Below are 72,089 nucleotides of genomic sequence, written 5' to 3' on the forward strand. Positions count from 1 at the left end.
GGTGAACTTGAGTACAGCCTTCCATCCCCAAACAGATGGCCAGGCAGAGCGCACCATCCAGACATTGGAAGATATGTTGAGTGCATGTGTGTTTGACTTTAAGGGAAATTGGGATGACCACTTACCTCTCATAGAGTTTGCGTACAACAATAGCTATCATGCAAGCATCCAAATGGATCCTTATAAAGATTTGTATGGGAGAAGGTGTAGATTGCCCATTTGGTGGTTTGAAGTTGGTGAGGTTGAGTTAATTGGGCCTGATTTTGTTCACCAAGCCATGGAGAAGGTGAGGGTTATTCAAGATAGGCTAAAGACAGCCTAAAGTCGCCAAAAATCTTACACCGACGTGAGGAGGAGAGACATAGAGTTTGAGGTGGGTGATTGGGTATACTTGAAAGTGTCACCCATGAAGGGTGTTATGAGGTTTGGAAGGAAAGGGAAGCTCAGTCCTCGATATATTAGTCCTTACCAGATTTTGAGGCGGATTGGGAGTGTTGCCTATGAGTTGGAGTTACCCTCAGAGCTATCCTCTATTCATCCGGTGTTCCATATTTCGATGTTGAAAAATTGCTTGGGCGATCCCTTGTTGGTAGTCTCTATTTATAGTATTGGAGTTAAGGATAGCTTATCCTATGAAGAGGTTCCGGTCCAAATTCTTGATCAACAAATCCGCAAATTGAGGAATAAAGAGATCGCCTCAGTTAAAGTTTTGTGGAGAATCAATTTGTCGAGGAAGCTATATGGAAAGCGGAGGAAGCCATGAAATCTAAATATCCACATCTATTCGTGCCTACCGGTGAGAATGTTGAAGGTAATGTCCATTTCCTTGACTTGAATTTGTTTGCGCATTTTAAGTTTGATTGGTAATTGTTTGAGAAATTGATTGGTTGATTGACTGAGTTCTGATTATGATTTGTACCCTGAGTCCATTCTTGGTCACTCATCATTCGAGGACGAATGATCCCAAGAGGGAGATAATGTAACACCCCTCAAAAAATTTCCCTAAGATTCGGACCCTTCTTGTATTCGAGTAGGGTCGAACTCGAGTATTGTGGAGCATTTGCATGAGTTAAGATGAATCCTTGAGAAATTTAGAAGTGTTAGAGGTGATGAGGGGTCACAAAGGACCCCTAGGACCAAGCTAAGTCCAAAAGATTCATCGTGGCAAAGTTTGAGAAGGAGTTCGCATAAGGGGTTGACTTTTAATAACCCTATCTTTTGAAGCACGATAATCTGGGTGGCCCACAACCTATCAAATTAAAGGTCGTCGAGTCTTCTTTCCAACGCCACCAAGAATGTAATTTTTGGAGTTCGGAGTCGAAACATATGACGATCCTAAGACGAACTAGCGCAGCAGGGATTTGCAGGCCTGGGTTGCAATTGCTGGAAAACTGGGCTTGGCGCCGCAGTGGCGCGACACACCACTATGACGCCAGGAACACGCCTCAGTAGTTTGTCCAGTGGCGCGGCGCGCCACTAAAAGGTGTGCAGGGTTTTTCAAGACAATTTCCAGAACCCAGAAAATATTGGCCTTGGCGCTGTAAGGCGCGATGCGCCACTATCGCGCCAAGAATGTGCCTCAGTAGTTTGGTCCTTAACGCGGTGCGCCACTACGAGATGTGCAGGTTTTAGGCGTAATCAGCCTGGCGCTGCAATGGCAAAACGCGCCACTATCGCGCTAGGAGCATTTTTGCCTATTTTTAGAACTTTTTGAGAATGGGCAATTTGGGAACTTACCCAAATTATATATGTATCACCCAAGACCATTTTGAGATCACATTTTTGCAGCCCCTCTCTCTCTCTAAAAAGCCCTAGGAGTTTTCCTCTCTCTCTCTCTCTGCTTCTTCTTCTTCTCCATTTCCAACAAGAAGAGTTCCAAGAGCTTCAAGATTTGAGTCCTCCATTGAAGACCCAACATCAAGGTTTTCTTCAAGTCTTCACTAAGGTATGTAAGGCTATCCAAAACATGGGTTGAGTCCACCCATATGCCCTACTCTTTCTTTGAGGCTAGATGTCCATGAAAATGGAGTTTCTTGGTATGGTTTATGATTGAATGAGTTTTGTCCCCTATTTATTTAATGCTATATGTGTTGATGTTGTTGAGCTAAGAAGTTCCTAAAACTTTCATGTCAGTATGAGTTGATGGAGATGACTTGTTATTATGTTTTGTTGATCTCTTTAGCCATGTGATTATGTTGCTTAAGTCATTTTCCTTAAATGTGTTATTCTACTTGAATTGTTGAGCTAAAGTCATAGAGTTGTGATGAGTTTTGAGGAGATGTCATAAATGCTTACCTAAATAAGGCTTGATTGAGTCAATTGGATAATAGAATTGATGAGTGGACAAGGTCCTAAATGGAACTTGCCATTATGACTTAATTGAGTTGAGAATGAGGATAGAGTTGATGAGTGGGAAATGTTCCACATGAGACTAGCCTGAGGGCTTGTTTGAGATGATTGAAGGGAGTCTTATGAGCATGGAGTCATGGGAGGAGTATCGATCACCGAAGAGGGTAAGAGTATAGTCCATACTCAAACCCTAGAAACTACTCTGCCAATGTAGGTAGGGATGGAACTGTTAAAGTCGGATGCTTCCCATGAGATCGAATCATTAAAGTCGGATGTTTCCCATTTTATTGTCCTGAAATGATAGGACTTGACTAATCAATGGTATCCATGATTAGTTGACTTGTTCATGCCCTGACAAAGCATGAACGGATGCGGCAACAACGTCGGCGGCAACAACGTCGGCTTGTTGTACTGTCACTGGCTCATAAGTGATGGTTGTCGGATAAGAGAAACTCCCACATAAGTCTTGATAGTACTCTGAGTCGGATTGAGTTGAATAGTATGTGATTGGTCCCGTCTAAACCGTATTCTTTTTTAGATCTAGGACACTTGATTGAGTTGTCATTTCTCTTGAGTTGAGTTCTGATAGAATTGATGTTTCCTTTATGTCCTTCTATTTGGCCATTTTACATACTAGTACATTCCACATACTGACGCCATTTGGACTGCATCGTTTCATGATGCAGATATAGGTACCATAGATCATCAACCGGCGCTCCGTTGAAGATCCCTACCCCCTCTCAACTAGCGGTGAGTCCTCCTAGTTCCGGAGGATGTTAAGCTCTTCTTGTATAGTTCTGATGTCACTTGCTTTATTTTGATTGTTGGTAGCCATAGGCTTGTCATGGGCACCTTCTAAATTATAGATAGAGGCTTCATAGACCGTAGTGTAGAAATGTTGAATTGTTCTTTGAGTAGCCCTTTTTAAAAATTTCTTGTCGAGTTGATGATTGTTTGTCCTTTGGCCCTAATTTATGAACAGTATATCCTTAATTGAGTTTTCCGTTAAGAGAATGTGATTGAATGAACGTGTGACGTGACCAGGTGGTTCGCTCGGAGATCAGAAATGGCCTTCGAGTGCCGGCCACGCCTAGGGTACCCTCCCGGGGCATGATAGAATCCTTAGTCTAGGTGTTTTCTTGGGTTGTTTGCACTGCTTAGTATCCTTAGAACTATCTTCTAGGTAATTTGAAACTTAGGACGCCGCTTGTTTGACTTGGTTGGTTACGATTGACCTTTTTAGTATGTTTTCGGGTTATAATTGTGTCTTACATGCTCGTGTTATTGATATGTTGGGCCCAAGGTCGTGCTTTTGGTACGCTAGCATTTCAGGTTAGTAATAGGATGCCCTTGGCGGGAATGTTTCCCAGCTTTGAGTGCTACATGATCATTTGATATGCTACTTGCCTTATTTGTTTCACCGTTATTTAAAACTAAAAACTTTCTCTTATAAATGAATGAGCTAATGGAAAGGACATATAAAATTGTGAAATTATACTATTTTGCTGATGATAAGCTCGAGGTGTCATATCGGTTGGTCCCCCCCTTTTATTTATTCTGGGCTCTATCGTTACTTTCACTTATTATGAGCTCAAGGTGTGATTTTGGGTGGTCCGTTAACATATTCCAGATTATTACCTTGATATTAATGAGCTCGAGGGTTATTTCGATCGTTTCGTGCTATTTTCTGGATTATTATTTCCTATCTTCAATATTACATTTCATGCACTTTTCTAGTATTTTGTGAGTTAAGGCAATTGTTGTGATTACCTATGTTATTGGGTCTGCTTGGCTTTTGTATGACTTTCTCGTACCCCATTTCACCCGTAGTTGTAGCTTATATATATATATATATATATTTTCTTTTGAGATCGGTCATCCTATGATGCCTACTGAGTACGTGTTTTGGTACTCATACTACACTTCTGCATTTTTTGATGTAGCTTCTAGTTTAAGCCACCCCCAGTGCGCGCCTGATCATCCATAGATGTATCAGATCTGGATAGTGGTGATCTTTCAGCATTCAGAGACTTGTTGTTTTCCCTCTTTTGTCCTGACTTATACTTGTATTTTTGGACAGTTAGCTCTGTACTGTATATATATTGTCAGCTTTTGTACTTAGTAGTTCCTATATAGGTGACACTAGATTCGAAGTCATTTTTGGTCACTTTCGGACCTTTTTATATATTTTGTATCATATTTACATATCTATACCTTGGCCCGATCTCTTTTGTTATATTATTCTTTCTTTCGCCTTCTTATATTATTACTTATTTATTTAGATTGATGTTCGACTTTCGCTTTTGAGTTGGGTTGGCTTGCCTACTCGGGAGTTATAGTAGGCCCCATCATGGCTCGAATTCTGATTGTGACAGTGATTGAGATCAAGTGGTTCGCTTGGGGCAAGCAATGGTCTCCGAGTGCCAACCACGCCTAGGATACCCTCTCGGAGCGTGACAATATCTTTGTGGGCAAAGTATACAAATATCCGTAAGTTTATAAATTATCCTATTTTGGCCGTGTCATTTAAGTAATACCCAACTTATATTTTTTTTACGAATACCTAATCAATCTATATATAATATAAAGTTAGATAAAAGAAAAGTGATGTGACACCTTTTTTTACCAAAAATTCTATTTATGATTTTTTCTCATTTTTTGGCAGTATTTTCTATTTATTTCTTTCTTATTATTACATAAAAATGATTGTATCTATTAGTACTCCTTCATTTATTCATATTCTTTAATATAAAAATTTAATTATCTTTATTTGCATTACCACATGACTTTTGATGATCAAAACTCCTAAATTATATTTGCAGTACAAATAGAAAATGTGGGTCTAGAATTACATGGAAATTGAGGATACTAAAATTATTTTTTTTATTCATTAAATTTAATAATTAATGTGTATAAATATCTATGTTCTCGACCTTATCCCTCCCTCTCAGTAGCAAGAAAATCTTACATATAGATGCAATTTCTTTTTGTCAAATGAAGGTAGGTTAAATTGTTCCTCAAAGAAGTCTTTGTGTTTTTATACATGAAATGTTTCGAAGATTTTAACGTTTATATATATATACCATGGTAACATAAAGATAAATTGTTTTCCTACTCAATTTCTAATGAGTATTTCTTCTGTTATACAAGATACCTTTTTCATTTTAAGTTGTTTTCATTTGGTTCTAGCCAGATAAAGTATTTTTTTATTTTAAATAATGTATATTCTACCTTGATATGTTATACATCAAGTATGAACATTTATTCAATAGTACTACGTATGGTTTAAGTTTCTACATTTATGTTTCTATTTATTTTATATTTTTTTTGTTTTAAAGGTTATTTGTGCAGGCAATTTGAGAAGACACCGAAATTTGCAGTGGTAGTATGAACTATGGTAAGTGCACATGATTCTTAGACTTACATAAGATTTCTATTAATAATATGGGTGTCTCAATCTTTTTTGATAGAAGCAGATACAAATGAGTATCTAAACATATAATGGTTGCATTGGCAAGATAATTAGTTGATTACTGTTGAATTTTTACAATAATTTTTGTACCAATTCTTTTAATCATTCATGTTTTATGCCTTATTGATCTTCTTATATCTTTTATGATTAGAATTTTGTGGTAGAGTATGTAAATGCCTTATGACCAATGCATATGAACAATTAAATTGAGAGAGTTATAATTTTCGTACACTTGAATCTACACATGTTGCCAATCAATTCATTTTGGACATTTGGGATGACAACTTTATTGCACAAGTTTTTTTTGTTTTTGTAGTAGAATATATCTCTTATTTTCATCATTGGCTTATTCTTAAAATTCGAAAAAATTATGTGAAAAAAATAGTCATTTGTTTCCAAAAGTGTATCGTGATTAATAAAAAGAAGCAGACGAAAATATTACAAAGAATTAAGAGAAGAAACAATGGAGAATTGTAGTCATGATGAAGGAAGAAAAGTTTTCACTTTTGGAATGTCCTTAAGAAAGAGTGAAAAAGGGTTTAAAAATAAAGAAAACAGAGTAAAGTAAAAGAGATAGTAGCAGTGGCAAAGTAATAATAAGGGATAATGGTCCGAAAAATATTAGAACTTTGACGAAACCAAATTTTGGATGGGCCCTATACCTCCCTGTACTTTTTAATAGTGCATTTTAAAAGTATATTCGCAATTGAGTTAAATTTGAAAGTGTTGTTGTTTGGATCAAAATAGCTAATTGAAACATTTTCTAGGGTTGATGTAAGTTTGAAAGTATTTATGTTTGCTAGTTTGTAAGGTTGAAATCAATGAACTTGATTTTGTGTTGAATAATATCCTTAAAGTTAATGAAAAATCTAAAAAGTTTCACTTCAAAATCAACAATAATGTCAATAGTTATCAAACCCACAAAAATTTAGTGATAGTTGGGCACGACTATACTTTTAAAATGCACTATTAAATAGTGCAGGGGATAATAGGGACCCGTCCAAAGTTTGAGATTGTTACAACAATTTTTGTCAAAGTTCAGATATTTTTGAGACCATTATCCCTAATAATAATATTATAAAATAACATAAAAATTTAAATCCTTCACTATGGTCTCTTCTCTCTCCATGCATTTTAGCTAAATTGCACCAACCATGAACAAGAGCGAAAGAGGATCAACAATCACAAGTCTAGAAAGGGGTAACAATCACATCACCAGCTAATAACAAGTCTAGATCAGCAGGAATTGTAGATCAAACTAAAAGGAAAATGGCAAGTGAGACACCAATGGTTGTCAATATGCAGGTTCTTATGAAATTAAGCCAATGTAACAGTAACTACAGATATTGTTGTTGTCCAATTTCTTGATAAAACTCCTCTAAAGGCAAAATAAAAGAAGTCACAACAACAATGGATGGACGATATGGAACTAAATACAAGTGAGGTAGGCAGTTCAAATCCTCACAGTAGTAGTAGAAAATCCCAGGATGAAGAAATAGCAGAAGACTTGAGAATGTCGGAAGAAAGGAATCAGTATGGGATAACTTTGACAATGCAGGATTCAAATTGGACTATATATGTGACCCCAATCACACTAAGTGAGTCTTCTTTTGTTGAAATTGAGTTGGAAGACATTACTTCTAAGATTGAATACTGGCAGAACCCAGTAGTGTATTATATATTGGGTGCTCACCCTTCACATATAGTGATTAAAAAATATATTCAGAGACTATGAGGGTAAACATGGGATTAATAAAGTTGTGATGTTGAAGAACGGGGTAGTCGATGTCAGGTTTGACACACCAATGGGTAAAAATGAGGTAATCCAGGAAGGAATTTATCATTTTGATAGTAAGCCTTTTATTGTTAAGGCTTGGACCCCTGATATGAAATTTTCTAGAGATGAATTATAAACTGCTCCCATTTGAATAAGATTGTCAGGACTATATTTCAAGTATTGGAGTCAGGAAGCTCAAAAGTCGTAAAACGAGGTTCAAAAGATGTTTCTCAGAATAAACTCAGTTTTTTAACACCAGTTGATGACCATAAAGGCCATCACGATCGTATTCCTCACCATGGTTCGTGGTGTGTTGCTGTGGTAAAATTTTAGAGTCTCAAACTATGTAGGGTTAGGTCCATGACAAAGACCAGGAGCCCTAGTGAGAACCAAGAGCTGTAGTGACTCTGTGGTGAACCCCCCTAGACCCTCAGAATTCATTCCAAGTCAAGGACCACATCCCAACCACTATGGGCCTTATTGACCTTCACTGACCGTAGCGGGTCTCATGTTGGGCACCCCTTCCAAAGACCCTTTCCCACAAGTTAAGTCCATCAACACGACCCCCAATATGATCCTTATTGACCTTCACGGGTCGTGGTGAGGGTCCGTCCTGGGTTCCAAATTCAATTTTAAGTTGAGGTTATTTTGGTCATTCTCTATATTTTATTAATGAATGTGGGTGGTTTTTGGGACTATATTCCCATCTATTAACTACCCTAAACCTTCTAACTCTCTCATTCACACCCTAATCTCCTAAATTAAAATCTTCTCTCTAGAAGTTTGCTCTCCAAGTCTTCTCCTTCATCAATCAAGTTCTAAGTATTTCTTCAAGTTCAAGCTTTCATTCTCTTTAATTTAGGGCTTCTAAGGATCAAGGTATATGGGATTTCATCCATGGGTACCTTTCACCCATGGAATTCCAAAGATTTCTTCTCAAAATTCTCTTATAATTTTTCATTCAAAAAGTCCTAATTTCATGATTTGTAATGGGTCTTATTAATTATAATTTATTTAAAAGTTATTGAACGTCTTTATGCTGAACTAGAAGAGAAAAGCAGGGATAGAAAATTGTTCAGGCTAGCCAGGGCGCGGGAGAGAAGGGCACGTGATGTGGATCAAGTGAAATGCATTAAGGACGAGTATGGAAAAGTATTGGTAAAGGAGACTCTCATTCAACAAAGATGGCATTCATACTTCCATAAACTCTTGAATGAAAAAGGGACAGAGAGATTGTGTTGGGATATTTGGAATATACAGGGAGGCATCATGATTTTGGGTGTTACATGAGTATTATGGTCGAAGAGGTTAAGGGTGTTGTGCGTAGGATGCGTTGGGAAAGAGTGACTGGACTTGATGAGATTCTTGAGGAATTTTGGAAGAGCGCAAATCGATAGGTTTGGATTGGCTGACTAAGTTATTTAATGTCATATTTAAGACAGCAATGATGCACGAAGAATGGAAGTCGAGCGTAATGATCCCCCTATACAAAAACAAGGGGGATATCCAGAGCTGCAAAAACTATAGAGGTATCAAGCTTCTAAGACATACTATGAAAGTATGGGAAATAGTGGTGGAGATGAGGGTGAGAAAAGGCGTGTCTATTTCAAAAAACCAGTTCGGATTTATGCCGAAATGCTCAACTATAAAAGTCATCCATCTTATGAGGAGACTGGTGAAGCAGTATAGGGAGAGGAAGAGGGACTTGCATATGATATTCATCAATCTAGAAAAGGATTACGATAAAGTTTCACGAGAGATACTATGGAGATGTTTAGAGGCTAAAGGTGTACCTGTGACATACATTAGGGTGATCAAGTATATGTATGAGGGTGCCAAAACTAGGGTAAGGATAATAGGAGGGGACTTAGAGCACTGTAATAGGGTCGCATCAAGGATCATCTCTTAGTCCATTTTTATTTGCCTTGGTGATGGATGGATAGACGCGAAAAATTCAAGGTGAGGTTCCATGGTATATGCTTTTCATGGATGACATAGTCCTGATCGATGAGACTCATAACGGAGTTAATGCTAAGCTAGAGGATTGGAGACATACCTTGGAGTCTAAAGAGTTTAAGCTGAGTAGGACCAAGATAAAGTACCTAGAATGCAAATTCAGTGAGACACCTTAGGAGGTTGGCGCGGAAGTTAGGCTTGGTGACCAGGCCATCCAAAAAAAAAATTGTTTCAAGTATCTTGGGTCTATCATGCAAGGCAGCGCAGAGATTGATAATGATGTCACATATCATATTGGGGCAGGGAGGATGAAATGGAGGCTCACTTCCGGTGTGCTATATGACAAGAAGGTGCCACAACAACTTAAGGGCAAGTTCTACAAAGTGGTGGTTAGACCGGCTATGCTATATGGGGTGGAGTGTTGGCCAGTTAAGGTCTCTCATGTTTAAAAGATGAAAGTTGCCGAGATGAGAATGTTAAGATGGATGTGTGGGCATACCAGGAGCTACAGGATTAGAAATGAGGCTATTCGGGATAAGGTAGGATTGGCCTCAGTGGAAGACAAGATTAGAGAAATGTGACTAAGATGGTTTGGGCATGTGAAGAGAAGAGACACAGATGCCCCAGTGCGGATGTATGAGAGGTTGGCTATGGATAGTTTCAAAAGAGGTAGGGGTAAGCCGAAGAAATATTAGGGAGAGATGATTAGACAGGACATGGCGCAGTTACAACTTACCGAGGGCATGACCTTAGATAGGATGGGGTGGAGGACCCATATTAAAGTAGAAGGCTAGTACATAGTCTCGTTATTCTTCCACATTAATAGGCGTATTAGCGTACTATAATTACTGGTACTCTGACTTCTGTTAATATCTATTACTTTTATACTTTGATTACTCTATTTTATCTATGTCGCTTTAGTTATTTGCTTTCTCATATCGCTTTGAACTTCTTAGCCTTATCTGACCTTTTTTATGCTTCTATTGAGCCGAGAGTCTCTTAGAAATAGCCCCCCTACCTTGGTAAGAGTAAGGTCTGCATACACTTTACCCTCCCCAGACCCCACATTGTGGGATTTCACTGGGTTGTTGTTGTTGTATCATATGAATGGAAGCCTACACTATGTAAGCATTGTGAGAAGTATGGCCACTCAGCAGATGTATATAGGAAATAAATGTTGGTAATAAAAATAATAGATGTTAAGTGATAAACTAGTGGTGGAAAGGAAAGAGCAATAATAAAAGGTTATGAAAATAACCAAGGGATCCATACAAGCTAATGATAACTCTTCACTGCCAGGAAAAGCTCATGAAGATTGGGTTACCCCACTAAGATTTGGAAGGAGTATAGAGATGCAAATGCAAAATGAGGAGATCGCTAGCCTAAATACATTTCAGTGCTAAATCAATAAGCCATTATTGCTCAGAGTCCACGATCTATTGGAAAAGTGTGGAAGAAGGGATCTTATGAGAATGGTTAGGTGTAACGATCCCTATGATCATTATGGGTAAGACTATGGTGGAAGAAATTAGCTAAGAAAATTTTGGGTGTAATGACTTGAAAATTCTAGGCTAGGCTAGGCTAGTCTTAGACAAACTCAAAGCAAGGTGAGGTCTAGGAAAATCCAGGAAAGGATCGGGTAAAATGTATAAGATTGGATTGGATATTATATTAGCTAGAAAGTTAAGAAGTCCGTAGGACTTTCTGGAAGTGAGTTTGGGTAAGTAGAACTCCCGATATTGAACTTGGCATGATGATGTTAGTTTAAAATGTTAACGTTCGAAGGTGTGTCACAAAATAGGGAGATTTCGAAAGATTCGTGAGTTTTTGTCCCATGCAAACCGCTACAGCAGGTGGGATCTCGCTATGGTGGGACTGCTCTTGCAGGTTGGAGACGCTATAGCAGGGTTAGGTCGCTAAAAACTGTAGAAATCCCCAAAACCGCTTATTATTTGGCTAAGTAATTTTGGGGAAGTTCAAAGGTAACCTTTGGGTAGTTTTCACCTATATTCCATCATATTCATCGGTAAAAGAAAGTTAATTACCCCTAACTTAGTAATTCAATTCTTAAGCCTTAGAAACTATGGTGGTAATTTTAGGGGAGGGTTTTGACTTGAATTAATGGTGGAAAAGCCTTGATTTGGGTGGAATGATCATGAAATTGGCTTAAGGTTAGGATTAAGTTATAATCCGAGTATATTTAGGTCATTGTTCATTGATTATGTTATTTTGTATTTTGTTTAGACTAAGAACATGTTAGAATTCATAACAAGGGGAATGCTCAAGTTTAATAGAGCTTTCAAGGCTTGATTCGAGGTATGTGATGATTGTTTATTTTTCAAGTTATGTGATATGTGCATGTTAACTGTCCTATAGTATTACTTGTTCAATGTATATGGGTAAAATATAAGTGAATGAATAAGAGATGGTATTATTTTGTCAATCTCATGCAATGAACCTGTTTAATTTACTTGTGGCTTACAAGTGGTGATTATTTTCATTGTGATTGTGTATGTTGTTTGTAATTGCTAATTCGCTCGGTATCATTCCTGGTACAAAATATCTCTTGGTTGGCTCGGGTACCATGCATGATACAAGATATCTCTTGATTGGCTTGGGTACCACGCTTGGTATATTTATTATTGGATGGCTCAAGTACCATGCCCGTTACGAAATATCATTAGTTAGCTCGGGTGCCATACCTGGCACAAAATATTATTGGTTGGCTCGATTATCATGCTTGGTATATATTATTAGTTGGCTCGGGTACCATGTCTGGTAGGGAATATCATTGGTTGGCTCGGGTACCACACCAGTACATGTTTGATAGTGTTATGTGTATTGGTTCCTTGAGTGAACCGAATTTGTTTGAGATCATGTGGGACATGTTTCATGTATTTGTTAAATCAAGATTAGCTGTTGGGAGTCTATTTCTATTGTGGACTTATTGATGTATGTGTGAACTTGTATTACTATATTTTGGTTACCTGTTTACATTCATATCTTTGGAGCTAGCCGATGATTCTACCAGTACACGATTGATTTTAAGTACTGATAATGTACTTGTTCTTTTTTAGTAAGTATAGGGCATATTCAGGCGTTTACTTCGCGACCTCAATTGTGAGACCTCCGTTATTTGAATCCAAGGATGAGCTACTTCCTCTGAGCAGTCGTGGATTGCTCTTAGTTTCTTGGTCCATCTGTTTGGACTCAAACTAATTTAGATTTATGTTTTCTTGTTTGGGGTGCATCCCCTTATATTAGACACGTTAGAATTTTGATACACGACTTTTAGATTCTGGGGAATATTTCTACAGGTATTTATGATAAATGAATTTTGTTTATGGGAAATTAAATTTTTATTTTTAAAAAATTTATCTTAGTTGCTTGGTTAACTACGAGTTGGGTTAGTAGTTAGTTTTTCCACCGGAGGGTTAGTGTGGGTTTCACTCATGACGGGTCGAAATTGTGACATTAGCATCCTAAGTTGGAATGTTAGGGGGCTAAATGTCCCTAATAAGCAGAAGGAGATCAATCTCCTTTGCAATGAGGAAAGAGTTGGATTAATTGGGCTGCTAGAAACAAAGGTAAAACATATAATAAAGTCGAATAGTTAGCTAATAAACTATTTGGGGGAGGGCAATACCTAACTAATCTGGAGCATCACTATAATGGTAGAATACGGATTACTTGGAAACTAGATTTCGATCATATAGCTCCAGTTAATATGAATGCTCAGGCAGTTACTTGTGAAGTGTATTACGTGCCTCTACAACTGTCCTTTCTAGTAACATTTGTATATGCGGAAGAAAGAAAGAGTCTATAGGAATATTTGTTGCATGTCATGAATGGACAACCAAGCAATCTTGGCTGCTCTTAGGAGATTTTAACTCTATGCTTAAAGCTGAAGATAGAAAGGAGGCAACCCTATGTCATGGGCTAAGGTGGTTGATTTTGCAAAATGCGTAGATGAATGTGGACTGATCCAACTTCCTTACCAAGGAGGGAGGTACACATGGAATGACAATAGTGGGGATGCTAGAATTTTCTCAAAAAATGATTAGGTGTTCATCAATCAAGAGTGGTTGGACGCAATGCCCTCAAGTAGAACTATTTTTCTACCTGAGTATATCATTGATCACTTCATGCCAAAGTAACACTAGAAGAAGAGAGGCAAAGAGGACCAAAAGTGTTCTAATATTGTAATGCTTCGGGAAAACATCCTCAATTCCAAAATGTGGTGAAATAAGGGTGGGAAGTCTCAGTTATAGGGTGTAAAATGTTTCAGGTAGTAAGAAAGATGAAGCTACTAAAGGATGCACTCAAATAATTGAATGCTCAACATTTTAGAAACATTCTAAATGAGGCCGAGGAGGATAGTCAGGCTTTGAAGGATGCTCAAATACACTAACAAGCTTACTCCTCAAGCATTGAAGCTCAGCAGACAGAGACGAAAATACATATGAAGTTTAGACAGCCTTCCTACTTAGATGAAGTGTACTTATAATAACAAAGTAAGGTCACTTTGTTTAGATTAGGAGATGACAATACTACATATTTTCTTTTCGTTATCAAACATAGAAGTCTTAAGCAAGCAACAACTCATTGAAGGATGTAACTGACAGACTGACCCTCGTATCATTGCTAGCATATTTGTGGATTACTATGAGGAACTATTAGGGAGGAAGGAACCGCATAGAAGGAATGATAACAAGCACCTACTGATAAATGGTATTGTCCTCATAATAGACCACCAAATTAAACTTTTGGCTCCTTCCTCCAAAAATATGTAAATACAACAATATTCTCAATTGATACCAACAAGAGTCCAGGGCCAGACAACTATGGAGCTGGTTTATTTAAATCAGCTTGGAACATAATGGGGAAGGACGTTATAGAAACAATTTTGGAATTTTTCCAAAATGAGAAACTGCTTAGACAACTCAACTCCACCAACAATGCTCTCATTCCCAAAATTGACGGTCTATAATTGGCAGGTCAATATAGGCCAATATAATATTGCAGTGTGGTGTATAAGTGCATTTCCAAACTGATATGCAGCAGACTGAAATTAATTATATTATAGCAGATAACCAAGTTGCTTTTGTGCAGGGTAGGTATATGCTTCACAATATTCTAATTTGTGATGACTTAAGCATTATAATAGGAAGACTACTCCTAGATGTCTTCAACAACAACAACAACAACCCAGTGAAATCCCACAACATGGGGTCTGGGGAGGGTAGAATGTACGCAGACCTTACTCCTACCAAGGTAGGACGGCTGTTTCCTGGAGACCCTCGGCTCAGTAAAAGCATAAATGCATAAAAAAAATGTTAGATAAGAATAGAAAATTAAAAATTTTATGAGAAAAACAACAAACAAACAACGAATAGATAACAAATAAATACAAATAAATAAATACTAATAACAAATAACGATTAAATAAATAATGAAAGCGTCACAGGTAAAATTGAGTAATCAAAGCATAGAAAGTAATAAATAATAACAGAAATAACAGAAATCAGAAGTCAAAGCGCAAGAGATCGTAATGCACTACTACGCCTATGAATAGAGAAGAATAACAAGACTATGAACTAGCCTTCTACCCTAATGTGGGTCCTCCACACCCTCCTATCTAAGGTCATGTCCTCCGTAAGCTGTAACTGCGCCATGTCCTGTCTAATCACCTCTCCCCAATACTTCTTCGGCCTACCCTTACCTCTTCTGTAACCATCCATGGCCAGCCTCTCACACCTCCGCACTGGGCATCTGTGTGTACTCCTAGATGTCTTATGAAAATAAATCATAAGAAGGCATATGGTGAGCTGGGAGTTTTTGAAGGAGTCACTAGATGGATATGAGTTTCCTATCAGGTTCATTCAATGGATTATGGTGTGTGTCACATCTACCAAGTTTACAGTGAAGGTCAATGGTGAAGGACATGGATACTTTGAAGGAAAAAGAGGACTTAGACAAGGGGATCTTGTATCACCTTTGTTGTTTATTCTAGTAATGGAGTACCTATCTAGGACATTAAAATGTATGAGTTTCTTGTCAACATTCAGATTCCATCCAAAGTGTCAGCAATTGCAGTTAACTTATTTCATTTTTGCTGATGACCTGATGATTGTTTGAAAAGGAGAAATCAACTCAGTCACCAGAGTTAAAGAGGCTTTGGAGCATTTTAGTGCAACTACCAGACTGGTGGAAAATAGTGATAAATTCAGTATCTTCCTAGCTTGAATAGAGGATTAGATGAAGGAGCAATTGATCAACCTGACATAATTTACAGAGGATGTATTTCTTATAAGATACTTGGTTCTACCCTTGACCTCAAAGAGGTGGAGCAAGATGGGCTGCCAAGCTTTAATTGATAAGATTACTAGGAGAATAGAAATCACTTATGCAAAGGCAATTATCCTATGTAGGAAGGCTACAAGTGATCTTAGAAGTGTTTTTCTCCATTTATAGTTTTTGGGGGTCTGTGTTCATCTTGCATCAGAGAATTGTGAAAGAGGTGGATAAGAAATGCAGGGAGTTTCTTTTGGGACTACAACAAATAAAAAGAAGCTGTCATTGATATCTTGGGATAGAGTTTGTGTACCAAAGAAATATGGAGGCCTTAACATTAAGGGGTGTGGGAATTGGAATGTAACTTTAGTTGGGAAACTACTCTGTCATCTTACTTTAAAAGAAGACTCTCTATAGGTGAAATTGGTACATAGAGTCTACACGAAGACAAATATCAATTTCTAGAATCACATGGCTCGTTTGGATAGTAGTTGGTAAGACAAAATGAGAGAGTAGTATGCACAGAAAAATTATAACCTCACTGCAAAAGGAACATACTGTATATCTAGGAGCTACTTGGCACTAGCAAGGGCTCTGGTGAGGGGGGTGTTGCTGAACTTGTTTGGGACACTGTCTGTCCTCCCAAACATAGATTTATTATGTGGCTTGATGTGCATATTACCAAAGAACAATTATCTCATATGAACATATATGTTGAAGATATGTCATGTGGTTTTGGTGATACACAAGATGTGAAAACAACTCAACATTTGTTCAACGATTGCATATGGTTCATATCAACAAGAGATGAAGTACTCCAATGGTTTGGCACATTTGTGCCATACGGATAAATAAAACAAGTTATGGAGATGATCATGAGAAGAAATTCAAAAAGGAAATAGTGGTAGCTATCATGGGAGGTCTAATATATTACATCTGGGGGGCTAAAAATAGAAAAACTATACAAAGAGTTGGTGCACAAAGAAGTGATATAGTGAACAAATAAAATTGAAAATCGTAAACTGAATAGTTTTTTATGTTTTTAAAGAACGTCATAGGAGTAAGAGTTTTTGGCAAAAATTATGTATCTAGTTATCTGTGTTTTTGTCCTGAGGCCTAAGGATCATCACTATTGGCGATGAATAAGGTGCTCTTAGCTTGTATTATTTTTTATTGTTAATGGTAATTTCACAATGTTACTAAAAAATAATAAAGGATATTGCAGGAAATTTAATGGCATTTATTGAATAAGAAAATTAAGGGTAAATTAACTAAGGGAGAATAATATAAAAAGAGAGAGAAATAAAACAATAACCAATGGGGGCAAAAAATGAAAACTAAGAATCAAAAGGATAGAGAGACATCACAACTTGCTACGTCACAGCTTCCTCATTGGTTTTTTTTTTAGTTTGAACACTATTTTCATATTTTCTTTTTATTTTAATGGAAGATAATTTTTTAAAGATCAAAAGTTTTATCATTGACCAATAAACATGGAGTTTTGCTTTAGACTTGAAAAATACTTTATTTTTTTGCCTTTTCTCCTTTTCGGGGGGGGGGGGGGGTGTTGTACCATGATGACTATTTCTTTAATTGTTTTCTTTTTTTATTAATACATATATATAGGGCATGTTTTGATTTTACTAATTGTTTTAGCTTTTTTTGTATTTTCTTTTTAAAAATCAAAGATATCTTTAGTATCAGGAAAGACATACCTTTTTGTTATACATGAATTATTTTTGTACAAAAATTCAAATAAAATAATTACTTCACCCTTTTGAATTTATGTAACATACTTTTTCTATGGCTATGTTTTAAAATAAATCTCTTTATATATTAAATAAGTTCTTAACTTTGACATCCTAACATATTTAACATTACAAATTTTAAAAAATGTCTTCATACATTACATACATCTTTAAGATTATAATTTTTTAATAAATTAGTGCCCAATCTAATAAAATGCAGGAATAATATTTGTAAATGGACATATGTATTTTACAATCGTGCGATGCGCTAACTTTAAAGAAAAAGAACATACTTCTTTTTCACTTCTTCTGCCTCTGCATTTAGACACATACAACAGAAATTTTAAAAGGGTGTTAATGAGTTTATTAAATTTTGTGTGTTTTCATAAATTGATGATTATGTTTTATTTTTTTATGATATATGAAATTTATATTTTAAATTTGAGATTATTTAGAGTATATTTGAATGTTAAATTATTGAAATTCATAGAATAAATTATTATTTTTTGTTCAAACACACATATCTGAAATTTCAATCCGTTTTTATATGTATGAATAAGGTGGAAACATACATAAAAAAAATTAGACATACATGACCGAAAGCTTAACTAATTTTTATGTGCATCTTAGTAAAAAAATATCTAAATTTTTACCTTTGCAAGTTATACTAAACATGACGATAAAACATCCGACGCTTGAGGCACAGTTTCAGACGCAAAAGTTATCAAGCTTCAAACGCAACTGTATTACTTTTTTCCCATAACGGATAAACTTGCCAGAACAAATTATTAAGCTAGTACTAATTAAATGACGACTCCAAAAAGCAGAATTTGTACACTTCAGTACCCTTTTTAGAGTTGCCATTCCCTTTAACTAATATCTGTTGTATAATTTTTCTTTTACAAGTTTATCCCTTTTTAAAAATAATTCAACATACTCGATAGAATTTGGAAATTCACGTCTGAGGTGTTTGTAAAAATTATCTTAGATCACAAGCATGCGCGTTTGCCAATTATTTTTTTATTCTTTGAATTTTAATAATTCAATATCTAAATTAAATAAGCTCAAATTTAAAACATAAGTTTCGTAATAAAGAATTAACTTCAATCATCAATTTGTAATAACAATAATAAATCAACAAAGCCACCTTCTTTTTTTTTCATGTATGTCTTGTGTTCGATCATACGTATCTGAAATACATGTTAAAATTGACTAAAGTTTTAGGTGTGTGCATCTGAAATTTTTTGCCAACAACAATAGTAATTTTTTCCGACCCTGCGCATAGTGAAAGCTTAGTGCACCGGATTACCCCTTTAATTGTAATTTTGTTTTATAAATTTTAACACACAAATCTACTTCGAATAGATTTAAATTTGAAACAATAAGTTTCATATATCAAAAAGAACAAATCTTACTATTAACCCGTGCTTACTTTTGACATGCAGACTTCAATTTTTAACCATGAGAAGCAACAGTAATGAAGATTACGTGAAGGATGATGGAAATTATTTTGCTAGAAAATTCAGGCACAATCCTAAATTTTCTACTTTATTTGAATTCTATCATAATTGTGTTTTAATTCAAAAAGATTCTCTTGGTGGAAAATCTTTCCTTGGTGGGAAAAATTTCTTCCATTTTTGGTTAATGCTTTTTTGGAAGAAATTTTTTGGAATTCTATAAATTGAAGATCTTTTTTTCTAAAGAATGCACTAACATCCACAATGTAACATCCACAATGTAGTTGTTTAGAAAGTTTAAAGGTGATTATTCTCTAAATAGTTTTAATATTTTCTTTTATATTAATTTTTTCATAGATAAGACAATTGGTCAAATTATATCAAAATATTATGCTTCTTTTGTAGAATTTTTTGGTCTAATTTATTGCCAGTAAAATTTATAATTATTAGCACCTGTGTACTTCGATCCCAACAATTTCAATTTTCAAGCTGCCTTGAAATTTCAATCATAAGGGATAATGCACAACGTCTTCTTGTGGTGTTGATTCTGGGATTCTACTTTTGCACATTGAAAATGTCATAAAGGACATCCGTGCCTTTCAGATCTCAAACTTGCTTATATAATGAAGCTTCAACTTTTGACTAGCACTAGAACATTTACTTCAGCTACACAACCTCAACTCTTTATTATCTAATAAATTTTTTCTCTAACCAACTGATGTTGAAGAATAACGGTACGAGTTGTGATCAGGTGAAACATCACTATATACATCACTATATACATATTTTACCTGTGACGCTTTCATTATTTATTTAATCGTTATTTGTTATTTGTATTTATTTGTTATCTATTCGTTATTTGTTTGTTGTTTTTCTCATAAAGCTTTTAATTTTCTATTCTTATCTAACATTTTTTTATGCATTTATGCTTTTACTGAGCCGAGGGTCTCCAGGAAACAGCCGTCCTACCTTGGTAGGAGTAAGGTCTGCGTACATTCTACCCTCCCCAGACCCCATGTTGTGGGATTTCACTGGGTTGTTGTTGTTGTCGTTAACAAACCGTGGAAGCGTTGGAGTATTTTTTGTGTAAATAGTCATATACTCATATATAAAGTCAATGCTTCTTCCCTACCAGATACATACAAAATCTTTAATAAATATGTTTCAAATCTTCATCAAGAACGTGGAACCAAGTACCTCCAAGAGGAGATCTCCATAAGGGATTTATTATCATCCCTCTATTTCTTTTTCTAATTGAAGTGGTTGCTTTGATCAGTAATACAATTGTAAACAAACAATCCAACTTTAGTTGCATATTTCAAGTTTTATGCTTTTTCTTTATTATGATGAACTATTAAAAACAAAAAGAAAATTGTTTTTTAGCATAGATCCACTCCCAAAATATGATGAAAATGAAATTCCTTGGAAAAGGGTGTGATATGCTCTTCAATTTTGTGATTTAGAGATAATATACTCCTCGTTACAAAAGTTAATGTGTAGAGGGTAAAAAAGTAGTCAAGACACGTGACCGTATCTAATCATGACACGTGGAGAGTAGTGAGAATTACTCGAGGCAAAGTTAGACAAGCCGTGTGACCGAGTCATAGAATATAATGATGCATGGAAGGTAATAAAAACAGCGACAATAACCCAAAGTCTGAGGGTATGATTCACTCCGTGAGATTAACATAGGGCTAAGGCTTGGAACAGCAAGAGGTTAAACAAGAAGCCAACACTAGTCGTTATGAAACCATCCCAGAAGATAACTTTATATAGTAGTATAATTTTTCGTATAGCCAACTGTACTTATGTTCCAAATATTTAAAGGACTAATTATCACAAGGGTTAGTTCTGGCTTGCCTCTTGCTTTCTCAATAAGCAATCAATAAATTTCCAGTGCTTACATTTTCAAATTGAGGTCTTAAATCCTTTCACTAATATATTGTGTAGACTGATTAATTTTCCTAACACAATGGCTTATGGTCTGTCTTTCACAAGAGGAACCAACTGATTTTGCTTCATAATCGCTCATTATTTGTACAGCCTGAGTAGTAAAACATAATGAAACTACAAGATTTACCTACAACTATATGCTTTCTTCTATCCTTGCTAGCAGTTCTTCCTCACATTATTGCTAATCTTGATTCTGACAAACATGCTCTACTTCAATTTGTTGCATCTGTCCCGCATCTTAGAAATTTCAAATGGAACTCTGCTTTGTCAATCTGCAATTCTTGGATTGGCATCACTTGCAACAAAGATGGAACCAGAGTTGTCGCAATTCATCTGCCTGGTGTTGGACTTTCTGGCCATATCCCAACCAATAGCATAGGAAAACTAGATGCTCTCCAAGTCCTTAGCCTAAGAGCAAACAATTTAAATGGAAATCTTCCTTCTGATATCCTTTCAATCCCTTCTCTTTACTCTATCTACCTTCAACATAATAACTTCTCTGGTGATATTCCTGTTTCTTTTTCGTCAACACTTGGTGTAGTAGATCTCTCGTTTAACTCTTTTACTGGAGAAATTCCTCCCACAATCAAGAATTTGAATCGACTATCCGTGTTGAACCTAAAGTTCAATTCATTATCTGGAGCAATTCCCAATCTTGACACCTCAAGGTTAAGTTTTTTGAATTTGAGTTACAACATGCTAAATGGATCAATTCCATATCCCCTCAAGAAGTTTCCACTTTCTTCTTTTGTGGGAAACTATAATTTATGTGGAACACCTCTGAGTAGCTGTTCAAGTGCTCTATCACATAAAGGTGCCAACTTTAAGAAAGTTCGTAATGAAATTATCATTGCAATTGCAATAGGTGGTCCTTCTGTGATTTTTCTCCTTGTTTTATTCATCTATCTCTGCTATTTTAACAAGAAGGTTAATGATAACACAAGCATGGTTGAAGAGAAGAATAAGAAGTTAGAAGACTTTGGAAATGGGGTTCAAGATTCTGAAAAGAACGAGTTAACATTCTTTAAAGGGTGCTCTTACAACTTTGATCTTGAGGATCTGTTAAGTGCTTCTGCTGATTTTCTTGGTAAAGGAAGTTATGGAACTGCTTACAGAGTTTCCTTGGATGAGGTAACAATGATAGTTGTGAAAAGGTTGAAGGAAGTAAGGGTTGTTAAAAAGGAGTTTGAACAGCATATGGACATTGTGGGAAGGATTAGAAAGCACCCAAATATAGTGCCATTTCTTGCATGTTATTACTCCAAGGATGAGAAACTTCTTGTTTGTGAATACATACCTTATGGTAGCTTGTCATCCGCCTTGCATGGTATAAGCTGCTTAACTCTTCTTAAAATTAAAACTTCATCTTAGAACAGATCATGCTTGATGCACATTATGCTATTAATAGTTATTCCAATTCCAGCTTTATGCTTACATAGTTTTAGCTTAACTGGAGTGACATGATCGGTGGTGATTTATATAGCCGAGCCCAACTCCCTTGAGATTGAGTAGTAGTTGTAGTTGTTTTGTACTGTTACATGATCTTATTTATAAATATATGCCCACTGTTAGCTTGTTAACAACGTTGCATGGTATACAGGGGCAGAGCCATGTAAGGCGAAAAATTACACTGTTTATACATGATTAAAAATATTGCATGTATAAATAGAGTAGATATTGAACACCCAATAGATTCTTCTTATTTTGAACCCTCTTAATGAAAATCCTAGCTCTGGCACTGACGGTATATGTTGCTCAACTCTGATTGAAACTGCAGTGTCGTCACTTGCTACAGATTATTAATAATTCCTTTTTTGGGCTTTAGCCTTTATTCTTACATGATATTGGTTATAACAGGTAATGGAAGAATTCCACTAGACTGGGATACTAGATTGAAGGTCTCTCTTGGAGCAGCAAAAGGAATAGCACATATCCACTCTGAAGGTGGAGTGAAGTTTACTCATGGAAATATCAAATCATCCAATATACTTCTTACAAGGGACCTAGATGGTTGTATTTCTGATTTTGGCTTAAGCCCTCTAATGAATTACACATCCATCAAGAATAAGGCTGCTGGTTACCGTGCTCCAGAAGTGATTGAAACGCGGAAAGGCACACAAAAGTCAGATGTTTATAGCTTTGGAGTATTGGTCCTTGAGTTGCTCACTGGCAAATCCCCTCTGCCATTGCCAGGGCACGAGGACGTAGTCAATTTGCCTAGATGGGTACGAGCTGTTGTTAAAGAGGAATGGACAGCTGAAGTTTTTGATGCAGATCTGATGAAGTACCATAATATTCAAGAAGAGATGGTGCATATGCTTCAGGTTGCACTTTTATGTGTAACAAAAGCGCCTGATATGAGGCCTTCAATGGATGAAGTGATTAAAATGATTGAGCAAATTAAACATCTATAATGAGAGACAAGACCTTCCTCAGAGGGCAACTGATCCAATGCACATTCTCATGAATGAAACAAAAAGTTTCGATTGATTATGGAGAATGCAATAATATATCCCTGTATTAGACAATGTCCTTCCACGATCTCTTCTCATCTATGGACACAAATAACCAACTTACTTGTAGCTAGGAGTCCTAATTGTTGTGCGTTTATATGTATTTCTATATGTCAATATATTCTCTCATGTTGTATCGAATTATGAGAAGAAAGCAAAATTTATTCTTGATGAGCAAGTATTCTTCGTGTTCTAATATTGTATCAGAGCCTTCAACGGACTCGTTGTCCAAGTCATCAATCTTGAGAAAACTTGATCAGCTCAAGTTATGGAGAATTTGTTGTTTCTTTCATCTCTCTGTTTATGTTTGCTTAATTTTTGTCCATAGGTCATAAGGTTGACAAGAACAGATACTCTCTTGTCTAGCCATAATCATATTTTGCAACTTACTTGGATGCTTTTGGATATGAAATGCTATTCTTTATGCCTTGTGCAATGATCAATATATGACCTCATCAGCAGTAAAGAATTTTGTCTATTGTAAGTTGTAACATTCAAATATTAAACAAATCAAGTATTTCAAGATATTGGAATGTTCAACTTGATGAAAGTAAATGATAGTGGGAAATTTACATAAATGTATTGCATTAAGAAAATATTTACCATTTATAGCAATAATATTTTTTTCACTAAACACTTATAATATAATTATAATACAATTTTAATACATATTAGCGATAATAATTTATAAAAACCATATAATACAAGTTTTATTCATGGATAATATATTTATCACATTATCACATACGTTATTTATGGTATTTATGTTATTATCCAATAATAATATCTACTGTTTTTTGTGCTTTGATTATACTATTGTTTGGACCGTTTTCGTCATCTACTTATCTACTTATTTACTCTAATATTTTTGTCTGACCTTTTTCTATGCTTTTATTGAACCGAGGGTCTTTCGGAAACAGCCGTCCTACATTGGTAGGAGTCAGGTCTGCGTACACTCTACCCTCCCCAGACCCCACGATGTGGGATTTCACTGGGTTGTTGTTGTTGTTGTTGTATACTTTAATACACGTATAATACATTATGTCAATTTCTTACCAAACAAGTATAATATATTTTAAAACACTTATAATACATTCATATTGCATGCATAATTCAATTTTGATACATGACAGATATATCATAATATTGTTATATATTGCTATAAATGATAATAAATAAAAAGTATCGCTAAAATCATTAATTATTTATTAAAAAACCTTTTTCCTAGTAATTTTTCCAATGATATATACTACCACTAAGGCCCACCATACACCAAAGTGTCCTTGGTTTGTATAGATTACGGAACAATATTTATGTATCTAAATAAATTATTTGCCGGATAGTTAATATTTAAAAATATTTTTTAAATTTGTACAAAAGGCAGCAGATGGTATCATGTTAGGATTACTAAAACCAGTTTAATAAAATAGACTAATTAAATCAGGTGAAATGATTCTTCAAACTAGCCTAAAAAATTTAGTTTTATTAATTCTATTATAAAACAATTAGCTAGTGTGATGTCCACTACTCTAGAGATAAATTCTCTATTATTTCTCATTATTATGATACTAATTCTCACACCTTCATAATCTTCCCTCAAGATCTTCATGGTTAATGCCATGTTATGACAATATTTTGTATGCTTTTATGAGCACTATACATAGAGTCATAAGAATTCATATTTTGGATAGGGGAGAAACACTTGAAAGAAAAAGGAAATTTATGTTACGTTGTTCCTCTCATCTTTATCTTTATATTGTTATTTGAGCTTGATTTTTCAATATTTTATTGAGTCTTTAATTATTGTGATCATGACATTCAACGAGTTTGCATAGTGACAGGAAATTTCTCTCTTGTGGCCTCAACTTCTATTGACGTGATAATTACTCCTGACATATTCTAGTGCATCTCATATATAGCTTTTAATGATTTATGATTTATGATTATTGATTTATTTTTATTATTTTAATTAAAATATAAATATTTTTTAAAAAAAATAATTTACTCAAATACTATAAAAATGTTTTAAAGTTTTTTGACTTAAAATAAGTCAATTTAAACAGTCTTTTAACGATCTATGATATATAGGTAGTCAATTAATGGGACATTTACATAAATCTTATTAGTGTAGGAGCTAATTACTTGGATACACTTTAGTTTGCGATATTACATATCTTACCATACTTTGGTGCGTCCAGATATGTTCAAATACATGTATCTCGAGATACATGATTAGGTGTAATTTGTTTTAGATAAACTGTATCCAAGTGTATTCGCATTTATCTACGATACATAATAATTCTCCGGGATACAAAACAATTCTCCCTCGCTTCTCTTCCATCCCATCCGCCACTCTCCTATGCATCTGATATACTAGATACATGCGAATCATATCAGATACATACAAATACATGCATCAAGCGTGTATCTAAAGTGATTCGCATGATCTGAGATACATAACAAATCTTGCTCGCATGATTTGAGATACATAACAAATACATAATATTTTGAAAGTAGATAATAATAATAATATGTATGGTAGTGAAATATGTCTAATTATATAGTTTCTCCTAAATTAATATATGCTTCAGGTTAAAAGCTATATCAAATCTTTTAATTTCTGCTTAATACTATATTGGGAATTTTTCTTTCTGATGGTATTTGTTTGGCTTCAAATTTTTTTGTTATTGTTCTGAGAAAGGATATTTTGTTGTGAAAAAAAATAAATTAGAATCTTGTGCATTAGGCACATAGAACATGCTGATATATATTATGGTCCACATTCGTCTACATGATTAACTTCTTATAAAGTAATCTTCAGGAATGATAATATTGGGGATCAAACTCCTAATTTATATTGATAATTGAGTGAATTGTTGGTCTTTTAAAATATCAGAAAAATTATCAAATTACACAGTTTATATTTTTATATTTTCAATTATTCCTTACCATTTGTAAAAAATTTAAAAATCCCTCTTCTGATACATAGTAATGATGTTGATACATCGCTAATTGATACAAAACAAACACAAAATGTATCAGTAAAACATAAGTTTTACTGCTATTTTTTTGTGTTCATGATATATTAGGTGTTATAAACAGATTCATAAGTTTTATTGATATTACAATGTTTTGTTTGTATCAACTAGCGATGTATCATGAAATGGCTTATGTATCAAATCGTGATGTATCAGCGTCATTCGTATGTATCAGAAATTTGAAAAAAAAAAAGAAAAAATTTGAGTAATTACTAAAAAAGTCAAGATAAATTATAATTAAATTTTTTTACTATGAGATTTAACTAAAATACCCTTTAATATTGTGGAGAATGCTTTAAATGGGCTTGTCAATTTCCCAATTGAATTCGCCAGAGTGCATTTTGTCAAAAAGGTAGCCAGGAAGGAGGAACTAAAAATATTGGCCCATGCAGGTCTCGAACCTGCGACCTTCGCGTTATTAGCACGACGCTCTAACCAACTGAGCTAATGGGCCTAGTTGATGTTGAAGAAGTTAGTTTTATATCAAACCGCTATCGTTGATTCTTGTTTTAGGTATAAAATTGGTCAATTACAATGTTTCTAGATAACAAAATATGCTTGCTATAGAAATTGTATTTTTTTTTAAATGATTTGATAGTGTCAAATTATTTTTGATACATTTTGGCAACTAAGATCTCACGTTAGGTGAGAACATTGCAAAATACTACTTTCTCAGTTTACTCTTATTTATCCACAATAAACTAAAAATCTTTTTTAAGAAAATAATAAATAAAGTATGTATTTTACTAAAATATCCATGATTATTAATATTTTTTTTAAAAATGGGAAATAATTTGGAGAATCAATAATTACTCCTATTAGTCCATGTTAAGCTAGCTTTTGGCTATGATTTCCAAGTATTTTTGATAAGTTATTCATTATGCATTTGTCATAGATTATGGGAGAAATATTTGATTTTTTAAAGAAATATGATTTGTACCCACAAGTTTTGAAAACTATTAAAAATAATCATAAGTTTGTATTATCATCTTAGGGATAAGACACAACTACTACCCCTAAATTATGACCGAAATCTCAGTCAGTGGCGGAGCAACATATACTTGAGGGGTGTCGACCGACGCCCTTCGTCAGAATATAGCTAGATAAAAAATTAATTAATTAATTTATATATATATATATATATATATATATATATATATATATATTGACACTCCTTGACTTCTACGACATTTAGCTTCTTTATATTCTGACACTCCTTAGTCAAAATTCTGACTCCACTACTAATCTCATTGATACACCTTAACTTAAATAGAGTGAGGAGAGAAATAAATATTTTACAAAGAAAGAAATTAAAATAAATAAATATTTATAAGTTTTAATATCAATAATTTTGTTTACTAACTGATGTTAAATGACAAATTAAAAAAGGACTTATTCACTCATCACTTACCTTTTACAGAGTGTCCACACTCTCTATGTCGTGTCAGCATTTGAGGTGTATTTATTTCATTTTAAAATAGTATAGGGGGTAATATGACACTATTTAAGTTTAGGCGTGTCACTGGAATTTCGGGTTTAGTTCATGGGATACTTATGTCTTTTCCCATCATTTTATAATGAACATGTTCTGTGAAAAATAATGACAATAAACACAATTAATATAAATCTAAAAAAAGAGAAATAAAATACAAGGAAAATACAATTGATTAGTATATGAAAAACTACTATTACTATTTGTAATTGAAAGTAAATCTGGAGAACAAACTCGGATAAAAATTGTATAGAATATGTATAGAACTGTATAAATTTTGTACAATGAACTAGGACTGAAATTCAGTCTAAAACTATAAATAATGGGTGTTTTATAAAATATAAAAGTTTAGCGTAATTTTACATTTGAATTTTTTTCCAAATAATAGGATTTGGCTCAAATACTATTTTTTTCTAGGATCTGGGAATTTGTCATGTTTGGCAAAAATATTTGTTAGATAATGACAAGTTGTATGACTAAACATTATTTTTTAAGTTTTTCCCCAGATATTTTTAAAAATATTTGTGGCCAAATGACCTGAATTGTTAGGGTATGATACACCCTTAAGAAGAAAATTGAAGACATAAATTAAAGGCTAATTTCCACTATTACCCATTTAATTATTTTTAAACTAGTCTCCTAGAAAATATAAAGTAGTTAAGAATCTCATTAAATGAAGGCTAAATATGAAAAAAAGTCCTAACAAGTTTTTTGAACTTTGAATAATTTATTTATTTTGAACTATAATATTTTTTTTCCATAATTCCATTAATATAGGCCGAGGGAGTAATGTTAAAGAGTAAAATAAGGGAAAAAATGAAGAAGAGAGTAGTACGTTAACTTAGCTTGAACACTTTCTTGTATTTGTTTGTGCAGCATGGATATAGTAGAGTAATTCTGGAGGTGGACTAAGAATTGTTGATTAAATGGCTCAATCACAACATTAAACCTCCTTGAAGCATCCGAAGATATCTCATAGAATTACAGGACATCATCAATACTCTTGATTATTTTCACAACAATCAAACCTATATATAGAGGCTAATTTTACGGCTGACACCCGCTATCCAAGTTTGCACATGAGATTGACACTCCTCAATAATACTTCAATTTGCAACAACTACCAGAAGAAACAAGAGGCTACTACAAGCTAAGATAAAATAGGAGTTACAAACTTTAAAAGAAGGAAGTTAAAGAGGATAAAGAAGCCTCCGTGAGATCATCTAGTCACACTTGGTCCATTTCCAAGCTTTGGTGCACATACCTCTATACCACCTTTTGGGTACTTCATCCTTTTCATCCAGACTATTTCTTGTGTTAAGTGATAGCTTACTTGAATAGGTTTTAGTTCTAGTAGATTCTCTTTTCTTACTTTGTAAAGGGAGAGTTTCCTTTATTTATGCTTTCTTAGATATTTTGTATTTGAGAGGAGTCATCTCTTCTTAGGTGCTTAGTAATCCTAGGTTCCGTTTCTAATATCGGGAAAGTGTTGGTCGTTATTAAGACCAACTTATGACCATCATAGGATTGGAGGTAAGGTTTATGCCCCCTGTATGAATGTTGCTCAGCCCCTCCCCTCAAGAGTCAATTAACCCCAAAAAAACATTTTCTTGGAATTTGAATTGACTACACATGTTTATCATTGTACATATGTAAGTAATAACCACATTGACACTTTACAGTTCACACTTCACCATATTAATTCCTTAATATTTATTGTCTTTCAGTTGTTCAATTCAATACTAGGGGCTAGACATTAAATCCCCTGTCAAAGAACAATAAACCACACTATACTATGTACACGTTGGACATGAGAATATCTCAATCAGTACTGCACCCAAGAGAAGCAGCAGCAGCCTTAATAAGCAATCCAAATAACAAGAGTGGAGCAGAGAAGAATGGACTGTGATCACTTTCCAAAGTGTACACATTCTTTGGAGGCCATTTCTTGATCATTACATCTTGCTGTTCTGGCTTCACCACTCGATCGTAGGCTGTTCTAATGTATATTCGTGGCACTTCCTCTGCACCTTCCCCTTCTTTAAATCGAGCACTTGCTAACGCTTGAATTGGTCCAGGACGTAATAACATCGCTGCTAATGTTGAATCCTGTAACAACAATGACGCATAGTTGAGAAACTATTGAATTTTAAAAGACGAAATAATCAACGTTGTATTATACTATACCTCGAGTGGGCTCATTTGGTAAATGATTTTGCGTTGTAAACTCGTCTTAATGACTGCACTTGTTGGAGGTTGTTCGGGTCCTAATCCGAAACACATATCATATACATCAATAGCTTCACCAAACTCAGATAAATCTGGGATCCCCTGTTTTAACAAGATCGTAACGCATTAATCAATGCCCATATGAATGACTTGTTAACTGAAGAGTAAAATTCCTGATTGTTACAATAATACATCAAGAGGGGGGAAAACATAATTAATTACTCAATGTATGTAGACCAAAACAGATTTGACAATGTATAAGCTTTTATACATTTAAGGCCTTTATAGTTTTATACACATGGAAATGCAACTATTCCTTCAGTTTCAGAAAAGATAAAAAATGGTGACACGCCTACATAATTGAAGTTCTTCAACCTAGCTAGCCTTTGTTCGACACCATTTAACTAGATCGGTAGCACAAGGAAATAAAGGGGGACTTTCAATGCATAATATCACGTCCTTAGTCTACAAGTAGTCAACCTAAGACTTAAATTAAAATGAACTTGAATTGTTTGCTTTGCTTGATTTACAAATGAATGACTCCTTATTTATACTAGACATGCAGGGACTAATATGTAAGTGGCAATTGTTGCACAAGTCTCTCAAAAACTAAATACTTGGCCTAAATTTTTTTTAAAAAATCATATATAGTAGAATATTATAATTACATAAAATACAAAGAGCTTACATGTTCAAACTAAAAAAATATTAGTAATAATAACTGTTATTTATTATTAGGTCATTTGTGTTTATTTCTATTATATTCTCCTTTCAATCAAAGGTATGTCAATAAAAAATTTCAACCAAAATATTTATTTCCTTTCTTAATTTTTAAAGTATATATATATGTATATCCTTTTTTGTGAAATTTATTTTTATTTTTAAAATATATATATTTAGTTATAGATATATCTCTTGTTTATTTATTTTTTTTGAAAAAATTAAACACTTAATTCACTTGTAAAGTAATAATATTATTCAGGCTAATATTTATGTAGGATTTTGATTGTACTGAGGGTGAAAGTGTGATCTTAAAATACAAGGAAGCATATCGAAATATTAGTCATACTAGAGGAATGTTTAGTGTAATTAATCTAAAAAATAATTCAAACTCAAAAGGCATATAGTATTAGTTTCCGTAGTCAAGGGGGCCTAAAACTAGGAATCAAATATAAATTAAAGTTACGTGGATCGAATTTGATGAGTGTAACTTAGTAGTCAATAAAGTGAATTGAAAACTATAGGTTCTCACGTTTAAATTTCAGCAAAGACAAAAACATAGATGATGTTATCAGAAATAAAAAGATTAAAAGAGATGTATATGAATAATAGTCCAGCTGGTAGGACATGATGATGTAATAACGCCATAGAAGGGGCTCAAATAAGAGCTCTTGCAGGCTAGGAAAGGCCAAGGCCAAAGGCCTAGAAGAAGAGAGAATCTGGCGGATAATGCCACAAATGCCTACATACATATAATACATGAAAGTGACATATACTATAGAATTAGACAATTAAGTACTAATTCTACTAGTATAGCCTGCACGGATGACGCAGGTACCTATTACAACAGCCAATTTTTTTTTGACTGCCAACTCCTTATCCCTCTTCTTTGTTTTTTTAACTTTTTAGACAACATATCCCACTGTCCAAAACCCCCCATATCCCTCACCCACCTATATACATTCAATAAATTAGTAGTAGTAGACTTGGAAATTCATAAACTTTAAATTTTCGATATGATCTTCGATTTAAAACTATGCGACACGTTTCTCATTTACGATCATGATCAAGGATGGAGAAGCAACTTACATCTTTAACATCTTGTTCAGTCACAAATCCATTTCTTAACATGGTTGCTCCAAGATACACAGCCAGCCTTACTTTTTTTGGGAATCTGTGAGTTGCATCTGTGACACTCAGTCCTCCAGCGCTGTGTCCTACCAAAATTACCTATTATAATCATGTATCACAAATTATAAGTCTCTCTTATATACAGTTTTACCTTAAATGAATTTAAGATAGATCGAGGATATTGAACCTGTTCCTTTTCAGGCAAAGATGACAAGAAATTGATGAGAGGTTGATTATAATCATCAAAGGAAATAAGAGTTGTGGGATCATCAGGATGAATTCCAGCACCTTTAAGGTCGAGACATGTCACTTTATAGCCTGAAATCTCCATAAGTGACTTGATTTTGTACCAACACCATCCACCTCCACTAATTCCATGTATTAAAACAAAGTGGATTTTTGATGCCTCCTCTAATTTTTCTTCCATTTTCTCTGTTTCTACAAAGTACTCTTCTCCCATCTTCACAAAGATCTAAGGTTTATATATACTCCTTGTTCACTAATTTCAAAGTGGGGGGAAGGAAGCTAAGGATGATTCTAATTTAATTTATAAGTGACATTGTTTTGCTCTTTGTCAACATGTAGTTGGGATAGTCTCCAATGTCATGATATATAATAAATATACATTACAGTAATTTGTAACTGTTGATTAGTAGATTATATCAATGTTGGACCAAGACAGCTGTAAAGCCTATTTAAGTCAACTGAATTTAAATAGCTTTTAAATACAAAATCAATTTTTAAGGTAAAAAAAAATGAAATTCATGTTGTAATATAGTTCCTCTCTTCCTTTTTAATTGTCACCCTTTCTTGATTAAGAATATAACATACCCAGGCGCCCTCCTTTCCAATCACTAAGAAAAAAAAAAGACCAATCAAATAATATGAACTTTGATTAACATTTTAAAATATTTTTTCATCGTATTGTTATGAAAATAAAATGTAATTTATAGTATTTTTCATATAATTTTTGAATATTTAAATTTCTATTTTAAAATATCAAATTAATATAGTCTAATTTAGCTTTAATGATCAATCAAATTGACTCTGAAAAACACAACATAACAATTAAAAAAACGAATTGATATAATTCAACTTGTTATTTCAATATTTGAAAGGGACATAATAGGTGCTATGTCGCTTAAACTAATCCCACTTTATAATGACTATTAATTATGCTTAATGAATAAATTTCTTTGTTACCAACAAAAGTGAAAATATAATTCTACTTATGCTATATTCAAAAATAGAGAATTATTTCAAAGCTTTTTATTACTAGAATAGTTATGCTCAAGAGGCAAAGGAGTGTGATCGAACAAATGAAATTCGTGTACCTTTAATTAAAAATTTTGAATTTAAGTATGGAATAACAAAATAGACCGAGTATTTATTAAAACAATTATAACCAGGAGTGAAATTTAAATAAGAATGAAATCCAAGATTTTGCTAATTTATTTGTAAAATTAGAGATTATGTTGCTAAAAGATACTAAAACAAAATAAAACAATAGTATCATAGGACATACATCTTCGGTAATGGAGATTTGTCAGGTATCGAGATTTTGGGGCATGTTTGTTTTGTCTCAAATAATTCATTTCACAAATCAGGGTTGTCTGCCTTTTGACATTTATTTGTTTAATAATAATATTTACTCCGTTTTTTTTTTACTTGTCAAATTTTGATTTGACATAATTATTAAAAAAAAATGATTGATATAGTGAATTTATCATTTTATTCTTATTAATTGATAGAATTTTAAATATATTTATTTACTATTTTTTTCAAAGACATTAATTCAATGTTCATAAATTAAGGATATAATAAAGAAATTTTTTTATCTTTTCTTAATTTATCAAAATTAACAAGTAAAAAAAATTAAATTAAAAAATATTTGATAAATAAATAAAAATGGAAGGACTAATAATTAGTAGTAGTAATGTGTAAGCTCTGATTTTGAGGATTTACTTTATCAATTATCATCACATATTTTAAAATCAAAATCTGTGTTTTTTTAAGTACTTGATGATGATTAAAAAGTTACAACAGTTGAGAAGAACCCAGAAAGTTGTTTCCCCCTAACTTCTATGATTAAAGTAGTAAAATCAAGTGCAGGCTTTGCGAGTTTAGGTTTTAGGCACTCCTTTCTTTCCTTTTATTTCTTCCGTCTCAAAATAAATAATATTTTAACAAATAAATAGTACTAAAAATTTTAGGAATCACATATTATATAAGCCTAATTTTATTCTATTCTAATCCTTTTTAATTTTACACAAATTCCTTTAAAAAACTCCATTTGAATACATCCTTGAAGCGTAGATACATAACGTCTAATACATAAGTTTAATGAGTCTGTTGAGCTTTAAAAGAAAACAAAACGTAAAAATTAAATTCTAGTTGAGCAAATCACGCACACGAATTGATATCAATCTCTTCCAATTCGCACCAGTTTCAAATCATTCAGAATTCAAATTTCTTCTATCTCCAACACAACCCAATACGTAACAAAGGTTGTTTCTTCGAAAAACAAAAAATAATACATGATGAACTTAACAATTTTGTTGATGCATTCTGAAATTTGGGAGAGTGATGTGAGTTATGCCCGATACAAGAGCGAAGAAATAACTGTTAGTCAAATGATTTTGTTCGTGAATCTCAAATCTGCAATTGTAGCGAAATTAGATATTGATGAGACGGGGAAAAACATAAAAATCTGATACATAATTGAAGAAAATTTGTCTCCAATGATAATTAGAAACGATATGGGAGTAGACTGTATTTGGAGGTGAAAAACAATGAGCTTGAAATTGGAATGTATCCATTATGCATTGATACTAATGATAAAAATAGTGAAGAGATATTTGCTTTGATCTTTCGTCTGGTGAAATTTTATGTGTCGAAGGTTCAAGAAGAGATACACAAGCTCTTACTTTGGTTGAATCAAAAATTAATGATTCATGTTACATTCCCGAATTAGAAATTACGAATTACATAAGTGATTCAAATAGTACAAATATGAAGGAGAAACAACTGTATAAGGATAAATCAACACTAATCTCTATTATGGCAAAATACAAAATAGAGCACTACTTCAATTTCAAGGTAAAGAGATCTTATGTGAAAAGGTACGTAAGTCGTTAAGTGTTTTGTGTATCTGATAAAAAACTATCAAAATTGTCTACAGATTATTGTGATACACTTCTTTTTTTTATACTGTTAATGATACATTATTGTTCAAAAAATAAAATTGTAGATATGTGCCTTTTATTGTGATATTAATAGGTGTTAAATACATGAGAATGTGTATGTATCTGATATGTATTAAAATGTCAAAGTTTAAGTGAATGTATATCAAAAGTAATGGTTTAATTAAATGTATCAGATACGTCAAATAATAATACATTGGATACTGATACATAGTCTTTCAACTGAGATTTGAGTTTGACACCTTGAATACGGATACATGACCTTTCGCTGATATATTTATGTGATACATCTGAATGATGTATCTGCCACAAGACATGATACGTAAGGCCAAAATTCTGTTTTGGATATGATAAAGTTCATGAGACATTATTGTATATGTGATAGGGTATTTTTTTTGTGAACTATTATAGTTGTTGACTAATACATGATACTTTTTTGAATTGACATGAATCTGATACATGCAACTATGTTTTAGTATGTTATTCTCCTGACTGTGGTTGGACTTTAAAGGCGTCGTGTCGAAAAAATTCAAAAATATTCAAAATCAGATACTTCAATAGTGAGCATACCTGTCCATTAAGAGATAGGATGTTAACAAAGGTTCAAGCAACAGTGGGGGTTTTAAATGGGGTAACTGCTCCTAAGTTGTTCAATCATAAAGAATACATACTCCAAATGATGTGATTGAAGATATTAGAGCAATCTATGGGATTGAGATTTCTTACCAACAAGCATGGTGGGCTAAGAAACGTGCACTAAAGATAATATGGGATAAACCTATCGATGGTTATAAAAAGATTCCATATACATACATATGCTCAATAATGTGTACTCAAATTCGTATATAAGGATACACAAATCAGGAAAAAAATTAATTTATGCATTTGTTCATATCATTGAGACACTTTATGAGGGGCTTTGATTTCTATAGACCTATAGTTGTGGTTGACGGTGCACATCTTAGTGCAGCTTACAAAGGGACCTTTGTATCAGCAAGCACACTTGATGGTGCAGGTAATTTATTTGTTATTGATATTCTTTTATATTTATTTTGATACATCTTTCAACTATTAACGGGAAAAAAAACTAATATTTGGCTAGACTTTTTTTGATTAGGTTGCATATTTTCATTAGCTTATGGAGTTGTCGACACCGAAAATAATTCTTCATGAACCTAGTTCTTTCAACAATTCAAAAATCCATTTGGGGAGAGAGTAAAAATGTGCGTTGTATCGGATAAAAATAAATATTTAATGAAGAGTTTACGCATTGTTTTTTAAAATGTTCCCCATTATACATACATATGGCATCTTTGAAAGAATGTGTGTACAAATTTCAAGAGGAGGAAAAACACACTGAGTGATCTATTTTACTCAATGGCCAAATCATATAGAAAAGAAGATTTTGAAAAATTGATGATTAAGATGGAAAAAATTAATTATTGGATTAAGGAGTATCTTGAGAATGCTGGGTATGAAAAATGGTCAAGAGTTCATGCAACAATAAATAGAGGAAGAATGATGACTTCTAACATCGCTGAATGTATCAATGGATGCCTTGTTGAGGCACGACAGCTACCTATATTAGAATTCTTGGAGGAGGCTAGAATTTTATTTGGTTTTTGGCAATGCAAAAAAAGAGAGATTTTCTCGTATACAAAGAAAATATTAGGGAGAAGGTTTGAAGAGGTTTTGATTCTAAACGCGTCTAAAAGTTCGAGAATGAAGATATGTATCTTGGCCTCAAAAGGTTATTATCACCAGTGACGTGATGTATCAGTGTATTTTTCAGATTTATTGATTTAGATCATGTAATGTGTCTCAAACTTTCTTAATCTTTGCAGGTTGTTCCATCATCTGAGTTTATGTTTTTAGTTTATGAATCTAGAAGAAGATACATTGTATGCCTTGAGCGAAAAATATGTAATTGTGGAAGATTTCAACTAGATGAGATACCTTGTGCACGTGCAATTGCCGTTTTAAAAAGAAAAAATATTACAAATATGTATTCATACCGCTCTGATTACTACAAATCAGATGCATTAGCTAAAATTTATGAGGTTCCAATGGTTTCAATGTCTGATAAAGAAGATTGGTCTATTCCAGAGTATGTTTCAGATGAATTAGTTTTGTCGCCTAGTTTCAAAAGGATGCCTGGACGATCAAGAAAGAGAAGGGGAAAAAATCCAGATGAGAAGCTAACATCAAACACAAATTGTTGTGGACGTTGTGGACAAGAAGGTCATAACCGACAAACTTGCACTTTTGTTCCTGAGGAGAAGTGACACAATGTTCTCATGATACATTAATACTACTGATACATTGATCTTTCAATATAGATTTATGTTGAATTTTAAATAAATGTCATTTAATCGTTTGGAATAACAATGTATCTTATTTTTTGAATTATTGAGAAATTCAATATAGATTTATCATTCAATTGCGTAATTGGTTCTTTTTTAACACTTGACTACTTGTTATTTTAAGTTTTAGAAAATAATAAATTAAATTTTAGGGAGAAATAATCAATGTTATATCATTTTATTAGTTATAGTTCATGATATGCATTAGTTATTTAATTGGTAAAGATTAGAATATTCATGTGTTTGTGTAAGAGTTAGAGTACTTGTATCTCATTTAAATAAGTAACATTTTATAACTGATACATTGATGGTATTGATTTTATTTTGGAAATGTATCAGAGACATTGGATTACGATTTATTGAATTCAAATACTTAACCTTAAAAATTGAGAGGAGTAAAGAAAGTGACCAACAAGAAGATATATTCAACAACAACTGATAAATATTCTTTCAACTGAGATTTGAGTTCGACAGATTGAATACTGATACATAACATTTCAACTAATACTGCTTTGATTACTACAAGCCAGAGGCGTTGACAAATACTTATGAATTGCCAATGATTTCAATGCCAGATAAGCAATATTGGTCTGTTCGGAAAGAAATTTTGGAAGAAGTCGTCTTGCCACCAAGATAAAAAAGGATGCTAGGAAGATCAAAGAAAGGAAGAAAAAAGAACTCCAGTAAGAAGCTAAGTACGAGGCCACAACAGAAGGACTTGTAATTTCATTCCCAAAGAGAAATGATATTTTGATTTCCCAAGATACATTCAATTTGGATCAAGTACTTATGTATCTGGTATTTTTTTTATAATGAAGTAGTTCTTTTTAAAAAAAAATTAGGAGACAGAGAGTTTTAACAGTTTAGTAGTTATATTTGATATATAGTTCTATTTGGTAGATGCCCATGAGCAGACGAATACTCTATGTATCAGAAAAATAATTGAATATTAATAACTGGTACATGCATGATTGATAATTATTTTCATTGTAATTTACTTGATACTCAAATAGTAAAAGTTATTAAATATAAAAATAAATAGATTAAGTAAGATATTTAAGCTGACATATGTCACTGATACATCAATGTTGTGAATCTGATACAAGAGATAAAGTTATATAATCATTTAACAGATATATGGAAATGATAAATTCAAAAGATGTATATGATACAAAGAGAATATGTCAGATATAAATTTGATATTGATTTAGGCTTATTTGGTACAAAGCACTATAAATTTTTTATTAAAATGTATCAGATACATTAAAGACTGATACATTAAAATACTGATCCATGAACTTTCAACTTATATTTGAGTTTGATACATCGATTACTGATACATGATCATTTGACTGATATTTAGGATTGATGAATTGAAGACTGTTGTATAAGCTTTCAACTCTTACCTATAAATGATATATCAGAATGATGTATCTTCCACAAAATATGATACATAAACATTGTTATGTAACTGGTATATTGAAAGGTTAGGTATCATGAACAAAATTGATATTAATTTAGACTTTGTAGATACAATGCACCAAAAATTCAAAGTGTTTATGATCTAAATTTTTAGATTGATATATTGAAGACATGTACATAGAATTGATATATAAGAGAAATATAACTAACACAAAGGCTTATGTTATGAACAACAAAAGGTTATATTCAACAACACCTGCTAAATAGTTGCACAGCAAACTATTAACATAGTATGTTTTCAAAAAAACCTTACAAATAGTACATAACCGAAAAAAATATTTACTGTTGGTGCCAAAACAAAAGTCTGCATTCTACTACTACCAATTTCATAAAAACTACTCGACGTCCACCGATTTTCCTTGATCAGGATAGATGAAATTTCTCTTAGATTTTTTTGAATTGTCATTTTTCACTAACATAACTATCCTTGGCCTTTCGACAACCATAATTCCACAATAGCGAGAAGTATCTTGAACGAAAGTATTCGACATGTTGTTCAGTAATTGGAATAAAAATTTCATCACTAAAATATTCAACAAAAACAGGCCACGAACACACCACAATCTTTGTAACCAAAGTATTAACCAACTTTTAAAAAAATAAAAATGACATTCTAATGAATTAAATATGCATAATTATTAATAGTCACAAGTTATCGCTTCCTTATTGCGCAATGTCTTCAACATATTCAACTTCAAAAAGGTGATGTGCTCAAGCATGTTATCGATTGATTTGTCCTTAAATGAATTAAGTGATGACCAATCAGTATGTTCATTCTTCTCAAAAAAATCATTATCTTGAAGGTATGTAGGTAGAATTACTGCTATTTTTTAAATCTCGGGGGAAGGGTTTCTACTTTTTATTCCAGAGGATGAATCATAGACGCATATCAACTTCTCTTTCAACACAACTACTATCAGAACCCAATGAAAATCTCCGTATCACAGTTTACCAAAATGTATACCTTATTTATCAAATGCCATGGCAAATTGGTGGGGATTGAGACACCTCTTATTATATTCTTCACATACCTTTCGTTATCAGCTACAATAGTGGACCGTGCCATGTCTTCTTGGATAAAAATATCAGGTGAAATATGATAGTATCGTGTATGTGCAGATTTGATGTAAATTTGAAGATACTGTTTGTTGTTGTGTATCGATAGTGATTGACCAACTGCATTTTGGACTTCTTTCAAAGGTAGTAAAATATTACATTGATGTGATGCACTTTTTAAGAAAATATTATTTATACAAATTGATACATAGTTAGTAAACAAAATAGGAACATTTGTATTAGATGTATCTGATCTATAATACTTATGTATCAGACAGTGTGTCTGAAATGTATCAAACAATGTCTTGTACTATATCAAAAAATAATTACCTCATCATTCTAGTATCTAATCGGCTGTGACATGAGGTAGAACCAGTTCTTATCTTGAGGAAATGCCACTACAAAATTTGTTTTTTTAAACCCGAATAAAAAGCATTTTGCTTTGTAGTGTTCCTCATTTGGTTTCCTGAATGAAAAATTATATTAAAATGAGAGTACATATATAATAAACAACTTGTATTGATATGAAAATTAAATATCATACTTACTTGTTGGCATGCGATTTTAATAATTCCTTATCTATCCATTGAGAGTAGTCGGTGATAAGCTCGGTTGGGGGACTATAGAATACATCAAAATCTTCAAAGGGGTGTGTTTAATACCTATTAGTCGATATTTTTTTCTTATACTTTTCACTCGATCCAAAATTTGTTAGGTACGGTGATTGTAAGATCTTAGAAGGCATCCTACTTCGTGAAAAAGATATTTTGCATCATCTGGCAACACAACGAGTTTGGATGAAAGAGTGGTAGACATCTGGCTATCACATAGTAGACATTCAGCCTAAGCTACTTGTTCATGACTAATGACAATTCATGGTGTGACTAGTAATGAAAACCCGTATATTAGAGCATCTACCACCTCTCGAGTTTCGGACGTTATCGAGGTTGAAGTTGTGGAATCGTATTTTTTAAGAATGATAAAAATATTATGACTTTAGTATAATAATCTATACTAAATTTAATGAGTCAGATACAAATGTGGAATATTATTAATACACCGGGCTTGATTTTGTCTTTATCAATCTGCTTAACATGTTCTTCAACTTGATCAGTATTATCAATAGCCTCTCTTACATCATTCATGGTATAATTTGATTCTTCTTATGCATTATCCTAAATTAAATGTATCATGTCAATACTAAACTTATTAATGTTGAATGTATCATAAGAATTGATCTGATACATTACCTTTAATGTATCAGAAGCACCAAACACTTCAAAAGATTTTGCAGTAGCTGATTTCATGTGATGTGCTGATACATACTCCAATTGTTGTGGAATATTGGATGGTTCTGCTTCCTACAAATATAATAATAACAATTACTCATAAAAATGACCGTTGAAATGAAAAATGAAGGATCTAATACATGACCATGAAACGTATCAAGAGCTATAGATCATCATAGATGTATCAGATACAAGAGCTATGTAGCATCAGATTGATCATAAAATTAGTTATGATATATTACCTTTAATGTATCAGTAGCAACCTGCTCTTCATGGAATTTTGTAGCATTTGATTCCATGTGATGTTCTAATAAATCATCCATTTCTTATATAATCTTGGATAGTTCTGCTTCCTATAAATATAATAATAATAATAATAACAATAACAATTACTTATGGAAATGACTATTAAAATGAAAAATGAAGGATCTGATACATGACCATGAAATGTATCAAGATCTATCGATCATCATAGATGTATCAGATACAAAAGCTATGTAGTATCAGATTGGTCATAAAATTAGTTTTGATACATTACCTTTAATGTATCAGTAGCAACCTGCTGTTCAAGGGATTCTACAACATCTGATACCATGTGATGTTCTGATATATCCTCCAGTTCTTGTATCATTTTGGATGGTTCTTCTTCCTACAATTATAATAACAATTACTTAGAAAAATAACTATAAAAATAAAAATTAATGATCTCATATATGACCATGTAATGTATTAAGTAGTTTAAAAGGATATCAAAATAGAAAAGTAGGATTATCAAGAACTTTATGATGTATCTACCTGAATATCTTCCTGGCCATGAGATTGATCATGTGCTATGGGGGAATTAAATTTATTTGGATCATTGTGCTCCTCCAATACAATAGGTGATTGTTGTTCTTCAACCACATGAAATGGTTTAACAAAATCATCTTTTTGAGCTGGAGATGATGTGCCAGTCATGGGTGCACTATAATATCAATGGCTTTCAAGATATCGGTATGATTTGAATTAATTTTATTCTCTAGTCTCTTGAACTTCCGGTTAACCTTAATACAATAATATAAAAAATCAGAATGTATCAACTTATTAAAAATATATTGACTAACTTAAATCTTATACTAATAACTTATGTATTTCTTTAGAGACTTTTTTGAGGCTTTGAATTTCACTTGAGCAATTTGATCTGATTGATCGAAAGATTCACCTCCTACTGGAATGGATTTTTTATCATGTTGTCTTTGCCACTAATTTTGAAGTAGTGAAAACATACTCTTTTGATGATTTTGATGGTAGGATATCTTTGTATTTGTTGGCCGTTTCTACTAAAATGGGCTTTTTATCATGGACAGTCTTCATTCTTTTGAGAGGAGGTAGAAAAGATGTATCAGCAACAAGACCGGATCTTCTTAACAAATCTTCAGATGGTTTAGTTGAAAAGTCCTCAAAGTTGAAATTTTTTTGAGGTTCCATTATTTTAGCCTTGACACCTGATGCAGTAGCTTCAGTAGAAGGTTCACTATCAGGAATGTCAAGTGATTACAATTCATCTTGTGTTGGGATAAAATTGAGGCATGTATTTTGAAAAAATAAGAGTGAAAAACATAAAAAAACAAAAACAAGAATCAGTATGTATCATGATATCATTACAGAAACCTAATGTAGACAGAGATCTAATATATCAATTCAAAAATAATGAATGTATCATAAATTTTATGTATACTGAATCAGTGCAAAATTAAAAACTAAATAATCTTAAACTACAGTTAATTAGCATCAGATGATATATACATTTGATATAAATATGAATAAGATTTTATGAAATATACCTCACTGAAAATGTTAGACACGAAGGTCTCATATTTGGACTTGACCGCAACAACACACCAATTAAGAATTCTAGGAATACGATTACCCACTCTTACAACAATTTCAGAAGGAACTTGATATGCACATTCGTAAATCTATGCATTTAGAGCGTATGGCATGCCGTCCAAACAATACATTTTTTTGGCTGTAGTAAACTCCTGCCTCATGCCTTTCATCAATTTGAGAAATACTATTTTACCCCATGGGAACTGCTCATATCTGCCATCCTCTATCATCCTATAGTCATCAACAGAAATAAGTGAATCACCTAGGTTAGAAAACACAAAAGTGTGGATGAAGTAGAGAATGACCATCTGAACAATGTCTTCATTGATTTTCCATCCTTCCATCAGGAAACACTGAATGAAACGTTCTTTGTTTATCCTATTTTTGCATCAGAAAAATAACTAGACAACAATCTGTTTGGAGGTGCATTCGGATACCAAAATTTATTGATATTACTAGTACATCACAAATCGATAATAATAGCAAATTTCTTGATTGAGAAATGTAGTATGTTATCCTGAATATGACGAATGTGCAATTCATTTGTGTTTTTCTACTTCATCTCGAGAAGTAAAAGACATTTGATCATTTAACCTTGCAAATTACACTGTGTCATATCTAGGTAGTGACCAAAGATGGTTTACCTAAACAACTGGATAGCTTCTTAACCTATTGATGATTTGAAATCAACAATAAAATTAACTATATATGTAGTGCCGAATCTCAAAGAATGGAAAGGGATCTTTTTGATGACGTACTTCAGTCCCTCTATTGACAAAATAAATGAATAAATACAACTTGTATTTGATACATTGTATATCTGACTTCATGAAAACATAACATAACATGATACATTATAATAGATGATACAAAATGTCTTTATGTATTAAGTGCATGACTAATCAGTATGTAGAGAGCTTATGTATATTGATATGAGACACTTTGTTTTGCCCATATGTATCAAAAATAATAGAAAAATTAGAAATTAATGTATCATAAATAATGCAAAATCAAAAAAACCTTATGTATCATGATTTGTACATGAGGTATCATGAAAATTATAAAAAGCAGTAGACGTTATGTATTAGTAACATAATAAAAAAACCATATCAAAATTTTTTGTATCAGCATACGAACTTTAAGAAAGATATATTGAAATGTATTAGAAAAATTGAGATTTAAAAATAAAAATAACGAATACAAATTAGATGAACTCATACCTTTGGTAGATTAGGGTGTGTTTTAACACCTTCAATCTTTTTCTCTGCTTCTGAGGGTGCTTGTTGAACTGAAAATTTTGACTTCAATTTCGCACGCAATTTATCCATAACTGTGGGATCGTTACGATGTTTGAATCTAATCTTGTGGTAACCTTCCCAAGATAAATCAGAACCTGGTGAAATAAGAATTCCTTGATTTTGATTCGACTGTGTGACACCCAAACTAAAAGATGGAGCGGAATTCATATGTATCAGTGAACAAAAGAGTAAAAACAACAAAAAATTATAGTAGAAATCAATGAAAGATCAAAGGAGGTGAAATTGAAATGAGGTGACAGAGAAGGAAGAACGTTAATTACCTTAATTAGAAGCTTTTGAAATTCAATAAAACTTGGAGTTCAAATTCAAAAAAAAATCGGCAATAGTTGTGGCTTGAAAATAGGCGTGAATTTAGGATAGTTGAGAGAACTGAAATATGATGTATCGATGAGTTGGAGAGAGAGTTAAAAAAAGAAAGATTTTTGACATTTTTACAAATGGTAGGGAATAATAGTAAATATAGTAATATAAGGTGTATAGATAGGCAGTTTTTCCTAAATAATAATATAACAACAACAACAAGTGGGTCTGGGAGGGTAAGATGTAAGTTGATTTTACCACTACCTCATGGAGATACAAAACTTTTTTCTGAAAGTCTCTTGGCTCAAAAGTCACAGTTCCAAGTAAGAGAAAAAAGCAATATATATTGCATAATAGAAAAAATGAAAAGCGATGCAAATTTTACAAGACAAGAACAATAACGATAGCAAAGTAATATGACAATCAAATTCAATAACAACACAACTATAAAGGCATGCTTAGATCTACGACCACCCTAAATCGACACACGGCAAGACACCATTCTATCCCTACTAGTCTTCTACCCTAATCTGCGACCTCTATTGCTTTCTATCTAATGTCATATCCTCAGTGATAGAGAGTAGCGCCATATCTTGTCTAATCACCTCTCTCCAATACTTTTTCGTTCTACCCCTACCCCTTCGCATAACACCCACATCCAACTGCTCTTACCTCCTAACTGGGGCGTCGACACCCGTCCTCTGCACATGCCCAAACCATCTCAGTCTTGCTTCTCTCATTTTCTCTGCCACAGATGTCACTCCCACCTTCTCTCGAATAACCTCATTCCTAATCTTATCACTCCTAGTGTGTCCACACATCAATCTCAGCAATCTCATCTCCGCAACATGCATATTATGAACATGAGAGTTCTTTACTGGCCAGCACTCCTCTTCATATAACAACGCTGGCCTAACCAATATTTTGTAGAACTTACTTTTAAGTTTAGGTGGTACTTTCTTATCACACAGGCCTCCAGAGGAAGGCCTCCATTTCATCCACGCTGTCCCAATGCGGTGCGTGACATCATCATTGATATCTCCACTACTCTGGATGATGGATCCAAGATATTTAAAGTTTTTTGTCTTGGGCATAGGTTGGGTGGCAAGTCTCTCTTCCATGCACTCTTCATTTTCGCAACACTTAATTTGCACTACCATTTCAATATGTTTGGTCTAGTTTAACCTCAGGCTGGCATGAAATTTAAGAAAGTAATTTTTTTAAAAATTTTGTGATTTAAAATAAAAAATATATCAAATATGCCATAATATCTTTTAATATCTTAAACATATCATATGGAAAATTAAAACTAAAAAATTGCTAAAAAAAAAGGAAATGAATATTTTTTTGGAACGGATCAAAATAAAAAATAGCTCAAAAATTAAAATAGAGAAAGTATCATCTTAAAATTAGTGTAGTACACTTTTTCAATTATACCTTTGTATTAAAGAATTACTCTACTTCTTTTTAGTAATTCTTAACTTTTAAAAACATCTTATACATAGAAATAACTTAATAAACTATGTATTCTATTTTTTTTTTGAAGGACATGAAATGATCTAAAGTGAGTACTTATTTTGAGATGAAAAAAGTATGTAATAAATATTTTTTTTAATTTAACTTAAGAATATCAAAACTCTTTATTTATACGAATAATATCTTTATTTTATTTTTATTGGCATGACTTATTAGAATTTCACGTTTTAAAATAGGAAAAGATGAATATGTTATAATATGGATGTCTATTTAATTACACAAAATTTTTGTATAAACTTGTAATTATATAAGCTTGCAACTAGATAATTTATGATTGAATAAGCTACAACTGAATAAATTTGCAATCAAGAAGACATGTTTTAAGTACTCCTTCTCTCCCATCCCATGAAATAAATATAAATATTTTTAAATTTAATTTAAGAAAATTAAATTCTTATTTATATGAATAATATTTTTACTTTTACTGGCGTCACTTGTTAAAATTTCACTAGATATTTTAGAATAGAAAAAGATGAATGGACATATACAACTCTTTTATCACCTTTCATTTTATTATTAGTAGTAAGAATAATTTGACATTTTACAAATATTTTATCCATATGGGCAAAAATTTCCTTATCGAATCAAATATCATCACAGGGAACTGAATTATTTAAATGAAACAAAAAAAAAAATAGAAAACCAATTTTTCTGTTACTTGGGTTTAGTTTTCCGGTTTTTGCATTTGATTTGGATGAAAGATTTTAAAATTTCGACAATATTAACTTGAAATAATTTAAGATATATGTTATTAAATTAATTTTATTAAAAATATTTTAAAATTTTAAATTTGACTATTACTATTTTATATGACAATTAAATAATAAAAATAATATGAAATAAATAAATAAAATCTTCTTTATTTACTAAAATAGATAAATTTAATAAAATATCTACTTTTAATATAAAGTTGACCGGCTATGTTATATGGGGCGGAGTGTTGGCCAGTTAAGGTCTCTCACGTTCAAAAGATGAAGGTTGCCGAGATGGATGTGTGGGCATACCAGGAGCGACAATATTAGAAATGAGGCTATTCGGGACAAGGTAGGAGTGACCTCGGTGGAAGACAATATGCGGGAAATGCGACTGAGATGGTTTGGACATGTGAAGATAAGAGATACAGATATCCCATTGCGGAGGTGTAAGAGGTTGGCCATGGATGGTTTCAGAAGAGGTAGGGGTAGGCCGAAGAAATATTGAGGAGAGGTGATTAGACAGGACATGACGCAGTTACAGCTTATCGAGGACATGACCTTAGATAGGAAGGTGTGGAGGACCCACATTAGGGTAGAAGACTAGTACATAGTCTTGTTATTCTTCCTTATTAGTATCACACTATAATTTCTTGTGCTCTGATTTTTGTTCTTATATATTACTATCTATTACTTTCTGTACTTTGATTACTCTATTTTATCTGTGTCGCTTTCGTTATTTATTTTTTCATACCGCTTTGAATTTCTTAGGATTATCTGACCACTTTTTATGCTTTTATTGAGCCGAGGATTTTCGAAAATAGTCGTCCTACCTTAGTAAGAGTAAGATCTGCGTACACTTTACCCTCTTCAAACCTCACATTGTGGAATTTCACTGAATTATTGTTGTTATCTACTTTTAATATAAAAACTAAATAAAATAAAACGGTAAGAGTACAAAGGTAAATTCAAAGATAGAATGCTTACCCCCACATAAAATTCGAGATAAGATTGCCCATGCACATGAGGAACCTTTCTCCAAATATTTGAGGAAAGTAGTTTGTACTCCCTCCATTTACTTGGCCCTATAAAAAATGGAGATATTTTATTTTGCTTATCTATTTTACTAAAATTAAGAAAGATATTATTATTTTCATACTACTCTTAGTAACTCTTCTTGCTCATATTAAGTGGATTATTGAGGTATGTCATTTTCGTTTTAGAAAAATTTCAAGGACATAAATCAGAGGCTACTTTCAAATATTACTCTATTGATTATTTTCAAATTATTATTCAAGAAAATGTAAAGTGTTTAAGAATCTCGTTAAATGAAAGAAAAAATTAAAAAAAAAAATTCAATATTTCTCTCGAACTTTGAAAAATTTACTTATTTTAAACTATGAAAAAAGTCTCAATAATTCACTTAATATAGACTAGAGGAAGTATTAAATAACTATATAAACTAGTAATAGTCAAATATAAAATATCAAAATATTATTAATAATGTTAATTAATTATATTTTTGAAGAATATCTCATAAAAAATATTTTATCTTTAATTAGAAGTCTCGAATTCAAACCTTAAATATATAAAAAAATTGTTGAAAGCATCATTTTAAAAATAAGGTTTACAATATATGCTTCAATGCGAATTACCCGAATATGGAATGGAAAAAAAGAAAAGAGAGGGTAGGGCACACCAAATTAGTGGAGAAAAAAAGGTTGCAAAGTGAAAAAGTCATTACTTATCAAGTCACTTAGAGGGTAGGACTTGCTGATTACCTTGGAAGTTGAGCTCTCAATCATTTGAGCATCTTACTCCTCAAATTCATAATTTGACAGCTAAGTGATTATCTCCTTTATTTCTTATAAGTACTTTTTTATAATATACTTAGCTGGTTTAGTTTAAATATAAGTAATTATGTTGAGATAAGTTATGTTAAGATTAATTATGATGAAATAAATTATGTTGAGATTATTTTGTATTAAGTGTTTAGTTTGTTGTATTCAAAATAATATGCATTGCATAAATTTTCAAAATAAATTGTTTATTTATAAAAATATCCTTCACTTTATTTAATTTTTTTATATTTTCTTTGGGATCTTTATTTATTCAATATTCATTCTTAAAATAAAAATTTCATCTTCTTTACGTTAAATATTTTTATGTGTGCATTTTCATGGTGTACGTATGTATTTAAAAAATAAAACTTTCTTCTTATTTAATTTAAAAATAGAATTTTCATTTTAAGTTTGTTAAAGTAAAAAGGAATTGAGAAATCAAAATATAAATAATATAAGAATTAGTCAAATAAATTTATAAATAAAAACTATATTATATATTGCAAATTTTTAATAGAAAAAATATGAAGGATTATCATAAAAATAAGGAGTGAATGTTGTTATATATGGTATTAAAAATAATGTAAATATGTATGAATGTGAAAAGTGAGGTATAAAATATATTTAAAGGAAAATATTTGTCATTTACCTATTTTATCTCTGAATTAGTATACCACTCAAGAGGAGGGATAACTTATCTCGGTACTATTTATTAATCTCTGGATAAGTTATCTTGGACTTGCAATCAAACACCAATTGAAGTGTCACTATAATTTAATCCCAAAATTATTTGGTGTTATCCTTCACACCAAACGACCCCTTACTATTTTAATTGGTATTCCTCCATTACAAAATAAGTGATTTATCAGTTTTTTTTTGTAATTCAAAATAAATGAATTGTTCAAAATTTAAGAGACTTATTAAAAAAAAAATTCATTTTTTTCTAGATGATAATTTCAAGAGAATTAATTGTGCATACTTATAATTTTACTTTGAACTATTTATATTTTCAAGAGTAGTTTGAAAATAACTAAAATGACAAAAATAGAAAATAGTGTCAATTTATATCTTAAACTTTTTTTTAATGGTGTGTATTGCCTAAACAATTCACTTATTTTCAATTTGAGTCTTTAAAGTTGTAATTTTGAAATTTAAAATTATATTTAGACATATATTATGCTTTAACATAATTTAAAGTTTCATAAGTGAAAGTTCTCAAAAAAGATCAAATTAGGGGTCAAAATATATAAATATATTTAAAGATAAAATTTTCTAAATATAAGAAAATTTAACAAATAAATATTTTAAAATAAATTTTCAAAATTTACTATCAAATATTTTGTTCAAATACTAGTTTGGGTGCCTATTTGTCTAATCTAAACTCTAAAAGCAATCTATAACATAATTGCACAATGATATTGTTAAAAAGCTGTAATCATTTGCCAACATGAGCAAGTACTATCAATTATATAAACAATAAACATGTATTATCTATTATTATTTTATAACCGTCTTGTCTAAACTAATTTGTCCACATCTAGGCTAGTTCAAAAAATGTTTCATACTCCCTCAATCGTCCTATTTTAAAATTCTTTCACTTGACACCATATTTAAGAAGAATTTTTTTTTAAAAAATAATGATTTAAAATAATGTTTAGATATTTGTGTGGTTATAAATCATTTTAGTAAGAATAAAAGAGTTAAATTTAAAAAATTAAATTATTTCTAATTATAGTAAAATGACATTTTTTCGAAATAAACTTTTAAAAAATGTGTTATATAAAATAGGAAAAAAGCTCAAATATGCAATCGAACTTTGAAAAAAGGCTCATCTATGTCACCCATTAAAAATTTGGCTCATTTATACCATTTTCGTCTGAGAAAAGACTCATTATGCTATTATTTGTAAACTAAAATATTTTTCATTTTGCAAAACTATTTTTTACATGTGGTCAATTATGATTAGGTTACGTCATTAACTAAATTATTATTTAAAATGAAAAAGGCTTAAATATGCCGTTGAACTATGAGAAAAAACTTATCTATGCCATCCGTTAAAAGTTTAACTCATTTATGTCATTTCAATTAATAAATAATGACATGAATGAACTTTTGCTCAAACGAAAATGACATAAACAAACTAAACTTTTAACAAATGATATAAATATTTTTTTCTTCAAAATTCAAGAACATATTTAAGCCTTTACAAAAGAAAAAAGTAGTGTTTTATACGTTCACGTATAAGACACTTTACCCTTTGGGGCCTATTTGAAAAAGCCACAAACAAACTAAAATTGGGTGTAATTGGATGAATTATGTGATTTGACCTTTTTGTTTTTAGTTTAGTTTTTTTCTTTTTAATATATTTTTATTTCTCTTAGTTTAATTTTTATTTTTTGTTCGTTTTACCTTATTTATCTTTCATTTTCGTTTTTCTTATTTTTCAATCTTTATTTTTTGTGATTTAATGTTATTGCTTATATGTTTTATTTCTTTTTTTCTTATATATATATTTTTATTGATCATAACTGTGTTATTATTCTAGTGTTTGAATTAAGTAGAATTTCATTATTGAATGAAACTATGGTCTTATATTTCCCTTTTAATTTTAAATTATATTTATTTAAGTTATGATAATATAAATTTATTTTATATTTACCTAAGATTGTTACTTCAACTCTGCAAGTCATTCCTTGGGGGTATTTCTATTACCAGATAAATACTCAGGTTGGTTATTTGAAAGTATTACTATATAATTAAAATAAGGTTGATTGCTTAAAAGTGAAGGTATTTTCTGGAAATGTGTAATATGTGCCATAAAATTTCTATATGAAAATAAAAGAAAGAAGAGAGTTTGATTTAAAACAATGTGGGGAAAGAAAGTAGGTAAAGAGTAGCCATCACGTGTTCAATAAAAAAAACAAAACACCCACTCCAGTTGTTACATGTATACTAACAAAAGGAAAATAAAAACTGTGTTTCTATGAAAGCACATCTTTCTCATATCCAAAATTATTTAAGTTATATATATATATATATATATATATATATGTATTTCCAAAATAAATACTTATAAAGATGTGGAAAGGCAGACAATAAACATTGGCACTAATTTGGATCCTTCCATATGGAACAACACTGCCAAAAACAAAAAAGAGGATATATTTATTTTCTTTCGTATTTCTTGCTGTCACACACTTGTATAGCATATCAACATAGAATTTATTGAATATAATTTTGTATATGGCACAAAGAATAAGTTAAATAAGAATGGCCGGTCATTATTTTGTTGTGAATTTCCCACTGTCACACACTCACGGAGCATGCATAGCCATAACTTCATACTTCTTTTTTTTTTTTAATTTATGTGATTTATTTTAATTTAATACGAAATTTAAAAAAGAAAGAAAAATTTATGATCTAAAATAAATCATAGATATTTATGTAACTATAAATTATTTCATTAAGAATAAAATAAATATTTTAAAAGTTAAATTGCTAGTAAATATATAGAAATATATTATTATTTTTGAAACTAACTAAAAAAAAATGTGTCATATAAATTAAGACAATTTAATGAATATAATTTTGTATTCGGCACATTTGAATGAACAGTATATTGTGAGGGAGACCAGGCATAAACTTGTCTGCTCCTATTGAAGACTTGACCAGGAATATGACCAATCCTTATCTTTATGGCCATTTACAATTGACAAATTAAATGACAACTTCTTGTGTATCAAACCGTGTTCCATGTTTTGCGGATTGGCCATTTATATGTATTGAAATTTTTGTACTAGAATTATTAGACTAATCATAAACAAATTTTTCAAACGGTTTTGATATGGTCATCTCTAATTGATCTAATATTTCATCCTAGGTAACTTATTAGTGGCCGTTGAATTAATTTTTGGAATTCTTTTTAAACTACTTTTGAATTATTTTTATTTCAAAACACATTTTGGTGTGTTACACGAACATAAAAATTATGCTTTGAAACACTTAAGGTATACTTTTTGAGAAAAATAAATAAATGAAGATTTTGGGTTATATTTAAAATTTGAAATAAGTTATTTAATTTTGAGCTTTTTAAGTGTTCTTCTGTTAAAATTAAGGGCAAATTTATACCAAAGTATGATGAGAGGGGTATATTTGAACCGAAAGTATAACAGGAAATATATATTTAGCCCGAAAGTATAACGAAGGGTATATTTAAACTATTTTCAATACTACAGAGGTATATTTGACCCTTTTTCGTTAAAATAATAAACCAATGATTGCTTAGTTCGATAGAATATACAAGAACAACAACAAATAAAACATAATCCCACCAGTAAAGTTCAAAAAAGACCGTGTATAGGTCTCCAAAATCTAATGTAGTGATATATTTTGTTAAATCAAATAGAATAAATAGATTAATTCAATAACATTCACCATAATCATAATTTGATCTTTTACACCTATTGTATTAAAGAAAGGAGGAGGTTAATGGACACTACTTTTTTGTTGAACCTTTATTTATTGAAGACATGATTAAATAACTAATAATAATATTATTTCTCTAACAGTTTAAACTTTAAAATAAGATAATACTTTCTCTGTTTTAATTTGTTTATCCTATTTTAATTTGACAAAGAATTTTAAAAAAGTAAAAAAAATTATCTCTTGAGGGCCATTTGGCCATGTGAAATGAAATCATGATATGTAATTATATATTTTTGTTTGTTCATACAATTTGAATATTTAAGTTATAATTTTTTGCTCATTATAATGAAAATCCACATAAGTTATGAAATCTATCAAAATTGCCCAAATTGTTTATACAATCTTGCCAAATAAGCAAAAGTTAATAACAAAATTATAATACACTATCACAAAACTATTATGATAAATATAATATTTATTGATCGAGCTTTAGTTCAATAAAAAAGTAAAATTGAACATGAGTTGGAATGTATGACTTTTTGATATAATCCTTCCTCATAGTACGAACAATCTCCTCACGTTGAGCATGCACTTCTCGATACGAATGGTTTAAAGGTTGATAAAATTAATAATATCAACTATAAATTTAATTGATGAGAATTACACAATAGTTATATCCGATATAAATAATTTAAATATTGATAACAATAATAATATCAACTACAAATAAGAATTTATATGTATTTGACCCAAAAAAAAAGAGGAGGAGTTTGGATCGCAAATGACTAGGAGTATTTTGGATGACAAAAAATATCGATAAAAAGTGTTATCTCTAACCATTTAATATTTTAAATAATCATACATATGATCAATTGACATTTAAGCAGGTGGGCTAAAGAAAACGGTTTAGCTGGATAATGTCCATAATAAGAAAGGAAGAAGAAAAGAGATGAAAGGAAACCAAAAGATGATAACTTGTTTGGGTAGCCAGCAATAATTGCAAGGAAAAAGCACAATCTTTGGGGGCCAATATTTGAATGAGAAAAGGGGTTTGTTTACCTTTGAGCACGCAAATCCTTTTGCTGCTATAGAAGGTACTTTAAAACAAACAAAATAAAGTTGTATCCCTCATGACCTCCCATGAGAAAATTCAATCAAAGATTAACTTTTTGAACTTTATATTAAAGATTAACTTAGTAGTTGATCAAGAGGAGGGAGGGGTTTTCAAAATTCACTTTCGAACTCATTTAGTGAAAATTTTGAATCCGCGATTGCAAGCAATAGCATTTGAGAACTAGGGAAAAAAGTGGGAAGAGGTCCTGCCACGTTAAGTTGTCTGCCTCTAGTGCTGGACAGTTAATATTTCAACCTTCCATCTTCCACTTTCTTCCTCATGTTTTCGTGTTTGTTTCTGTACAAAAAATGTTAGCAATTTTTTCTTTTTCATCAACCCACCTCTATTTTCTTATCAACCCACCTCTATTTTCTTAGTTTCTAAATGTAAAAAATACTTAGAAATATAAGTAAGGCTTTGGTGTGAGGTATAAAGTATAATAATCTTAGAATAAAATACAGAATTATTTTATTCTACATTTTGTTGGAACTATTAGATAAGTCTTAAATAATTTATCCTATCATTTATACTCTATAATCTCTATAAACGTGTTTGACATATTTTTCTCTGTCAACCTCAATCATCACAAAAAATATTAGATATAATTATTTATAATCAATCACATACATACAATAGGATAAGATTATATCCACTTAATATTTCTTTGAATTTATGGCCAAAAATACTGTTATTATGATGAAAATGTTAAGAAATATAAATTTAACTTAACAAAAATTTCTAAAGAGAGATAGTGGGGGAAAGAGGAAAGAGAGAAATTGAAGAGTATATTTTTCGTTTTTCTACCAATACAAGAATGGCCAAGATTGACCATTTTATAAGGAAAGATGGCAAGTGAATCACCTTGCCAATTTGCCATGCCAATTTGTCAAGCCAATTTGTCAATAGTGGGTCCATGAAATGGACATTCACTCCATTTGCTTTTCTAACACTCCTCCTTGGATGTCCATGTAAAATAAAAAAAACTTTTACAAGAAACAATATACATAATTATTCTGAACACCCATAAATATTGTGTCTCGTTAAAACCTTATTAAGAAAAATCCAGTGGGAAAAAGCCTAGTGAAGAAAAAAGAGTACACACATCTTGTAATACGTCTTGAGTGCTGCCTCATTAAAAACCTTGTTAGGAAAACCCAGTGGGACAAAACCTAGACTAAGGAAAAAAAGAGTGCAGCGCGTATTATACTCCCCCTGATGAAGACATCATTTAATATCTCGAAGATGACACATTCCAATCTTGTATCTCAATTTCTCAAAGGTTGAAGTTGTCAATGCCTTGGTAAACATATCTCCTAAATTATCACTTGAGCAGATTTGTTGAACATCTATTTCACCTTTCTTTTGAAGATCATGGGTAAAGAAGAATTTTGGTGAAATATGTTTTGTTCTGTCTCCTTTGATGTATCCTCCCTTTAATTGAGCTATACATGCAGCATTGTCTTCATACAATATTGTTGGAACGTCTCTTTTCAAAGAAAGACCACATGTTTTTTGAATGTGTTGAGTTATTGATCTTAACCAAACACATTCTCGACTTGCTTCATGAATGGCTATTATCTCTGCTTGATTTGAAGAAGTGGCAATCATAGTTTGCTTTGTTGAACGCCATGATATAGTTGTACCACCACAAGTAAGTAAATAGCCTGTCTGCGATTGACCTTTATGGGGATCAGACAAATATCCCGCATCTGCGTAACCAATCAATTGTGACGGGGATTCATTCGAGTAAAACAATCCCATATCAATGGTCCCTTGGAGGTATCTGAATATATGCTTAATTCCATTCCAGTGTCTTCGCGTTGGGGAAGAACTAAATCTTTCTAACAAGTTTACTACGAAAGCTATATCTGATCTAGAATTGTTGGCAAGATACATTAATGCACCAATTGCACTAAGATATGGTATTTCAGCACCAACAAGTTCTTTATCATTTTCATACGGTCAAAATGGATCTTTATTAATATCAAGAGATCTCACAACCATTGGGGTACTCAGTGGGTATGCTTTATCCATGTAAAATCTCCTTAAAATATTTTTTGTATATGTTGATTGATGGACAAATATTCCATTTGCAAAATGTTCAATTTATAGACCAAGATAAAATTTTGTCTTTCCGAGGTCTTTTATTTCAAACTCCTTTTTCAGACATTTTACTGCCTGTGAAAGTTCTTCAGAAGTTCTGATAATATTCAGATCATCAACATATACTACTATTATGATAAATTCAGATTCAGACTTTTTCATAAAGACACAGGGGCAAATTGGATTATTTTTATATTCTTCTTTTTGCAAGTATTCGCTAAGACATTTTACTGCCTTTGAAAGTTCTTCAGAAGTTCCGATAATATTCAGATCATCAACATATACTACTATTATGATAAATTCAGATTCAGACTTTTTCATAAAGACACAGGGGCAAATTAGATCATTTTTATATTCTTCTTTTTGCAAGTATTCGCTAAGACGATTGTACCACATTCGTCCTGATTGTTTCAGCCCATATACAGATTTTAAAGTTTTATTGAACAAGTTTTCCGGAAATCTTTATATATTTCAGGCATTTTAAATCCTTCAGGAATTTTCATAAAGATATCGTTATCCAGAGAACCATATAAATAGGCTGTAACGACATCCACTAGATGCATGCCAAGTTTTTCATGAACTACCAGATTTATAAGATACCTGAAAGTGATTGCATCCACCACAGGAGAATATGTTTCCATATAATCAATATCGGGTCTTTGCGAAAATTCTTGTGCCATAAGTCGTGCTTTATATCTTAAGACTTCATTTTTCTCATTTCTTTTTTGCACAAAGACCCATTTGTACCCCACTAGTTTTATACCTTCAGGTGTTCGGACTACCGGTCTGAAAATTTCATGTTTTTCAAGCGAAGCTAATTCAACTTGAATTGCATCTTTCCATTTTGGCCAATCATTCCTCTGTCTACATTCATCGATAGATTTTGGTTCAAGATCCTCATTTTGTTGCATTATTTCCATAGCAACATTATAAGTAAAATTATTTTCGATAATTATATTATTTCAGTTTTTCCTAATGAGATATAATTTATTGAAATTTCTTTATCATTTTCGGGCGCCTTAACCTCTTCCAATATTTTATCAATTTTTATGTCTCTCCGCTCTTCTTGAGCAGGTTCTGTCATATCATGACCATCTTGATTATTTGCTCCTTTTCTTTTTTGAGAATTTTTATCTTTGGAATCGATCGGTCTACCACGTTTTAAATATGATTTAGACTCATTTGCATTATTTAATTATCCTATTGGGGCATCAACTCGAATTAGAGCATTAGCAGCTGGGATATGAGATTTAGTAACTCTTGATAGGTCAGTAAATGCATCTGACAGTTGATTTGCAATATCTTGCAAATGAATTATCTTTTGAACTTCCGGTTTACATTTATTTGTACGAGGATCTAAATAAGATAGTGATAATGCATTCCAATTTATTTCCCTTTTAAGCTGCTTATTTTCTCCCCCCAATATTGGTATACTGATTCATCAAAATGACAATCAGCAAACCTTGCGGTGAATGAATCTCCAGTCATAGGTTCCAAATATTTTATTCTAGAAGGAGATTCATACCCAACATATATCCCCAATCTTCTTTGGGGTCCCATCTTTGTGCGTTGTGGTGGAGCAATCGGAACATATACTGCACACCCAAATATTCTAAGATAGGAAACGTTCGGCTCCTGACCAAAAACCAATTATAATAGGGAGACTTTATGATAACTTGTGGGTGTGATCCGCACAAGACTTGCTGCATGCAAAATAGCATGACCCCATAATGAAATGAAAAGTTTTGTTCTCATAAGCATTGGTCTAGCAATTAATTGGAGACATTTAATCAATGATTCCGCTAGACCATTTTGAGTACGAACATGAGCAACCGGATGCTCAATTGTTATTCTAGTGGACAAACAATAATCATTAAATGCTTCATATGTGAACTCTCCAGCATTATCAAGACGAATTGCCTTTATTGCATAATCTAGAAATTGTGCTCTTAACTTGATTATTTGAGCAAGTAATCTTGCAAATGCCATATTACGAGTTGATAGTAAGCACACATATGACCATCTTGTAGATGCATCTATTAAAACCATATAATATTTGAATGGTCCACATGATGGGTGAATGGGCCCACATATATCACCCTGTATTCGTTCCAGAAATATTGGGGATTCAATGCCCACTTTGATTACTGATTGTCTAGTAATCAATTTGCCTTGAAAACATGCAGCATAAGAGAATTCTTTAAATTGAAGAATCTTTTGGTTCTTCAAAGAGTGTCCATGTGAACTCTCAATTATTTTGCGCATCATATTAGAACTGGAATGGCCCAACCGGTCATGCTAAATAATAAAATCATTTGAGTTAGTAAACTTTTGGTTTACTATGGCATGTGTTTCAACCATGCTAATACTTGTGAAGTATAAGCCAGATGAAAGAGCGGATAACTTTTCAAGTATAAACTTTTTGCCCGACATCATTGTAGTAATGTAAAGATATTCATTCTTTTTATCATTTGTAGTCTCAATATGATAACCATTTTGACGAATATCTTTAAAACTTAATAAGTTTCTTTGAGACTTACTACAATATAATGCTTCATTAGTTGTTAAATTTATTCCCCCAACAAGTATAACTTTAGCTTTTTTGGATCCTTCAATTAACCTTGTACTACCAGATATTATATTAATATTAGCTTCTTTCATAATTGATTTTAGATCTTAAAATAGTGTGTGTTGTGGTACTATCAATAAGACACATATCATCATAATTGATTTTAGATTCAACTGATGATTGGGGAATGTCCATATTCTTCATAAATAAAAGAGATACATTATAAGAACGTGAAAAACTAACAACATAAAAAATTTAAGAAATTAAACTGCTTTAAGAAACATTTTTACGAAGTACAACATAATATCAAACATAATTAAGAAAACAGTAACTATTTTATAAGATTTATCCCCCGTTAGATGATCAATTTCTCAATCAATACTCATAAAGTCTTCTGCATTCAAATGAGTAATATTTGGAAGATCTCTGAAATCATCATCTTTATAAGCAATATTTGCCTCAATATTTTCATGTTTACTTGAGGGGGTTGCTTCATCATCATTATTTCGAAAATTCAAGTGTGCCTCCACATTATTATCTCTTCTTTTGAGAGAGGCTTGATAGAGTTTCACAAAATAATCGGGCGTGCGACATTCACGTGCCCAATGATCCTTCATACCACACCGATGACAAATATTGGATTTACCCCTGGAAGAATTATTTTTAGGAACTTTATTGTTCTCATATCTATTTCCAACATGATGATGATAATTATTTCATCCTCTACCACATTCTCGCCCACGTCCACGACCACGGCCACGATCGCGATCGTGATAATTATTTTATCTTGATTCAGACTGATTATGCACTTCTACAACATTCGCTTCAGAAAAAGGATCAGATCCAGTGGGATGAGCTTCATGATTTTTTATCAACAAAGTATTATTTTGCTCAGCCACAAGTAAGCATGTAATTAATTCAGAATATTCCTTAAATCTCTTTTCACGATATTGTTGTTGTAGCAACACATTTGAAACGTGAAAAGTGGAAAGAGTTTTCTCAAGTAAGTCATCATCAGTGATAGAATCTCCACATAATTTTAACATGGAACTTACCTTGTGGATAGTAGAATTATACTCTGTCACCGTTTTAAAATCTTGAAAGCGAAGGTGAATCTAGTCATATCGGGCTTTTGGTAATACCGTAAGTTTTAGATGGTGATACCAATCCTTCAAATTAGTCTACAATTCAAGAGGGTCTTTCACAGTTAAATATTCAGTTTTTAATCCTTCATGAATATGATGACGGAGAAAAATTATGGCCTTTGCTTTATCTTTACTTGATGCGTTATTATTTTGTTTAATAGTATCACCAAGACCTTTAGCGTCAAGGTAAATTTCAGCATCAAGGATCTATGATAAGTAATTTTTTCTAGAAATTCAAGTGCCACAAACTCAAGTTTTGATAAATTTGACATGATAAAATTGGGATAGAAATTAATTTTAAAAATAGAAAATACAACTAAAATAAAATTTCTTTAGTAAATATATCTGATATAAAAGTTAATTTATCTGAAGAAAATTAGAGTTTCGTGCTGATAACATGTTAAGAAATATAAATTTAACTTAACAAAAAATTCTAAAGAGAGATAATGGGGGAAAAAGGAAAGAGAGAAACTGAAGAGTATATTTTTCGTTTTTCTACCAGTACAAGAATGGCCAAGATTGGCCATTTTATAAGAAAAGATGGCAAGTGAATCAACTTGCCAATTTGCCATGCCAATTTGTCAAGCCAATTTGTCAATAGTGGGTCCATGAAATGGACATCCACTCCATTTGCTTTTCTAACAGAAAAATGTTTCTATGAAGGGCGGAGTTTTTGTATTGCTGTTTCCAAAACTATTCTTTTAACTTGTGGGCGTCTGACTATGACAATTAAAAAATATTTAATTCTATTGAGAATTTTTGAAGTTGAAATTTGGAGTTGTGTTTGGCTATAGTGTTTGATTTTTTTTGACTTTGGATGTACCTTTTTATAAATATTATTTAGATCTTCAATTTCTAAGAAACTAGCAAAATAACCAATTTAACTTTTACAACTTCACGATAATACAAAAAATAAACAACAATACTATTGAATATTGAAAGTGTCACGATCCAACCCACTGGGCCGTGCGGGCACCTACTCTAAACCTAGATAGGAGAATCCTTACAAAAATACATGCGAGAATTTGACCAAAGCCAGAAAGAGTAGTGAAAATACTGTAATTAAAATTTTGACTCCAAGTTTGATTACAAGAATAATATTTTAACACCCCCAAGGATACTAGTCTAATCAGGTACAAGAGCTTTTAAAGATATAAAGTATAATTAAAAATATGACACAGCTCCTACCATAAGGAAATAAAGAGTAGAGGCTGTTGGAGACTCATCTTCGTCTTCACCTATGAAATATCACTGACCCTGCAATCATACTATGCCAAGTGGCATAGTAAGAATAGTATCATTACAAACAACACGTACTGGTAGGCATCATCGTTCAATCCAACACCCACCACATAATATATGAATAGAAAAGCAAGAGGTATCATCATACTTAGACTTCCTTAATTTAGTCACCCCAGCCCCAATAAGTGCATTCCTTATTATCACCCTTAGGGTATTCACCACCCCAAACAGCATGGTTCCACTACCACCCTAGTCATAACTTAAAAGCTGAGGGTTAAGGACCCACCTTACTATTATTCCATCACACCATAGTCCCCGCCTAGCAACCTTAATCATTCAATGATTTCGCCCAACCCTCACCAGTTGTCCTAGTTGTCTCACGGCATAAAGAAGGTCCGTCTCACAACCATACTCTCCACTTCACTTGAGTTCTAGATACTATCCCTACCTCAGTCATTCATGGCGATTACAATGGTAGCACTCTCTAGCAACTAGAAACCTCGACTTCTAAGTGTATAAATTCAGAACACGATTATACCATAGAGATCACGTCTAGGCCTAACAGGGCGCATCCTCTTACCCACCAATAAGTGTATTTATGATCATAATCCTCTAATTTTAGCACACTTCAACTCAAGAATTCATATATAGTTCTCAGTTTATGGTTCATCTACCACTAACCTTACTATCACGTGAAAATACATATATCACTAGGTCTTCTCATGGGACCATCCATACACACATATTTGGCCCTCTCAAGGGACTCAATACAGTTATATTTATGTCAGAACGTGACATCTGATTCAAGACTATGTCGGAATGTGACACCCAATCCAAATATACCACATTCACAATTACATTCAGCAACCACAATATTCATACCAACAAGAACAGATTCATCACAAAATAGGCCAACAATTGCTCATTTATATAAGAACTAACCCGTTACCTGTATCCGTACACATTTAGGCATGTCATAAGTAACTAAATTACACATTTATGATAATTTAGGAAATAATCAACGTCCCTACTACAAACCTTACAAGTCTAACCTCAAAATCTACCCATTTTACTTTCCTGTACAAGATTCTATGAACGATATAAATTAACTAGCTGCACACCAAACATCACAATCAATAACTTCTCAATTCAATACATCACCTTTCTACCTAGGTCACATTCTAAATTGACCCTATCAAAATCGGATCTCTGCCCGTAACCCAAGACCCGCAGCTTAGTATATAAATTCTCATTAATTTTCTTTCTATATTACATAGTAGGTAAAGGTTTACTACTCAGAAAAGAGAAGCCTAGCCTACCTAGGCGTCAAGCATTAGCAGAGAGATAATACTATTGAAATCATTGGTTCCAGATGTTCCCTAGGCAAGACCAGATTGAATTCCATGACTTGAAGCTTTCCAAAACTTGAGATTCCCTCCCCTCCTCTTCTTCATTCAAGAGCAGCCTTTTTAGAGGGTTTTGCAGAAACCCTTGCCTCTAACATCGACTTGGAAGAAGTGGAGAAAATAAAAAAATTCGCGACTTAAGTTTTGTCTCATGATTCCCTGGTCTAGCAGCCTTATTCCCGCTCTGACGGCGCTGCCCTGGCGGGACCATCCTGCTCTGGCAGGGTGGAGGACCCAGTTAGTCAAGCTAAATTCTTGTGATTTCTTTTTATATCGAAATTAATGATGGTTCGAGTCATTACAAGCAACCATATGGATCCATGTTTACAACTCCATGATAATACAATAAACCACAATTTTCACTAGTGAAACAAGCTTGAAACACAATTTTCATCAAGGTCTAAGAAGCAAAATCAATTGATAATAAATCAGTGCAGATCTACCTACTTCAACTACTTATCTTTTACTATTAAACCAAGCTGTAATTGACATTTTTTTAATATTTGGTTGTAGGTAAAATAAATGGGGCAATTTTTATAAAAAATAAAAAGTCAGGTAATATTTAAAAATAAAGTAATAATAAAAGATGAAATGAAAAAAAAGTGAACAAATTGTTCGGAATGAACTCGCCATAGAAATATATTTGCGGTAATAAAAATAATAAAAGTGGAATACAATAATACTGTTAATCAAAAGGAATAAAAAGAGCAATAATGACACCAACATGTTTACCTGAAAACTATTCTGAATAAGGAAAAAACCACGGCCTAAGAGAAACAACAAATATCACTATAGTAAGAAATTTTACACTTGTAAGTCTAAGTAAAAACTCCAAAGACCAATACACACTCAAAATAAATAATCTCTTTTGATTTTTCCACCTCACTATAATTTTGCTCATATTCTCTATTTTTTTCCTCACAGAATATTTTCCTTTGTGATGTGTTACTTTTTTTTCTGTCCTTTTATTTTGGTGTATATTCAAATGAGCCACAAGCTCTCAATTTATAGAGAAAGAAAGAGCATGCCTATGTCACTGATGACATAGGTCAATATTACAATTTCAACAAAGTGTGCTGCAAATCTTACTAACTAGCAACCTACAAAATCTACATTTCTTGACATTTGCTGCTTGCCAATCAATTAGTCAATATTTGCTGCATGCCAACTTCTTCCTTTTATTTTCTTTTTCATACGATGGGTTTGAACCCCATCAATCTTTCCCTCCAGACCCATTCACTAGAAGGAGATAACACCGGGCTTTTATTTTAAGTGCAGGCCAACAAGTTTTTTGCACATCTTGGACTTGTTTTTCGGTACCACCTTGGTCAACATATCAGAAAGATTCTTTGTAGTATGGATCTTCATGGCCTGAATAAATCCGTTCTCTATCTTTTCTCAAATCTAGTGATATCCCACAATAATATGCTTTGTCCTTGCATGATACATGGTATTTTTGCTCAAGTCTATTTCAATTCGACAGTCACAATAGATGACATATTCCTTCTGTTGCAATCCAAGTTCTTGAAGAAGTCGTTTCAGCCATACAATCTCTTTTCCAACTTTAGTAGCTCCAATATACTTTGTTTTATTTGTAAAGAGTGTGACACACTTCTACAATTTTCAACTGCCATGAAATAGATCCCCCTAAAAATGTAAAAAAATATCTAGTAGTGAATTTTCTATTATCAAGGTCACCTTCCATATCCGTATCTGCGTAGCCCTTCAAGATTGGATCAGATCCTTCAAAACACAAGCAATCTCCTATGGTACCTTTCATGTATCTGAGTATCCACTTAACTACTTCTCAGTGTTCTTTTCTAGAATTTTCAAGTAACCTGCTAACAACACCGACTGCATAAGCAATATCAGGTCTTGTACATACCATTGCATATATCAAAATTTCGACTACTAAAGAGTAGGGGACTTTGACAATATTTTCTTTCTCCTCCTTTGTTGTCAAACACATCTTGTTGCTCAACTTCAGATGACTAGCAAGATGTGTGCTAACAACTTTATCACTCTTCATATTGAAGCGATTTAGTACACGTTCAATATACTTTTCCTGAGATGGCCACAATTTTTTACTTGTCCATTCTCGAACAATCTTCATCCTCAGAATTTGTTATGCTAGGCCCAAGTCCTTCATATCAAATGACTTGAACAAATCTCTTTTTAACTTGGCAATCAACTTCTTGTCTTGTCCTACAATTAACATGTCACATACAATAATAAAATAATAAAATTATTACCAGAAAATCTTTTAAAATATATACACGGATCAGAATAGGTTTTTATGTAAGTTTGACTTTTCATGAAAGAGTGAAGCTTTTTGTACCACTTTCTTGGTGCTTGTTTCAACTCATAAAGAGTCTTAATCAATTTGCACACTATGTGTTGCCTTTCAAATGCTTCAAATCCTTCCTTTTGCTCCATATAAGTCTCCTCTTCCAAATCTCTGGGAAGAAATACAGTTTTCATGTGTAACTGCTCCACTTCAAGATCTAGGCTAGCTGCTAGGCTTAAAATAGTTCGAATAGAAGTCATTTTGACAACAGGTGAAAAGATTTCATCAAAATCAATATCTTCTTTTTTTCAAAGTCTATTACTACCAAATGAGCTTTGTATCTGACCAACTTGCCATTTTCATCTTTCTTAAGTTTATAGACCCACTTGTACTTAAGTGATCTTTTACCTTTTGGAAGTTCAACTAGCTTGCATGTGTCATTTGTTTGTAAAGATTCCACCTCTTCTTGCATGGATTTCATCCACTGGTTCTTTTTTGGATGAGACAATACCTCTTTAATGATTTTTGGCTCCCCCTTATCATTGACGAGGATATACACTAAGGAAGGGTATTGGATGACGCTACCCTTTGCCTTTCTGATCTTCTTAGAGTTTAATATTGTTTTTCTTCTTTTTGAGAAGGCTACTAAGCTTGCTTAGTATAATCATTAAGTTTCTCCCCCTGCTCAACAACCTCATCGGTTGTACTTTCTTCACTTAGGGAATGGTTAGAAGTAGAAACAATGGTAATAAGATTAAGGACTATACCATTTTTTTCTTGGTCTTCTCAGATCGATCATCAACAGTTCCAACTTCACTTTCTCAGAAGATTACATCTCTGCTTCTAATGACCTTCTTCTTTACATGATCCCACAGTTTATACCCGAACTCTTCATCTCCATATATGATGAATAGGTAGGGAATTGATTTATCATCTGACTTGGTTCTCTTCTCCTTCAGTATATGTGCAAAAGCTTTGCAACCAAACACATTTAGATGCGAGTAGGACACTTTCTTATTGGTCCAAACTCTCTCTGGGATGTCAAACTCCTATGGAACTGATGGACTATGATTGATAGGATAACAAGTTGTCTGAACTCTTTCACCCAAAAATAACTTAGGCAATTTAGCCATTCTTAACATGCTTCTCACCTTCTCAATAATAGTGCGATTTATTCTCTCAGCCTATCGACCCTTGGACTGTATTGTATAGGAATTGCTATAAGGCATAGAGACAACAACGGCCGCATCTCTCGATGAAAAGGCCAGCAAAGAAAATCCCCTCTTCCTTCTACACCATTGTGTTGTGGGGTTTCAGGAACTGCCTTTTCATGTCGATTCCATGGCTTGAATAATACTCTTCAAATTCCCTAGAAGTATACTCACCTCCACTGTCAGTTCAGAGATGCTTTAGTTTTTGACTCATCTTCCTTTCTACTAGAGCATGAAACTTCTGAAATACTTGAAATACCTGATCTTTGATTTTCAAGAGATAAACCCACAATTTTTGTGAAGTATCATTAATAAAAGTAACAAAGCATTTATTATCACTTATCAGTTCTATCTCTATTAGACCATAAATATTAGAGTATACCAAATCAAGTATATTCAACTTTCTTTCACACAATGTTTAAAATGAGACTCTATGTTGTTTACCAAATAAATAATAATCACAACGTTTAATCATCGTACCTTTGGAAAAAGAAATGAGTGATTTCTTGGCAAGAATTTGCAATCCTGTCTCGCTGATATGACCCATTCTTTTATGTCACAAATATACAGAAATCTCTTTGTGAGCGGCATCTAATTCACCTAGGCATATTTTTGCATTTTTCCTGTACAACATTCCACGAGCAACTCCCTTTGCAATCACCAATGCCTCTTTGGTAAGTCTCCATTTTTGATTTGCAAAGTAGTTCTCATATCTATCTCAATCCAAAGCAATTCTCGTGATTAAATTCATTTGTAAATTAGGTACATGGCACACGTTCTTTAGTATCAATGTGCATCCGACATTAGTCTTGATACAAATGTCATCATCCCTGCAATCTTTGAGTAACTTGTGTTACCGATTCTCACAGTACCAAAATCATGAGCTACATATCTATAAAATATATCTCTTACTGGTGTAGCATGGTAAGATTCTGCTATGTAAATAACCCATATTGACTCTACACCTCCCAAGAGCATGCATTCCTTTTCCTCATTTATGAAGAGAACAACATTGTCATTACTTTGCATCAAGGCAGCTGTGTTGTCATCATTCTTTTATCCATTGCTTTCACCTTGCCTATTTTTAGATTTGAACAATCTCTTTTGAAGTGACCTGGTTGATCGCAATAGTAGTAATTTTTTGTTTTTTATTTTGATCAGACCTTGGACTTTCCACGAGCTCCTGATCTACCATAGTTGTTCAAACTCCTTTGATAACTCCTGCCTCTAATTTCTGTGATGAGAGCCTTCTCATGATTTTCAGACTTTTTTCTCATCTTCTCATTTAGTAGAAGAGTTGATGTAACATCCTTCAGCTCAATATTATCTTTACCATGTAATAAATTATCGTAGGGAGATGATAACGAGTTTAGGAGCATAATGACTTTATCTTCCTCCTCGATCTTTACTCTGAGGTTTTTTAGGTGTGTGATTAGTCCATTGAGCACATTTAAATATGGTAAAAAATTCGTACATTTATCCATATATAAGGCTTACAACTGCTTCTTTAGGTACAATTTATTTGTTAATATTTTTGTACATGTATAGATTTTCTAACCTTGTCCAAATGCCACGGTCACCCTCTTTATCGATAATGTTATTAGCCATATCATCTATTAAGTACAACCTGATTACACTAGCAGCCTTTTCATCCATATTTTCCTAATCCTCAAGTTTAATGGATTTGGGCTTTTTGAATTTGTCGCATAGTGTCTTGCTTAGCTTTTTTTGGATGAGCAAATCCCCAGCCTTCTCTGCCATATTGAGAAATTACTATTGCTGTTAAATTTTACTACTTCATACTTTATTCTAGATATTTTTTTCACTAAGTATAGTAAGATAGGACACAAAAAATATTTTTGTAAATAAGCAAAACCTGTGCTCTGATACTAATTGTTGGGAATAAATTCGCCACAGAAATATATTTGCGTTAATAAAACAATCAAAAAGGAACATAATAATATGGTTAATCAAAAAGAATAAAATAAAGTAATAATGACACCAAAATATTTACGTGAAAACCCTTCTGAATAAGGAAAAAACCACGACCTGAGAGGAGCAATTGATATCACTGTAGTAAGAAATTTTACACTTGTAAGTCTGAGTAAAAATTTCAAGACTACTACACACTCAAAATAAATAACCCTCTTTTGATTTTCGACCTTACTACAACATCAGTCACACACTCCTTCTGTTTTTCTCACAGAATATTTTCCACTTTGATGCCTTACTCTTTTTTTCTCTCTTTTTGTTTGGGTGTACATTCAAATGAGCCACAAGCTCTCAATTTATAGAGAAAGAAAGAGCATGCCTATGTCACTGATGACATAGGCTAATATTACAATTTCAACAAAGTGTGCTACAAATTTCACCAACTTGCAACCTACAAAATCTACATTTCTTGACATTTGCTGCATGCCAATCAATTAGTCAATAATTACTGCATGCAACTTCTTCCTTTTATTTTCTTTTTCATACAATGGGTATGGAACCCATCAAAAATCTCATGAGGTATTTTTTAAAATTCCAAATACAACATCAAGTTGTATTTGATACTTTTATGGCCAAACAAGAATTTCATAATAAAGTGAATAAATATTTTCAATTAAAGTGAATAATATTCATGTACAAATAGCTAACACCCTTTTCACTAAGATATATTTCAAATACCTAACTTTAAAAATTAGGTATGATAAAACTATTTTTTTATTAGTTTTTTAGTGGCAGGGGAGAATTTGTGTATAACAAGGACAATTTATCCTCTTTATGATTTAGGGACAGTTCTTCATCTTGCTTTTGTCCAAGAGGCCAGGTTTAGCCTCCTCCCTATTTTACTATGATGAAATAAAGCTGACTCAAGCTCAAGCTCTAATGGGTGATTACATAAAAAAAATGTTATTTTAGTGTGTGTGTGTGTGTGTATATATATATTTGTTAGTATAGATGTCATAAATTACAGTAAATTATAATTAAAAATAAAATGAATAAATAAATATTCAGGCTAGGACATGAATATCTATTATGATACGAATTCGGGTGTGATGACATTTATCCTTTTCCACTGGACAAGTTAGCCTAAAATCCAATAATTGAGGAAAATAATGCGGAAATGGTTTAAATAGATAGATAAATATACAAAAGTGGAAGTATTAGTCATCTACCATACCCTAAAGAATTGGTTGTCACATGTACAAGCCTATAATATAACAAAAATGGAATTAAATGCAAGTCTCAATATCTTTATCACTCAAATAAAATAAAGTATAATAAAAGGAAACAAGGAGATCACCGACATCGAACAACTACCTCTCTAGTATTCACACACTGGTCTCAAATGAAGGAATGGAAACAAAGTCACTGTCCAAAATCAGAACCTACACTAGTGTAGATAGCAGGGAGTGAATACCAAACAACACAGTATTCAACAAGTTAACTAATAAATCTAAGTAAATCTAACATTATATTCTGGTCACATGATTTACAAGGAATTATGTCACCACTTTCTCCAATTATGCCTACTAATATTAAAATTCACAATAACACCAATATTCAACCACTCATTTTAATATTAAACTAAGAGACTACTTCACCAGTTTTGTGAAGGTAGACTATTATGCATAATGAAGGTATGCTCTATATTGATTCTTCTCTTAGTAAAACAGTAACATTTACTCTAGAGTCAGTAATGGTCTCAGACTTGAACAATGACTGTTTAAGGAAAATTAAGTATCACTACTTACACACAATAATCAAGGGTAGATATAAACTTTAATAGCCAACACATTATGATCTTGTACTATCTCAATTTTCATGAGTGTTTTTGAGAACAAACTAATTCTCATAGAAAGTGGTGCTCCTGTATTTATGACACCCCACTCATACGAGATACAAACTTTATTTAGAGTTTTTAAACTCAACCACCATAAATTATTATAGGATAAATGTACAAACATCATAGGGAGAAAATAATATTAATATTGGGGCATTTCTAATGAGCTATCATATGATTCATTTTCCCATCAAACTTGTTTATATGATCTCTAGTCTCCAGGTTGAGTTCCCTCATATATAACACTTAAAATTAGCGGCTTAAATCTTATCCCACTCGATTTACTTTAGGCCTTTTTTCTTGTTAAAGCCTTAGACTATGAATCTACATGATTTTGGAGGACCTTTCAAGAAGAGTTGGGTACCTGAGTTGAACTTAGCATAACATTTCACCTATAAAGTGATGGGCAGTCAGAGCATACTATTTAGGTTATGGAGGACATGTTACAGACTTTTGTGATGGATTTTGGAGGATATTGGGACCATTTCTTAGCCTTAGCAGAGTTTGCATATTACAACACCTACTATTCGAGTATTCAGATGACTTCTTTTGAGGACTTGTATTGAAGGGGATTTCACTCTCCGATTGGTTGGTTTGAGGATACGAAACCTAGGCCACATGGTATTGATTTGCTTTAGGAGTCTTTGGATAGATTTTTGATAATTTAGGATAGGCTTAGGGCAGTACAGAGCAGGTAAAAGAGTTATGCTGTCCATAGGCGCTGGCCTTTGAGATTTGAAGTTGATGATCAGATTGAGTGTCATCCATGAAGGGTGTGATGAGAATTGAGAGGTGGGAAAAGCTTATCTCTATGTATATAAGGCTATTTGTGATTTTGTGGATTGTTGGTGATATTACTTATGAGTTGGCCTTACTTCCTATTCATTTATAATCCATTTTCCCATGTTTCTATTCTTTGGCAATATTTTCTTGATAAGTCCCATATGCTCTAGTATGACTCAATTCAGTTGGATGGTCATCTAACCTTTGTGGAGGAGCTAGTTACTATTTTGGCTAGAGATGTGAGTAGATTATATTTGAGATATATTCTTTTTAGTAAGGTTCAGTGGAGGCATCGTTCAATCAAGAAGGCTAATTGGGAGACAGAGCATGAAGTATGAGTTTAGTAACATCACGTGTTTGGGACTTTATGTAGTTCTTTACCTTTTACTTTTAAGGACAAAAGTCCTTTTAGTAGTGGATATTATAATGATCCACTAGGTCATTTTCTCCATATCAGTGTATATTCATAATTAGAGCATTATTATAGAAACCCCAATCCATTTATGACTTACTGAGACTAATAACTTAATAACCTGGTTGTTCGTTTGGTTTTTATGTAAGTTTCTATGTTTTGAAGGTTTTGAAGTTTAAATGGTTGACTTTGGTGTAACTTCAAATAAACAACCTCAAAATAAAATTCTAATTGTTTCATTAGATTTGGAATATCGAGTTTGGTCTGGAAAGTAGGTGGAGACCTGGAGTTTTGGAAACCCCAATGGGAAACCTTTCACCGTGCCACACGATTCTTTCGCAAAGCGCTCTTTCCACTCCTTCCCCCGCAATCAAAGAGGTTTCAAGATAGCAGGCGACCAAAAAGCTCTGAGAAAATCTTCTAGAGATCATATCCTTAGTTTTTACTCTTTCTCTATTCTAAAACAAAAAATGGAAAAAAGAAA

General features: G+C 32.4%; 2 protein-coding genes and 1 non-coding gene across 3 annotated transcripts; 1 reads left to right on the plus strand and 2 right to left on the minus strand.

The window, feature by feature from the left end:
* Positions 1-20,912: 20,912 nt before the first annotated feature.
* Positions 20,913-23,811, plus strand: LOC129900329 (probable inactive receptor kinase At5g58300). The gene is made up of 2 exons (XM_055975282.1): positions 20,913-22,333; positions 22,864-23,811. The coding sequence occupies exons 1-2, from the start codon at positions 21,115-21,117 to the stop codon at positions 23,418-23,420; spliced, it is 1,776 nt and encodes a 591-aa protein (XP_055831257.1). The 5' UTR covers positions 20,913-21,114; the 3' UTR covers positions 23,421-23,811.
* Positions 23,812-26,937: 3,126 nt separating this feature from the next.
* TRNAI-AAU (transfer RNA isoleucine (anticodon AAU)) lies at positions 26,938-27,011 on the minus strand. Its single transcript has one exon. It is a non-coding gene; the product is annotated as a tRNA-Ile (tRNA).
* A 2,713-nt stretch (positions 27,012-29,724) lies between these two features.
* Positions 29,725-32,745, minus strand: LOC129901412 (methylesterase 17). Its single transcript, XM_055976570.1, has 4 exons — positions 32,317-32,745; positions 32,088-32,228; positions 30,237-30,380; positions 29,725-30,158 (listed from the first exon to the last, which is right to left on the minus strand). The coding sequence occupies exons 1-4, from the start codon at positions 32,587-32,589 to the stop codon at positions 29,871-29,873; spliced, it is 846 nt and encodes a 281-aa protein (XP_055832545.1). The 5' UTR covers positions 32,590-32,745; the 3' UTR covers positions 29,725-29,870.
* Between the last annotated feature and the right edge of the window lie 39,344 nt (positions 32,746-72,089).

Source organism: Solanum dulcamara, chromosome 8 (assembly GCF_947179165.1).
Source record: "Solanum dulcamara chromosome 8, daSolDulc1.2, whole genome shotgun sequence".
Taxonomy (NCBI): Eukaryota; Viridiplantae; Streptophyta; class Magnoliopsida; order Solanales; family Solanaceae; genus Solanum; species Solanum dulcamara.

Coding starts and splice junctions, on each gene's coding strand:
- LOC129900329 (XM_055975282.1), top strand. CDS start 21,115: ATGAAACTACAAGATTTACCTACAACTATATGCTTTCTTCTATCCTTG. Junction 22,334..22,863: donor CTTGTCATCCGCCTTGCATG/GTATAAGCTGCT, acceptor TGGTTATAACAG/GTAATGGAAGAATTCCACTA.
- LOC129901412 (XM_055976570.1), bottom strand. CDS start 32,589: ATGGGAGAAGAGTACTTTGTAGAAACAGAGAAAATGGAAGAAAAATTA. Junction 30,381..32,087: donor CTGAACAAGATGTTAAAGAT/GTAAGTTGCTTC, acceptor TTGTTAAAACAG/GGGATCCCAGATTTATCTGA. Junction 30,159..30,236: donor ACCAAATGAGCCCACTCGAG/GTATAGTATAAT, acceptor TTGTTGTTACAG/GATTCAACATTAGCAGCGAT.